This window comes from Phyllobates terribilis, unplaced genomic scaffold (genome assembly GCF_046119375.1).
Source record: "Phyllobates terribilis strain yellow unplaced genomic scaffold, ASM4611937v1 Scaffold_3__8_contigs__length_932513732, whole genome shotgun sequence".
NCBI lineage: Eukaryota > Metazoa > Chordata > Amphibia > Anura > Dendrobatidae > Phyllobates > Phyllobates terribilis.
In genome coordinates, this window is record NW_027362763.1 from 355,547,554 (window position 1) to 355,619,642 (window position 72,089).

At 44.6% G+C, this 72,089-nt stretch overlaps 1 long non-coding RNA gene across 1 annotated transcript; it reads right to left on the minus strand.

Annotated features, from left to right (window-relative positions):
- Nucleotides 1–1,781: 1,781 nt before the first annotated feature.
- On the minus strand, nt 1,782–58,604 carry LOC141258120 (uncharacterized). Its single transcript, XR_012318204.1, has 3 exons — nt 58,480–58,604; nt 2,716–2,742; nt 1,782–1,954 (listed from the first exon to the last, which is right to left on the minus strand). It is a non-coding gene; the product is annotated as an uncharacterized lncRNA (long non-coding RNA).
- Between the last annotated feature and the right edge of the window lie 13,485 nt (nt 58,605–72,089).

Genomic DNA, 72,089 nt, shown 5'->3' on the forward strand with positions numbered 1-72,089 from the left:
AAGACATGCGCTGCCTTGATCAATACAAGTGTATTGAGCAAGGCTAGACACGTCTAGTTGTAATTTAGCTGAAAGTATGCAAATCGCATACTTGCACTCCCATGACCGTCCACTCCTGCCACCAGCAATGGGAGAATCTTGAAAGTATGTAGTACACGCACTGTTAGAATTCAGAAGTCTGCCGACTTTCATCACAAAACTGTACAACCTGTTTAAATATAACATTAAGCACTGTAGCTTGCTCAATCCTAACAGCATGCAATACTCTCGCTGTCAGGATTCAGCTCCTCTTGCAGGTTACAGTCATCATATGACCACTCATATGCGATTTTCATACTTGCGGTCACGTGATAACTAGCTTTTCTTCCTGCTTCTCTCAGTGAAGCAGGGGTTGCAGTATTTCACTAAACATTAAAAGAATTAAGAAAAGCAGCTTGTTGCCACGTGACAGCAAATGTGCAAATCACATATGAGTGATTACATGCCAACAACTCAAACTACCAAACTGACTTCTTGCCCCGGGTGCCAGAAAACCTAGATCCACCTCTAGGCTTGCCCATTAGTATTTCACTAAACATTAAAAGAATTAAGAAAAGCAGCTTGTTGCCACGTGACAGCAAATGTACAAATCACATATGAGTGATCACACGCCAACAACTCAAACCACCAAACTGACGTCTTGCCCCGGGTGCCAGAAAACCTAGATCCACCTCTAGGCTTGCCCATTCTGCCTTCACCTTTTGTCTGACTTTTTGCCGTGATCTGAGGTTTAGAGAACAATGAGACCCATAACAACATGGAAACTACTGGTAAGCAGACATCAGACACAGACAAACATGTCAGTGTCAAGGTGGTGAAGGGCCACAAAGAATGGCATCACATGATGCCTTTTGCCCAGGGACATATTTTATAAACCCCCGGTATACAGAAATTGAAAGAAATATTTAATTATTTAGAGGAATGCAAATGATATGCTGCACTATGTAGCAGGAATTTGCTTAAACTCCATGTGAACAGTAAAACTGCAACAACAACAAAAAAATCACACAGTGGTACAAAGGTTTCCAGGTCTTTTAGATGCAAAGCAGAGGATGTACCCTGCTAGCGTTTGCTAAGCTTTAAATGGCAATGGAGCCGACAGTCATTGCCACTGTTCAAATAAATGTCTCACGCTCAGAACCACTAATGGTCCAGCTTCAACCCAGATAATGCAAACATTCACTTATGGAGTACACAAAGCCTAGACAATCACTTACAGTTACATGTGTGAAGGTGATTCCTGTGTTTCAGAATCTAGACAGCCATAAGTAATATGTAGTAAAGTCCATTCATCGCACTCTCATAATTATGATGATAAAAAAAGTGTGATTTATTTATACAGCATAAACCAAAAAAGTTTTACTTAAACCAACAGTGGGCGGCGACAATACATAGAGACGTTTCGGCCTGAACTGGCCTTATTCAATTCAGTCGCTACTGCAAGAAAAGAATAGGTGTATAAATACAAGGTGGTATTGAACAGTTCAAAAAGATGGTTCTGTGACAAAGATACAACACATATACAACAAATATAACAATGAGACAATAAAACATAGAATTCCAAGTTTGTTCAGGGAGAGTATTAAATGCCAGGGATAGGGGGAGGGGAAAAAAGGGGGGAAAAAAGGAGGGGAGGGGTGGGGTGGGGAAAGGAATACGGGAGAGAGACCGGTAATGGTAGGTAAATATTTCACATAATCATAGTATGGCCATGAGGCAAAATCTTACTTGCTGCCGGATAATGTATAGATGAAGGTTTATGCTGTGTTATTCAAGGGGGTAGGGCCCCTGAGGCGGTACGTTGTGGGGTAGAGGCAAGGCAATATTATAGGATCAGGCTCTGCCGTACTGAGAAACGCGGTGAAGTATAGGAGGTACCTTATTGTAATCCAGGGGACGCTGGCTTGGGGTAAATCTATGGGAAATGGGACAATGTATGTTTATTGGGGTAATAGAAAAGGTTATATAGCAATGAGTTACAAGTATTAGCAGACATCAGGAAGTTATTACCTTATGCGTGGAAACCGGTATGGAGTCGGTGGCAGGGCTAGGGTGTCAGTAGGACGCCAATTGTGGACAGCGGAGCTAGTTGTGCCTTGCTTCTGGATGTTACGTGGTGTATAGGGGGAGAGGGGCCCTTCAAATAGTCCGCACGATTGCCGGACCAGAAGGGGCGTGGCATAGAGCATGACGTGGCTGTGTAAGGAGGGTTACTATGTGTACCATCTAAACAGTGCGCTCGCTGGCGCCTGCGCAGTAAGCACGGTTACGGCGGCGTGTGCGCCACGGAGCTCAGTGGTGGGCGCCTGCGCAGTAGATAAGGAAGGTAACTATGGGTACCATCTAAACAGTGGGCCCAGTGGCGCCTACGCAGTATGCGCGGTCATGGGGGCGTGACGGAGCTCAATGGTGGGTGCCTGTACAGTAGATAATAGATAATAAAGGATACTTGTGGTGGCATCATATTAGACTGCAGGCGGAACGCCAGTGCAGCAATCAAGATGGGTATCAGTATGGAGAGAATAGGTGTATTTATCCAGGAAGTGGGAGCATAGTCAGATTCACATATGGGTTGGGGAACGGAGGAGTTAGAGGCTGTATATAGTTATTTGGGGAACGGGGGTATCAAGATTACTAGTGGTGGACAGTGCTTATTGGGGTACCTAAACTACTTACCCCAAAGAAGGAGTTGGGTCATTGTGTCTGTAAGGGAGAGAAATCAAAGTGATTATTAGTTGATCCAATCAATTTCCCTATTCAAACCTTTTGGGGAAAGTGTTTGTAAAGTATAAATCCAGTATGCCTTACTTTCCTTCAATAACCTAATGTGGTTCCCTCCCCTCCTTGGTCTAGGAACATGTTCAATGACCTGGAATTGTAGTTGCGCTACGTTGTGTTTAAATTTGGTAAAGTGGTCAGGTAATGGAAGCCAGTTTTTACCGCAGTGGATTGTGGATTTGTGGCTGGCTATGTGATCCCTTATGTGCTGCGTTGTCTCACCTATGTAGAGTAGGACACATGGGCATTTGATAACATACACAACGAAGTTCGAGTCGCATGTATAGAACCCTTTGATAGGGTAACTTTTTCTAGCGATTTAGCCTAATTGCTGTCGGCACTGGGGAAAAAAGATTTAAATTCCAAGCAGATGTGCTAAAAAGTCATATATGTTTCATAAATAATAACATTTTCTATATTAAATGTGTTGACTGGTGAAACCAAGTTATTATCTAAACACAGGAAAAGTGATAACTAACTGATCATGGGGGTCCGACTGCTGGGACTCACATCATTTGACAGAATGGGAAAATTCTATCTGACGAGGCACTTATATCCTCATTACAAAATAGAGTGGCAGGTTGGATGCCTATCCGCCACTCCATACAATCTCTGGAGCAGCTGAAAAAGACGAACGCAGTGCTTAACAGCCCCACAGGGAATAAACTGAATGGCAGCGGTTGAGTATGTGCACTGTCGCTCTATTCTAACAAAAATAAAAATGCACCATTCTGCTGTTCGATGTGGGTCCCAGCAGTCAGATCCCCAACTGATCAATAAGAGTAGGTGATAATTTGTTTTCACCAGACCACAACTTTTACTTTTGCAAGTAACAAATAATAATTGATTACAGGGAACTTTGGGCACAAAATCTTACTGTATGTTAAAGTTACAAGTAACTCTTCTGAAAAGAACAATGCTGCCTTCTAGTGGAATAAAGTGAGTACTGTATGAGAGTAGAAACAATCTGTAAAGTCAGAGAATTATATGACCTATTTTATCACCTTTAATGCTAGCACAGAAGCTGAGCCTTATTGATGCAATATTTCCCATATCATAAGTCATTTCTTGTAAATCATCCGAAAAGAAAAACAAAAAGGGATATTAAGAGAATCAATTATATCAGGAGGAGATAAAAAAATCAGAACACCCATCAGATCTAAATATAAATATTGTCTATAACTAATTTTACTTTAGCTGCTTTCATGTTTTTTTTTTAATGTTTATTCCATTTAAAATAAAAAATTAAGCAATTGTTCAGATTCATTTCTCCATGGTGACATGCTACAAACCAACGTTGTGTAATCTGGTCCTGCATTCATACTCCCTTCTAATATTTAGGATAGAAATGGGTAGACAGGTGGCTGGTAATATTGACAACAGGATCAGATGACTCAGGGTTCAGGAAAAACTGTAGTCTGTGGGATTCCTCTACATGTCTGCTCATATCTGGCAGTATGTTCCTTTTCTCCAATTCCATTGTTCCATTGTTGTGGTCATGTTTGTACATAGACAAATACTACATGCAACGCCCTTTCTTAGACCACGGCCCCACTATTAGTATTTGGTCAGTATTCGGTCAGTATTTTTTATCAGGAGTGGGAGCCAAAACCAGGAGTGGGTGATAAATGCAGAATTGGTGACTTGTTTCTATTATACCTTTTCTCTGATTGTTCCTCACCTGGTTTTGGCCCTCACTCCTGAGAAAAAATACTGACCGAATACTGACCAAATACTGATAGTGGGGCCGTGGCCTTAGACAGGCTCTTGCGGGACATTTGGAGGAAACATTTTGATAGAAACAGTAAACTTTTATTTTCTGTAACTTTGGAAATCTTGGGAGTTACTGTAATTTTGAGTAGTACGCAAGCGTAATAGTTATAGTTACATTAAAAAGTACAGTGTCTCACGGCTACTCTTACCCTTGGTGGGCAAATAATTTTTGTTTGCAGCAGAATAGAAATAATAGATGAAGCTCAGTCACATCCAAGAAGGATAACAGCTTTTGCCCAAAATTTCCATGATGCTTATGAGTCAGAGAGGCGGTAACGCAATTTCGTTATAACTTGAATCATCAGCTCAGTTTGACGGTAACTTCACTATTTGCAATTAACAGAAAATCAATTAAAGCGCAACTGGGGAACAATATCATATTATTTTGCTTTAGGTGTCACTTGCACAATTCCTTACTTTAAGGCCTCATCGACATGTTCGTGCTGCACGTACGTGTTGTATCTGTTTTTTTTCACTAATATAACACATACCCATTATAACCTATGGTGCTGTTCACATGTCCATGAATGGCACACTACTGGTAAAAACAGATACATGAATGGCACACTACTGGTAAAAACGGACACATGAATGACACACTACTGGTAAAAACGGACACATGAATGACACACTACTGGTAAAAACGGACACATGAATGGCACACTACTGGTAAAAACGGACACATGAATGGCACAATACTGGTAAAAATGGACACATGAATGGCACACTACTGGTAAAAACGGACACATGAATGACACAATACTGGTAAAAACGGACACATGAATGGCATGCTACTGGTAAAAACGGACACATGAATGACACACTACTGGTAAAAAAGGACACATGAATGGCACACTACTGGTAAAAACGGACACATGAATGACACAATACTGGTAAAAACAGACACACGGACTGTACACTGATGACACACTGATGGTAAAAATGGACACATGCAGGCTCGGATTGCAAATCTGCCCATTGGGGCAAATGCTGGATGGGCTGCGCTGGTGAAGCCACAGTAGGCCGCCCGTCCCCACCTCTTCCAGCCTCTTCATTCGTGACTGACAGCTCCTGCAGTCAGCACAGCGTCCTACTTCGAGCATGTGGCGCTGGCAGCAGAACATGCTGAAGGCTGCTTTACACTCCGGCCTCCTTTTCTCATGCTGTGTGCTGCCAGTCTATAATATAGGAGACTTTGCAGACTGCTCTGTGTCTGTGAGCGGTAAGGAGTCTCCAGACTTGGAGCAGCTGCACAGTGACCTGTGGCTGGCATAAAGGTGAAGAAGGGTGTTTGAACTTTTTGTAATTCATTGGCCTGAGGATGGAGCTTAGTGGTGTTGGGGGCAGGGCTTAACATTCAGGGCACATTACTCTGTGTGCAGGATATGTCTTGGTGGAATGGAGACAGGATTGGATGAGGTATGTAACGATGTGACTTTACTATCATGTTTAGAATGTGTTTGTGCAGTCTATATCCTGTACTTGTGTACTCTGCACCGGTTTCATGTGTGACTTATGTGCATGGTGCTTGTGACATGTGTCATGTGTGCGCTGTACTTGTTTGTGTGACATGTGTGACGTTTGTGTCATGTGTGCATGGTGCTTGTGTGACGTGCGTCAGGTGTGCATGGTGCATGTGTGTCAGGTGTTCATGATACTTGTGTGATGTGTGTGTCGTGTGTGTGTCATGTGTGCATGGCGCTTGTGTGACGTGTGTGTCATTTGTGTCATGTGTGCATGGCGCTTGTGTGACGTGTGTGTCATGTGTGCAAGGTGATTGTGTGACATGTGTGCATGGTGCTTGTGTGACGGGTGTGTCCTGTACATAGTGCTTGTGTGACGTGTGTCATATGTGCATGGTGTTTGTGTGCATGGTGCTTATGTATCATGTGTGCATAGTGCTTGTGTGACATATGTGCATGGTGCTTCTGTGACATGTGTGCATGGTGCTTTTGTGACGTGTGAGTCAGGTGTGCATGGTGCTTGCGCGACGGGTGTGTCCTGTACATAGTGCTTTTGTGACGTGTCATCTGTGCATGGTGCTTGTGTACATGGTGCTTGTGACATGTGTGCATGGTGCTTGTGTGACATGTGTGCATGGTGCTTGTGTGACGTGTGTGTCAGGTGTGCATGGTGCTTGTGTGATGGGTGTGTCCTGTGCATAGTGCTTGTGTGGCATGTGTCATATGTGCATGGTGATTGTGTGCATGGTGCTTATATGTGATGTATGCATAGTGCTTGTGTGACATGTGTGCATGGTGCTTGTGTGTGTCCTGAGCGTCATATGTGCATGGTGCTTGTGTGTCATGTTTGTGACTCACCCCCTGGGCCGTAGGGCACTCGGATCCGGGCAATAGGGGAACGATGGGGGTAGTAGTGGCAACCCGGTTCCGTGGCTCAGGGTGGTCAGACCAGTGGTAGTCCGTTATGTGCTGATGTTTATGTCCGACTACGCCACCCGTGGATTGCGGTTATTAGGAACCGCCGCTGCATGCAGACCGCTGGGGCTGATGAGGTGTGCAGCTAGGGTAGTGTGACTCCCCATGGGAAGAGTGCGGCCCCAGGGCAGTATAATGGATGTTGGGAGTGATGGTAGTGAGAGTCCCAGTGCTGATAGTGCTGGAGGAGCAAGGAGCACGCAGACAACAGGTTGCAGTCCAGGGTCTTTACTAGAACAGGTAAATTGACCCACAAACAGTCCCAGCTAGGAGGGGACCTGGATGTCTGAGAGCAACGGGGAAATTGGCCCTGGTCAGGGTGAGGGTGTAGGCCTACCGTGCTTTCTGTGCTCCTTCTGACTATCTCCTCGTTATAGGGTAATAGCCCACATTTCCGAGCTTTCTGTGTATTCTCGCCTGTATGGCCTGCGACGTGGGTTCCTTTCTGCTCCCAGCCTTGTACGGCTTTGCTGGTCCCTTCTGTTGTGGCAGGGCCTCCAGGCTTCTTAGGCCAAGGAATATACAGTCCCCTGCGGACTGGTTATCTGCTGGGGGATGTGGAATCCTCCCAGCCTCAGACACCAACGTCTGGTAAATTAAGTCCGTTATCTGCCAAGACAGGCTTTCTTCGCCTCTTGTCTCTGGCTTGTGGCTCTCCTCCTGCCACACTTCCTCTTAGGTGCAATACAACTGTCCCTCTCTGCTCTGGGACCTGAATCCTGAGACAGGTCGTCCAGCTCTCCCTAACCCTGCCCCCAGCACCAGCTTTTATAGGGGCAGCCTGCTCCCCCTACTGGCCTGAGACAGGAGGTACTGCATGCTAATGTTCCCCTGACTAGAGAACCTCCCCTTTGCTCTCAGACACAGCTTTATTTACACTTGCAGCATCCAGGCCAGGGTGACACATTCCCTCCTAGTAAAATTTAGTACTCCGGGACTAAACAATAAACAAAGACAATATGCATAACCATAAAACATTAACAGACAGATGACGCACAGCTTGAGTTCTTAAGGCCACAGTGTGGCCTGTGACCGGGTGTCCATATCACCAATACAACGGGGAGCCTTAACCAGGTGGGGGTCTGTCCTACCCCAAGTCCTTTACAGTCTTAGTTCATTCCTGGGCTAGGCTCCGAACGCAGTCCATACTAGGTCCTGGTTATAAAAAGTCCATAACCTTTGAGTCCTTACGGTAACTGCAAGAAACTGAAACACAGAATTACCAAACATGCATGTAACTAGGCAAACATTTCAACATTTGGCAACAGGGTTATTTACAATCTTAGCGCGCTCTATATTTTCCAGCGAGCGGGTATCTGTCCCTTTGTGCTCCTGGTTGACCTACGTAGCCCACTGTCTGGTGGTGGACCAACCTGGCTTTCCCCACTAGCGTTAGGGGTACAGCTACCAGCTGGGTGTACAGGTAGGGCAGGCAGCAGTCTGCGGGTTCTTTGGCTTACCGCAGGCATGGCAGGCTCACTGTCAGCAGAGGGTTGACTCTACTGGGCTGCTGATACAGGCTCTTCTGCCTCTGGAACTGCTTGCTCCTCTTCACCTTCCGGCTCTGGTGTTGGTTGTTGCGGTGCCGGTTGCAGGAAATGCAGGACGGGTACCACTATGGCATCATTTATGCGAGTCCAGGACTGAGGGAACTCTCCGAGAACGGTGCTGATCATTTCTTCCTTGTCCTCTGCGGGTTCAAGGTCACTCTGATCCTCTTCTGCACTACGGAGTTGCTCGGGGCATCTTTTGAGGTGGTCTCTGGAGACGGTGCTAGTGGTGTCTCCTCTGTCCTTGGTGATCACGCACACCTTCGGGTTATCGTGATCAGACTGCAGTACGGTGTAGGGTTCCCTTTCCCACTGGTCGTCCAACTTATGTAGCCTTCTCTTCCGCTTCAGGACTTGCTCACCGGGTTCTAGGGGACCAGCAGGGGCGTGTTGGTTGAAGAGTTTTTCTTGCCTCTCTCTCACCTGGGCCAGGCTCTTCTCCACACTCTCCTGTACCTTCTTGTACTGCAGTTGCCTTTCTGTATCCCAGTCCGCATCCGGGGAGGTGTCCTCAGGTGTCAGGACTCCCATCTCCAGGTCTACGGGCAGCTTACCTGGTCTGGCTCGCATCAGGTAAGCCGGGGTGCAGTTGGTAGCATTCACCGGGATATGATTGTATAAGTCTATCAGGTCCGGCAGTTTTTCTGGCCACAGGCTGCGTTCCTCCAGGGGCAACGTCTTCAGGAGATCAATGACTATGTTGTTCATTTTCTCACACATCCCGTTGGTTTGTGGGTGGTAAGGCATTGTACGAATCTTCTTACAGCCATAGAGGTTGCAGAACTCCTGGAAGATTTCAGCTTCGAACCCTGGAACCTGGTCCATCAGGACCTGTTCCGGATACCCGTGTGGACGGCAGAAGTATTGCTGGAAGGCTCTGGCCGCCGTTTGGGCTGTCAAATCCTTCACCGGGACCACCACTAGAAAACGGGAATAGTGGTCCACGATTGTCAGGGCGTAGATGTACCCTGACCGGCTTGGAGCCAACTTGATGTGGTCTAGAGCTACCAGCTCAAGAGGCTGCGTGGTGACGATGGGCCTCAAGGGTGTCTTCTGGCTGGCACGGTCCTTCCTCCTTAGGTGACAAGGGCGACAGTCTCTGCACCATTTTTCTACAGCTCCTCTCATGCCGACCTAAAAGAACCTTCCTCTTAGTAGGAACTCCAGTTTCTTCCAACCGAAGTGTCCCGCTCTGTCATGGTAAGCCCCCAGGACCATAGCTGCATCTCGCCTTGGGACCACGACTTGCCAGGTCAGCTCGTGTGTCCGGTGGTTGACAATCCTTCTGCATAGCTTGCCTTCGTAGAGGAACAGCTTGCTCTTCTCCTTCCACAGCTGCTTAGCTTCCTCTGGAACATCTGGATCTAAGCGGGCGTCTTCCCGGGTCAGCAGATCTTTCACCAGGCGGATTGCAGGGTCACTATCTTGGGTCTCGGCCCAGCTGTGGTGAGGTAGGGGATTGATCATCACGGTTGTTAGATCCTCCTCCTTCACGGGGTGGGAGTATTGAGCGGCTCTATACCGGTGAAACGCGGGGAGTTCTACCTCCTCCAGATCTTCTGGGTCTTCGTCACCTTCAGGTAAGTGAGGCATTCTTGATAGGGCGTCCGCGTTGGCATTGGTTTTGCCTGCCCGGTACTTGATCACGAAGTCATAGTTGGAGAGATGGGCCATCCACCGCTGTTCCAGGGCACCCAGCCTTGCATTGTCCAGGTGTGTCAACGGGTTGTTGTCCGTGTACACTGTGAACTTTGCGGAGGCCAGGTAATGCTTGAAGCGTTCAGTCACGGCCCACACCACCGCCAAGAATTCTAGTTTGAAGGAGCTGTAATTCTCCGGGTTCCTCTCGGTGGGCCTCAGCTTCCGGCTGGCGTACGCGATCACCCGTTCTCTGCCCTGTTGGTTTTGGGACAGTACGGCTCCCAGTCCCACATTACTGGCGTCCGTGTGGAGAATAAAAGGCTGGCCATAATCAGGGTAGGCCAGGATTTCATCCCCCGTGAGGGCCATCTTCAACTGGCGGAAGGACTCCTCTTCCGGTTTATCCCACTTGAAGGGTGGCTTTTGACTCCTGGACTTAGACTGTCCGATCAGGAGGTCCTGCATAGGAGCTGCCATCTTAGTGAACCCAGGGATGAACCTTCGGTAGTAGCCTACCAACCCGAGAAACTGTCTCACCTCTTTGATGTTCGAGGGGCTTGGTCAGCTCTTGATTGCCGTGACCTTGTCAGGGTCGGGGGCTACTCCTTCCGCACTTACCACGTGCCCTAGGTACTGGACCTTTGGTTTCAGCAGGTGACACTTCGATGGTTTCACCTTCAGGCCATAGCCTGCCAGGGCTTCGAACACCTCGGCCAGGTGCTTTAGATGGTCCTCGTAGGTTTTTGAATAGACGATCACGTCGTCCAGGTAAAGGAGGACTGTCTCGAAGTTTCGGTGCCCTAGACAGCATTCCATCAGCCGCTGGAAGGTCCCTGGTGCGTTGCAGTGCCCGAAAGGCATACAGTTGAATTTGCTGAGTCCCATCTGGGTAGTGAAGGCGGTCTTCTCCTTGACAGCCTCTGCCACAGGAACCTGCCAGTACCCGCTAGTAAGGTCCAAAGTAGAAAAGAAGTTAGCTGATTTTAGTGCGGCTAAAGACTCCTCTATTCTAGGCAGCGGGTATGCGTCTTTATGAGTGATACGGTTGATTTGTCTATAGTCTACGCACATTCTCATGGTGCCGTCCTTCTTTTTCACCAGAACCAAGGGGGCTGCCCAGGGGCTACAGCTATCTCTAATGACCCCAGCTTCTTTCATTTCTTTTAGCATGCCCTTTGCGTTCTGATAATGTGCAGGGGGTACAGGTCTGTGTCTTTCGTTTATCGGTGGGTGGCTCCCTGTGGGCATGTGGTGTTCTATCCCCTTTACTCTGCCGGGTGCTTACTAAAGACTCTCTCGTACTCCTGTACCACCCGGTAGACTCCTTGTTTTTGGTGCAGGGGAGTGGAGTCAGCACCCACATGGAGTTTCTGGCACCAGTCCTCCTTTTGTTTCTGGGAGCCATTACCCTCCGCCTGTGGAGATGGAGGCAAGGGTTCCACGGCCCTGATAGCTTTGTGTTCGACAACAAACAGTTTGGCGAGTGTAGCGTACCTGGGTAAGTGTACTTCCCTCTCCCCAATGTTGAGGATGCGGACGGGCACCCTCCCATGACGGACAACAAACACCCCCCGGGCTGTCAAAATGGTGGGCCTGCTTTCCGAGTACACGGGTTCTACCATGACTTGGTAGTCTCTACCTCTCAACTCGATTGCAGTCCGACACCAGAACATCATTTCACTTTTGGGAGGCATGGAAATGGGGAATGGGTCACTCAGTCTTACGCTACCGATCTCACCACCAGACAGTTCTACCTGCTGCCGTCTCATCAGGGCTTTTATCTCCTTGTTGAGGACTCTCTGTTGGCTGGAACTAGCATTCACCGCCACCTGTTGCAGAATTACAATTACCTCTGAAAGACAATTTTCAATTACGTTAGTACCCACAGTTATTTTAGGGTGACTTTCACGTCGGTCAATGTCCACAATAATTACTCCCTGTGCCGGTAGTTCAACTTTACCAATTTTAATGGTCATCTCCTTGAACCCCATCTGCGGCACGGGTAAGCCATTACTGGCGATGATGCTCAAGTTACTGTCTGGATACCGTGTGATATCAGCATCAGTCCAATACTGCTTAAAAAGTACATAAGGGATAGTGGTTACTTGCGACCCAGTATCCAGCAAGGCGCTCATGGGGATACCGTCCAGCACCACGGGTAAAACCGGGCGCCCCCCAACGTACTTATTACGCCAATTGTAAGGGCCTGGTGATCTTATGCCTGGGGGTTGGCCCTCTGCCCCAGGTTGAACCCGTTTAAATTACAGTACCTGGAAATGTGTCCGGGCTGGTTGCATCGACGGCAAATGGGCTGTCCATCCTCTGCGTAGCAGTCTGTGGGCCTCCCTCGGAACGACGGGATCCTCCTCTGTCGACGCCACGGGACATCCTCCGGACTTGAAGCCAACTCGATGGGTCTTGACGGGTCCACTTGTAACGCCTGGACGGTCCTGGTCAACGCCGCGACGCTCCTGGTCAGCTCCTGGACTTGGTGGTGCCGGTCTTTCGACGGGGCTTGGTTCAGGGCCTGTGCATCAGCCCCCACGGGGTCCATAGAGGAGGGCGCCGCCTCCTGGTGGTAGGTGAGAGCAGGGCGCCGGGGGTTTATAGCGCCACTGGTTGCGGATTCACGGAGCACCCTTATGGCCCTGTCCTTAAATTGGGCAAAGGTCAGGTCGGGGTTCTGAAAGAACATGAGGCGCAGTTGGGCCCTGTGGGCGCTAGACAGCAGACCTTCTATGAATTGTTCTGTTAGCAGCTTATCCGTTTCCTGCACACTGCCAGGGTCAGTTTGTTGAATAGCCCTCAAGGCTTCCTGCAGATTTAGGGCATAGTCTCTGATGCTGTCCTGTGCCCGCTGCTTACATCCATAGAACCTCATTTTAATCTCAGCGGAGGTACGTGTGTCAAAGGTACCCCGCAGCCGGGCCAGAATACCCTTCACAGTCCTTTTCTCCTCAGCGGGCCATGATTTTACCTCCCTCTGGGCTGCGCCAGTTAACTGCCCTGCTAATATGCTGACCTTCTGTTCCTCTGTCAGGGGGTAGACTTGGAACAAACTGTACAGCCTTTCCTTAAAGTCAGTTAGGGCATGGGGCTCCCCTGAGTACTTGGGCAGCCAGGCCGCTCCAGGGATGTAGGGCAGGGAAAAGGGCATCACCGCTGCTGCAGCTGCGTTGGTGGTAGTGGGCGCCTCTGTGTCCGACATCTTCCTCCCCCCTAGTTAAGAGTGGCCTACCTTCCGACGATCCTCTTCTGTAGGCCGCGGCTCCGCTGCTGCTGCTCTGGACGAGGACCTTGCGTCGCGTCCTGATGACGTCAGCGTCGCTCTCTCTCCCTTCCAGGACCTTGCGCAGCGTCGGTGCGTGGGGCGGAGCTTCGGATCTCGCGCGGTTTGGACATCCACGCCCCTCTTCTTCCCGCGCGGCGTCCTGAAGATGGCGTCCGATGGCGGGAAAGCGGCTGAAGATGGCGGGAACCGATGGAAGATGGCGGGAGACGGCTGGAAATGGCGGGAAAAGGCTCCGGATGGCGGGAAACCTCTTTTCAGGTAAGTGCAAAGTCTTTTCAAGGCACGCAATACCCGTTTGTGGCGGGTTGGTTGCAATCCTGCCGACTACGCCAAAGCTGACTCACCCCCTGGGCCATAGGGCACTCGGATCCGGGCAATAGGGGAACGATGGGAGTAGTAGTGGCAACCCGGTTCCGTGGCTCAGGGTGGTCAGGCCAGTGGTAGTCCGTTATGTGCTGATGTTTATGTCTGACTACGCCACCCGTGGATTGCGGTTATTAGGAACCGCCGCTGCATGCAGACCGCTGGGGCTGATGAGGTGTGCAGCTAGGGTAGTGTGACTCCCCACGGGAAGAGTGCGGCCCCCGGGCAGTATAATGGATGTTGGGAGTGATGGTAGTGAGAGTCCCAGTGCTGATAGTGCTGGAGGAGCAAGGAGCACGCAGACAACAGGTTGCAGTCCAGGGTCTTTACTAGAACAGGTAAATTGACCCACAAACAGTCCCAGCTAGGAGGGGACCTGGATGTCTGAGAGCAACGGGGAAATTGGCCCTGGTCAGGGTGAGGGTGTAGGCCTACCGTGCTTTCTGTGCTCCTTCTGGCTATCTCCTCGTTATAGGGTAATAGCCCACATTTCCGAGCTTTCTGTGTATTCTCGCCTGTATGGCCTGCGACGTGGGTTCCTTTCTGCTCCCAGCCTTGTACGGCTTTGCTGGTCCCTTCTGTTGTGGCAGGGCCTCCAGGATCCTTAGGCCAAGGAATATACAGTCCCCTGCAGACTGGTTATCTGCTGGGGGATGTGGAATCCTCCCAGCCTCAGACACCAAAGTCTGGTAAATTAAGTTCGTTATCTGCCAAGACAGGCTCTCTTCGCCTCTTGTCTCTGGCTTGTGGCTCTCCTCCTGCCACACTTCCTCTTGGGTGCAATACAACTGTCCCTCTCTGCTCTGGGACCTGAATCCTGAGACAGGTCGTCCAGCTCTCCCTAACCCTGCCCCCAGCACCAGCTTTTATAGGGGCAGCCTGCTCCCCCTACTGGCCTGAGACAGGAGGTACTGCATGCTAATGTTCCCCTGACTAGAGAACCTCCCCCTTGCTCTCAGACACAGCTTTATTTACACTTGTGGCATCCAGGCCAGGGTGACACATTTGCATAGTGCTTGTGTGACATGTGTGCATGACCCTTGTCTGACGTGTGTCATGTGTGCATAGTGCTTTATGGTACTTTTTTATTGTTTTATTTTCAATGGGGTAAAAGTGAGGTGCTTCGAACTTTAGTGTTTTTTTATTTTATTTTTATATTTTTAAAAAGTTTTTTTTTTTTTTTTTACTTTTAACAGTACTTAATAGTCCCCTTAGGGGAATTGAAACTGTGATCATTCGATCACCTGTACTATACACATAAGTGCATCAGTACTGCTATGTATATCAGAAATCATGATCTCCTTTGAATGCTAGGGGCCAGAGGAGGATCGTAATGACAGTCACAGGGGTCCTCAGCTGACCCCCAGCTGTCATGACAACCCATCGGCACCCCACGATCTCATGGGCGTGCTGATGGGTGGGAAATGAGGCTTCCACTCCCCCCGCTGGCATGAGTTAAATCACGCTGTCAGTGGTTGACAGGAGCACAGCTCCTGCGCAACTGTTAAAGGCACTTAATGGCTGATTAAATCTGGAAAAGATGTGGGCAGGGACATGACATAGGCAGCGTCACAACATATGATGTAAATATACGTCATATGTCGTGAAGGGGTTAAAGGTGGGGACCCATACAGAATTCTTGCACAGGGGCCCTTTGCTCTCAGTTTCTGTTCCTGACCTCTTTGTACAGTAAACATATGTAGAATCCCTAACGCTAATCTTTTTGTCATATACTACAGCCTGTATTAAAACCTACAGGACAAGACCTGCATGTGGACCATCATGTGGTGGATTCTGCCTCAGTGTAGGAGCGCTGTGACAGGCCTGCAACAGGGATAAGGGGGCATCCTCTATGTCTAGACTCTAAAGCAGGGATGTCAAACTCAAATACACAGAGGGCCAAAATTAAAAGCTTTGACAAAGTCGCGGGCCAACCTTGATATTTATTAAAACAAATGCCTAGAATTGAGGAAGTTTTTCCTTATCATCAAATATAACGATGAACTTTTTCATATGAAAACAAACTTAAAGGGGTTGTCCCACGAACAAAGTATATTTTACTTAATAGATCTTAGAATAAAATATTGGAATAATATAATATGTTATGTAAGAGCAGTAAAAAGCATATGGTCCAATGGCCTAATTTAAATATGTAATAACAAAGGATAAAAAAAACTTGAATAATACAGAATATAAAGTATTATGCAAACAAAAGTGCCCCCAACACAGTATGATACCCCCACAGTGAATTCCTCCACAGTACCCTCCACACGCACAGTATGATGACCCTACTGTACCCACCCTCCCTCAATCCCCCCCGACAAAAAATGGTGACCCCATCACAGTATGATTCTCCAGCTGTAATCTCCACACAGTGCTCCATACAGTATAATGGCTACAAAAAGTGCCCCACATAGTCTCCCATACAGTATAATGGGGCCCTGCATTGCTTTCCATACAGTATAATGGCCCCACATAGTGCTCCATACAGTATAATGGCCACAAAAAAGTGCTCCATACAGTATAATCACCCCACATAGTGCTCCATACAGTATAATTGGGCGGCACGGTGGCTCAGTGGTTAGCACTGCAGCCTTGCAGCGCTGGGGGCTTGGTTCAAATACCACCAAGGACATCTGCAAGGAGTTTGTATGTTCTCCCTGTGTTTGCGTGGGTTTCCTCCCACACTCCAAAGACATACTGATAGGGAATGAAGATGGTGAGCCCCAATGGGGACAGTGCCAATAATGTCTGTAAATTGTCTGAACTGTAAAGTGCTGTTGGCGCTATATAAATAAAAAGATTATTATTATAATGAGCCCCACATAGTGCTCCATAAAGTATAATAATACAGTAAATAAATAAATACTCACATATGCCCGTTCCGCCACTAATCCGTTCTCTTCATGGTGTCTTCAGATCCTGTGCACACCTCGGTACAGCGAGCACGTTGTGATGATGTCATCGCGCCCACTGCGCTGAGATGTCAGATGCAGAGGGGCAATGATGGGAGTGGGCTGATGCACCTTCCCTCATCATTGCTGTCAACTGTATTGGTATCTAGGATGCCGATATAGTTGAAAGTGTGATGCTGGGCAGGAGACCTGCCCGGAGTTGCAGGCCAAATATACTTGGGGGACCCACCCAGCGTCACAGGCCAAATATATTCACCCTGCAGGTCAGAGTTTGACATATGTGCTCTAGAGGAAAGAGCGTTTAATCATAATCACAGACACAGATTCTTTACTGTAAAAGCAGTGAGACTATGGAACTCTATGCCACATGATGTTGTAATGAGAGATTCACTACTAATATTCAAGGGGAGCCTGGATGCCTTTATTGAAAAATATACTATAGGTTATGGGCACTAGATTCTGCAATGGTACCTGGATCCAGGAAACTAGTCTGATTGCCGTATGTGGAGTCAGGAAGGAATATTTCCCCCAATATGGAACTTTTAGTGTCTGCCCCATGGGGTTTTTGCCTTACTATGAATCAACATGTTAGGCAATACGTTGAACTCTAAGGACTTAATTCTACGTTCACCCTTAAAAAAGACTATTTAGTGACATTATCGCGTACATGCCTGCACCGAGCGCCAGGATGCCAGTCCAGAAGTGGAGCTGCAGGGGATCATATGAGAGGTAAGTATGAAAAATTTTTTTTTTTTTAGTAGAATTAATTAAATTGTCTTGGGGGACAGCAAATGATGAATTGCGAGTGGGGGGGGGGGTGAGATCAAATGATGAATTGGGAGTGGGGAGAGAGAAAATGATGAATTGAAAGTGGGTGGTGGGTGGACCAAATGATGAACTGGAAGTGGTGGGTGGGGAGATCAAATGACAAATTGTATGTGACACATTCCCTTAATGAAAAATAAATAAAAATATACCTAAAAAGAGTATTGGATATTTTAAGAAATGTTTAATAGGTTAGAGTAGAGTAGAGCCCGGCCAAAAGAGCCTACCTTGTTGTGTGGCAACTTAAAAAATCTTTTGGCCAAAACAAAATTTGATGGCTATGTATGTGATCTAGTGTTCGATGCGAACTGTTAAAGTGTGATTGGTGAGGACGTGGTGCAGAACTGGAGTTTTTCCAAGACTGGGTGGTGGGACTGTGGAAGGTTCAAGGGGTGGAGAAGGAGCTGGGGTGGAGCCTGGGGCGGAGTCTCAAGGGGGCCCAAAAATTTTGCCAGTATAGGGCCCTGAAATTCCTTGTGGCAGCCCTGAATGTACTGATCTGGAACACCACAGCACCGCACTTGGCCGGTCTGAAGAACTGCAGATGAGATCCTACTGAAGTGAATGTGAATCGAGTTGCTGTACCTGAGAATAGCCACTATACCGTAAATGGCACTCTGCTGTTTGCCATTTTTTACTGTATACATCTGGCCAGAGCTGAAAAGAGCGGATCTGTGGAAGTGCCAGGGGTCGGGCCCTTCCAATCTGAAAATTCATGACCTTATTGTAATTGTTATGTATTCTGACTGTGTAGGTATTCTGCCAGTTCGAAGAATTTTTTTTTAATGATTTTGGGGTGCTGGATTATCTCACCTGGATATTTAAATAAGCAATCCCATGAAATGTTTTATTCCCTAAACCTGTGTAAATGTATATGTAGTATAAGGCTGGAGTCACACTAGCGTATAAAAAAATCGGTCCAATGTTGATCCAGAAAAGTAGGACAAGCGTCTTCCGAGTACAATGTGATTTTTCTTACGTAGCATCCGTATGACATCCGTATGCAATCCGTATGTAATGCATTTTGAACTTTATCTTTTACATACTGTAATTCTCTATCTAAATTAACCCCTTTAAAGCCTGGGGCATATTAGTACGCCCCAGGCCATCAGCCCCATTCACTGAGGGCTCAGGCGCTGAGCCCGCACTGAACCGAGCACATGTCAGCTGATTATTACAGCTGACATGGGCCCGCAGCAGCCGCGGGTGGAATCGCGATCCACCTGCGGCTGTTAACCAGTTAAATGCTGCTGTCAATCTTGACAGTGGCATTTAACAGCGCCGCGCCGGAAGTGCGTCACTTACCCCGCCCACGTGATCGCGGGTCACTGATGGGTGGGCATGACAACCCTGGGTCTGCAGCAGACCCCAGTGGTTGTCATGTAATGATCGCTATGAGCGCCACCTAGCATTTCTGCTACATAGAGGTGATCTGTTCATCACCTCTATGTAGCAGAGGTGATCGGACAGTTGCTGCTTCTAGTCCCCTATGGAGACTATAGAAGCAAGCAAAAAGTGTAAAAAAAAATGTTTTTAAAAATCTAAAAAAAATGTAAAAAATATAAAAGTTTAAATCACCCCCCTTTCGCCCCATTCAATAAAATGCAATAACAGGCGATCAAAACATCAGATCTACCCGAAAATGGTATCAATAAAAACATCAGCTCGGTGCGCAAAAAATAAGCCCTCTCCCGCCCCAGACGCTAAGGGTCTCGGAAAATGTCGCCATTTTTTTAGCAAACTTTGGATTTTTTTTCACCACAAATAAAAAAGAACCTATACATGTTTGGTATCACCGCACTTGGAATTTTTTTCCCGTTTTCCCGTACACGATATGGTAAGACCAGTAATGTTGTTCAAAAGTACAACTCGTCTCGCAAAAAATAAGCCCTCACATGGCCATATTGACCAAAAAATAAAAACACTATGGCTCTGGGAACAAGGGGAGCAAAAAATGAAAATGCAAAAACGGAAAATCCCAGAGTCCTTAAGAGGTTAAAGCTAGTTTTCAAACTAATAAAACAATCCTATATACAGTAGATAGAATAGATAGAATAGATAAATACAATAGAAAGATAGATAGAATATATAGATGTCCTGTAGACATATAATTTCACATTCCACCTACATATAATAAACTTTCACCCTTTAGTGCCTTTCAAGCAACACTAAAGGGTGTTTAGCCTTATTTAACCTATTAAATAAATAATTTAAAAAAAAATGATGTGAGGTTCCCCCCTATAAGGTAAAGCAGACAACTGTAGGCTTATATTATCAGGTTGGGAATGTCCCTGGTTATTGGACCCTTCCATGGAGCTTAAAACACAAACAAAAAAACATGAAGATCTGACATAGTCCCCCGAATCCGAAGTAGTCTAAAAATGGGAACCTTAAAGACATAAAAAGAGAGTTAAAGAGATAAAAACAAGAAACACTCCCTCATTCACCAATTTATTAAAAAAAATTCCCGCAGCTCCAACGTAATCCATGGCATTCCACCAACGTCCAGCGAATCAGTACTGCAAGCTACGGAGCGTCGATCTGAGAACAACGCTTCATGGGTCACTCCCTGTCATGTCTCACTCTCGATGTCAGTAAGTCACTAGCGTCATCGCGGGTGATACATGACCGGGAGTGACCTATGAAGCGCCGTTCTCAGACCAATGCTCTATAGGTTGCAGTAGAGATTCAAAGTTGTCGGCCCCCTCCAGGCCTGGCGGCCCTGAACAACAGTCACATCAGTAACTACACCGCTCATCAGTCGCCGAGTCTCAGCATGCATAATTTGCCTCTGAGAATCAGATGGCACTCGCCCATTCATGTCTATGAGTCTGTGAAAAACATCGGACCGCACTCGGATGACATCAGAGTGCGGTCCGATTTTCACAGACTGACAAAATGGAGAAACTTTATTTTTTCTCTCCACCTCAGAGAAAATCGGATCCCAGTATAATCCGACCGATTTTCTTGGATGGAGAGAAAACGGTTGTCTGCATCTAGCGTAGCAATTGACACACTGACCAACAGTTGCCGTCCGCTGCTTTCACGCATGAGATAAAAAATGGATACCAGGATGAGGCCTAAAGCAAAATTCGCCAAACTTTGAATTGCACGCTGCTATCTTTCTTCATCGGGATGAAGGATTATATTGTATGCGGGCTGGTCGAGTTTGTGCCAGAGCTGCATTTTAGCCCTAGTCCGGCCCTGGACACACTGATGGCACACTTATGCACAACACTGATGACACCGGTACCAATTTTCACATACGTGTTTAAACACAGATGTATGAATGCGGCCTAAGGTGGAGGATAACTACAGATGCCGAGACAGTATGAGTACTTCACTGCTGCAATCACCTGTAGACTCGCTGGCACTGCACTAAGTCATGAAAGTGCCTCTGACTGCAGGGCCCCTTCCCCGCTTCTGTTTATTTAGGGGATTTGTGTGTTTCCCATCCCATTCCTCTCTATCCTGTGCGTTTTGGTATGCCCCCTTTTGTGTCCAAGAGTAAGCCTGATTGGCTTGTACAGCCCCTTCCTTTGTGCTTAAAAGACTGCACTGAGTGAGCCAGTCTCCTCCTCTTCCCCTGTTCAGGTCCTGGAGGTGCTCGTCCCATCCTCCCTCCCATTTTATAGTACTGTTATTACTTTGTCATTTCATCCTAGATATTCACGTCACAGCGGCAGTTGAATGTAAAGAAAGGAAGCACTGATATGTTGTGGCTTGTTGGCTGACTTGCCTGTGGATATGCAACAGGGCATTTGGTGATGAGTCTAGTTCTAAAGAGTTTAAGGCTGAGTTCACACGATGCATTTTTAATGCGTTTCCGCGGCGTTTTTGCAGCTGCGGAAACGCATTAAAAACGCATGGTAGAAGGGCAGCAATGTTCCCCAATTGAAATCCGCATGTGCTGTGCCCATGATGGGGATTTTTCCGCAGCGTAAACGCTGTTCTCAAAAATCCGCAGCATGTCAATTAATTTTGCATAAACGCGGCGTTTTCGCCGCCATTGCATTAGAACGCGCCAATTCCGCAAGACTGCATCTGTACTTGCGTTATTGGCGCGTTCTAATGTGCGGATGGTACCCGAGTGTGGAGAAGATGAGACTCTCCTCCACACCCAGGTACCATAAAAAAGCTACCATCTTAGACCTCAGTTCACATTTCTTGGTTTTTTGTCTTGTTTGCATTCTGTGCAATTTAAGGGTGTGGCATCCCCTTTGTTGAGCTGATTAGTGTATATGTAGCTTACCACGGGCCTAGGTGGTCTGGAGTTGGGACCCGGTCCTATTTGTCTACCCTTTTATATGCATTACTTCAACTTTGATATACAGTAAGGTTTTTAATATAGACAGTATAGGTACCGTCCCAATTTAGGGTCACCTTGCCGCTGGTGGGACGGCTTGTATACTTTTTTTGATCAAAAATAGTTCACTAAGTACCCTATATTTATTATGCAACTTTGCTTTACATTTATATATAATGATGGTAGGGTATGAGATATATTTTTGTCTTTTGTAGGTTTTGCTTCTTTTTGCTAGTGTGAACATGCTCCTATTTCTTGCATGTCTACCATCTTAGACCTCAGTTCACATTGCTTGGTTTTTTTACCATAAAAAAGCTGTAAAATCAAGAATAAAATAAAAAATAAAGATATATTCACCTTCTGACGGCCCCCGCTCTCCTTCCCTCTGCTCGCGTGCAAGACTGAAGGACCTTCGGTGACTTCACAGTCATGTGACCACAGGCCCTTCAGCGCAGTGTCTCGCGATATCCCGGCAGCCAGGAACGAGCCAGGAACGAACGCGGCAGCACACACCGTCAGAGGGTGAGTATAGCTTTATTTTTTTATTTTTAAACATTCTTATACTGTCACACTATATAAATCTATGCTGTTTGCATGGATTTATATAGTGTGACCTAGTTGTCAAGCACTTTCCAAGTGATGCTGGAAAGCGCTTGTCAATCTGCATGCGGAAACGCATGTGAATAAGCATGTATTCCGCAGGAAAAACCACATGTACAATCCGCATGCGTTTTTCCTGCCAGGGAGATGCAGAAATTTTCTGCTTCATTTCTGCATCGTGTGCACATACCCTAAAGGGGTTTTCCCATGAACAAAAGTTCATGTTAAAAATTGTCTGTGTCTGATCGTGTACAGAACATACCACATCTCCTGGGCAGGGGAGGAAGCAAAAGACAATACAGACATTACAGCAGGGGATCACAGAGGATTCATTTTGTGAGGTAAAATATTGTTTAAAAACAGGTAGTGAAATGTTTTACCTCACAAAATGAATCCTCTGCGATAAAATAATAAAGCTGTGACCGACCTTCAAGTTGTATCTTTCACCTTTATTTGTTATTCTCGGTGGTGGGAAGGGAAGCACCCTGTTCTTTTGCATTGGGGTCTCTGCAGTCACACTCTTTGATAGTCTCAATTACTAAATGGCCTCTTACCAGGTAATAGGACAAGTCGAAGTATGATGCTGAACTTGTTGGAGCTGAACTCCTTGGCGTCACAGTCAGTTTTGGCCTTTATAACAGACCATTTTTTCCCTTTTTTATTGTAGCTTTCCAGGAGCCATAACTTTTTTATTCTTTCAGTGCATGTAGGGGGAGGGAGAACAGTGTTGGCGAGTAGTGATGAGCGATTATGTTCTGTTAACCCTTTCGGTGAGCATGCTCGGGTGTTATGTTTGAGTTACTCCATGTACATGATTTGCGACTGTTTGACAGCATAAATAAGAAACAGGCATTCCTCACATGTATTAAAGCTGTCAAAGAGTCGCAAATCATGCGCACAGAGGGACTCAAACATAACACCCAAGCACGCTGAAGATACTCAGAAAACACCCGAGCATGCTCGTAAATCTTGAGTAACAAGCATGCTCGCACATCACTACTGGCGAGGATGGAATAGACTATGAGAGGGAAACACTTTGCAGCAGTACGTCCTATCTGTGAGAAGTCCAGTAACAGGAGAGAAGCTATGACTATCACAGACAAGCTGTGAGGATTAGAGGGTAGTCACCCAGGCAGAGTAATAACACAGGACATCAAGCTTTCTCATGGGGTGTGACTTGCATTTCAAGCAAGATAATAGTCCACTGATCTGTAGCTGTTGTGATCAGGTGATTAGCTTGTATAAGTATCAAGTAGCCATTAGCAAGCCAAGCTTCTTGATCTGTGACATAAGCCCCCGTCACACTAAGCGAGATCGCTAGCGAGATCGCTGCTGAGTCACAAGTTTTGTGACGCAACAGCGACCTCAGTAGCGATCTCTCTACGTTTGACACTTAGCAGCGACCAGGCCCCTGCTGTGAGATCGCTGGTCGTGTCGGAATGGTCTGGACATTTCTTTGATCGTTGAAGCCCCGCTGGGTAGCATGCATCGGTGTGTTTGACACCTTACCAACGACCTTGTTAACGACTCAGACACAGAAACACATAGGCGTGCATCGTTATACAGATCGTTACGGGTCGCCGCATCGTTGCTGCATCGTTGGGAAGATCTGACTGTTTGACATCTCACCAGCGACCACATAGCGACGTGGCAACGATCCCTGACAGGTCGCATCGTTGTCGGGACCGCTGTAGCGTCGCTTAGTGTGATGGGGCCTATAGCTCGGCTGAAGAGCAGGGAGCACTCAGCAGCTACATCTACATAACAGTGTATAGTTCTGAGTAGCAGATACTGTGAAAATACTACTGTGGATGTTTGCTTTTACTGTTTATAAAGTTATGTAAATATGAATACATTTTTCTCTACCCGGGGTATCCCTTTAAGGCCGGGGTCACACGAGCGTATGTTCTCTCATGCAGGTCACCTCAATTGTGCTAATGATTGTTTTACAAACAGGAAGTTCAGACATTTTAGGCTACAGAACATTGTTGGGCTGTTCTAACCTCTGTTATCAGACATACCTCACCCTATGAATGTTGAGAGGCTCATTGTTCTTGAGCGGGAGAGCTCTGAACTTTGAGATGATAAACAACCATCCTACAGTGACAGAAACAAGAAGGAAGTCGAATGGGAGGAGATATGCAAGATGCTCATCCCTCTATATGAGATGGGCACACCTTCTGAAAAGATATTGATCTGTAAGTACAATCAGACCTGTGATACTCCAAAGGGTATTAAACACAGTCCCTCAACAAGGAACATTCACCTTAACTGGAGCCCTCCACTTTTTTTTCACTATACCAGACTGGTCTCCAGCCTTCTAAGTACAGGAGTTGTCTGAAACTTGCCCCCTTCCAACATGATTATAGCCTACCGGCCAAACAGGAGCTAGGCTGTTGAGGAAGAAAACTGCATCTTCTGCTAGCCTTTAAGAAGGCTTTCTTCTATAGGAAAATTTTCAGGGGTAGGTGGCTTCCTCCACCTCCAAAGATGGTCCGGATATCTTGCCTGAGATGTATCCTCTGCGGCCTGGACCTCCCAGATTAACCATCTAATTACCATAAGTTGACACCCGGATGTGATGGCTGACCACTTCGGATTGAGACGGGGCAGAGTCACTCCCCATGGCTTGAGCCGACTGATTAGATGGCAGGTGGGTTACCTCAGGAGAATGGTGGTGTTGTTGTGGCTTAACGTCTCCCTTTTCTTCAAAATTCACCTTCACCCCGAACAGTGAAACCCTTTTCACTCAGCCATCCCCTCTACTTTGGGCGATGTTCCCATCGCAATTTGACTTGACAGAATCAGCTTCGGTGGACTGTGGTGGCAGGATTCAGTGTTCCTTCACCCTCTGGGACCTGCCTCCAGCACCAAACCCGCAGCTCATGCATCAATAGGCCTACCTTGGGCTGGGGCGCTGTTAACCACTGCAGCAGAAGCTCATTATGTGGTAAACTCTTCTCTCCAGCCTTTTCTTGGGTCGTCATTGCCGCCGCAGCTCAAGTAGTCACTAAATGCGAGAGACTTTCTGCCTCATCCGGCTCTTCCTCCAGGGACGGGTCAGATAATTCCATGTTCTCGCTCTCTTCCTTTGCCTCTTGGACCGCTCGGTAAGATGCCATAACTTTAGAAAGGGTTATATACTGCTCACACTGCAACATCCAGCAGGGTTATGGCTCTGGCTCTGTCTTCCTCGCGGTCTTTTGCCTTAGGCTCCACCCTTCCAGGGGCCATCCTGGAAATGTGTCAGCTGCGTAACTTCTCACCGTCAGTCTCTCCACCTTCGGCCACTACTCCTGTGAGCTTGCATTACCTCCCGATGGGCAGGGCTTTTCTTTCCATCATGCCTTCCACTGGCGCGCACCTCCCACAGTGGGTTGGGTTTTCTTCACAGGGCATCTCCTATTCTGGGCCAGATTCTCAGTGGGCTTGGCATTTCTTCGCGCTCTTCTGCACCTTCCACTATGGGAGGTCTTTTCTCACTGCGAAACTGTTTGCCATGTTTACACTAGGTTTAGGTGCCATCTTCTTTGCGCCATGTATCTTCCCCAAAAAAATATGCTTCAGGGCAACTCCATCCTGCCAACTTCGCCAGTTTAGGTGTAAAGGACCACTGTGGGTAATGTGACGTGCTCAGTCCCAAAACACCGTAACAAAGGGATCCTGATTGTGTGTGTGTGTTATTACCTCGTATATATCTGCAGACTACACACTGCCGATTTAAGTGACAGGACAGGACTCAACGACTTCCAGATGCTTACTTGCCTGCTGTTGGTAGGATCTTCTGCCACTCTTTGGTCGGTTGCTTTCAGCACTTGCTACCCGAGTACTCCAGAATGTTCTCTCTTCTTCTTCTACAACACACAACGCAGAACTGTGCTGGTCTGCAATATAGAGGTTGCTTCTCCTTCAGAACTCCTGAGCAGGGGAGGAAGCAAAAGAGTATAAAGACAAGAGAGCCCCCATTATCCTTCAGTACTGTCATGGTTTTTGGTCACTTCACGTTTGATTCTTCTCAAATTTTAAGCAGCTAATGTGCATTTTTTTTTTCAACACATTTTTTGTGCCCATGTTGACTATTTGAAACAAAACTTTTGATGGTTCTGTGATCACCCAGTTCATATTATACTTAATGGCAGGTGGTTATGAGTTCTATTCATATAGATGAAGCCAAAGGGTGCCAAAGGCATATTCAGTAATCCTTCTGGCCCTAGGCAGATAATAGTTAAAAATGCATCAGCAATCAGTCAAGTCACAGCGAGCAAATAGGTGCAGCACATTTTTTGAAAGTCAAAATGCCTCATCACCAACAATTATAAATTGGGTGGCTGCTCCTGAAAAACCAAGAAGTGAAAGAGGTTCTGGGATGTTAAAAGGGTTGTCCACTGCTCGGACAACCCCTTCTCTATCCGTTTGTTTGCCCCCCGTAAAATAATACCATTAATACTCATCTCCGGTGCCAGCGCTGTTCCAGCAGTGTCAGCTCTGTCTCTCCCGGGGATCATTATTACGTCACTCGATTCCATGCGGCCAATCAGTGGCTGCTTCATTCTCCTCGTCTTTGGACAAAATCACATACATCCGGAGGAAGTGAGAGCTACTGCTCTCCCACTTCCTTCAGATACATGTGATACGTCCAAAGGCGGAGAGAGTGAAGCGGCCACTGATTGGTCACAGAGATCGCATGACATCATGTCACGCGAGATAGAGCCAACGCCACTGGAACAGCGCCAGCAAAAGAGGGGAGTATAAGTGTTTTTATTTTACTGGATGCAAACATATGGATTGAGAAGGGGTTGTCCAAGTAGTGGACAACCCCTTTAAGATAATTGGTGAGAAACAGGTGACCCATTCTGGAAGCAATGAAGATCCTTGAATTAGCAATGCTTTAATACACCCCAATAGCTACAATTATAAGCCAGTAGTAGCTGTATGCCAAAGCTAACAACACTGCTAAAAATTACTGTTTATAATTGTTGTACTGGGCCCCTGAGCTCAGTAGTGTCTTCACTCTAATGTGTTTCCCATCAAGGCAGTTAGGAAACTGTGTTAACAGCATAGTACTATTCAGCTATCTCTAGCAATATTGTGCTGCTGGCTGTGGCATAACATGTTTGTATAGTTGCTCCCAGATAAGTCCAAATGTTGCCCAGACAATCAGAGATATTGAGTGGGAAAAGAATTTCCTGTTGCAAGGAACCTGAAATTTATATATATTTTTTTAAATATATAAAAAAATAAACATTACAATGGTGATTATACACTGCATATATACCTATATGGATGACCAATCTTTATAAAGATCAACAATATCCTTAGGATAGGTCATCAGTGTAGTGGAAATCAATTTTAAAAAGATTTTAAAATAATAACATTGTAGCATGATTGTTCGTGTGTGTAATGATTTTGCTTGATGACTGCACTGTTACGTCACTGCATTGCACCACCTACCCCGGACATTTAGAAGATAAATTGGATTGTTTTTGGTGTTTGAACAGGTGAAAGTGATTTTGAAAAAATTTGTTTAAGCAGAAAAGGGTCAAATGGTATGTGCATACTACTAATTTGGTAATAATTCTAAAAAAAAAATTGAATGGGGTCACACAGGGTGAGGTTAAAAATGTCTAGCGCCACAATGGTAGACAAATATACTAATTCTGTGTGTTACAAAAAAAAACACTAATTAGCAAATGAAATATTAGAATTGTTAATGTTCAAAGAAAAATTACAGTTATTAAATGACCAAAGCAAAGGATCCTTACCGCAGGGTGATGACAAGCCATTCATATTGTGAAGGGTCCTCTTTAAAGGATTATTTTCACAATGGCAATATTTTTTACAAAGCACAGTAATACCATGACTATTGTTAATATACAAGAACTCTGCCACTATTATCCTATTGTGCAGGCATTGGCGAGGATTTTTTTTCTTCTTTTTTGGATTAAATAAGATACAATACAAGATCAACATAAAATTACTTTCTTGTACCTGTGAGGCAGTGGGGGGAATCATATACGAGGGCCGGTATGTTATACAGTCATGGCCAAAAGTATTGAGAATGAGACAAATAGTAATTTTTCCAAAGTTTACTGCTTCATTTTTGTAATGGCAATTTGCATATACTCCTGAATGTCAAAGAGTGATCAGCTTAACAGCAATTACTGTACTTGCAAAGTCAAAATTTGCCCAGAAAATGAACTTTAACCCCCAAAACACATTTCAACATCATTGCAGTCCTGCCTTAAAAGGAGCAGCTATCATCGTTTTAGTGATTGATCCATTAACACAGGTGTGGGTGTTGATGAGGACAGGGCTGGCGATCAATCAGTCATGATTAAGTAAGAATGACATCACTGGACACTTTAAAAGGAGGCTGATTCTTGGTATCATTGTTCCTCTTCAGTTAACCATGGTTATCTCTAAAGAAACACGTGCAGCCATCATTGCACTGCACAAAAATGGCCTAACAGGGAAGAGTATCGCAGCTACAAAGATTGCACCTCAGTCAACAATCTATTGCATCATCAAGAACTTCAAGGAGAGAGCTTCCATTGTTGTGAAAAAGGCTCCAGGGCGCCTAAGAAAGACCAGCAAGCGCCAGGACCGTATCTTAAAACTGTTTCAGCTGCGGGATCGGACTACCAGCAGTGCCGAGCTTGCTCAGGAATGGCAACAGGCTGGTGTGAGTGCTTCTGCACGCACTGTGAGGCGGAGACTCTTTGAGCAAGGGCTGGTTTCAAGGAGGGCAGCAAAGAAGCCACTTCTCTCCAGAAAAAACATCAGGGACCGACTGATATTCTGCAAAAGGTACAGGGAGTGGACTGCTGAGGACTGGGGCAAAGTCATTTTCTCTGATGAATCCCCTTTTCGATTGTTTGGGACATCTGGAAAACAGCTTATTCGGAGAAGAAGAGGTGAGCGCTACCACCAGTCTTGCCTCATGCCAACTGTAAAGCATCCTGAAACTATTCATGTGTGGGGTTGCTTCTCAGCCAAGGGAATCGGCTCACTCACAGTCTTGCCTAAAAACACAGCCATGAATAAAGAATGGTACCAGAATGTCCTCCAAGAGCAACTTCTCCCAACCGTCCAATAGCAGTTTGGCGCTCAACAATGCCTTTTCCAGCATGATGGAGCACCTTGCCATAAAGCAAAGGTGATAACTAAATGGCTCATGGAACAAAACATAGAGATTTTGGGTCCATGGCCTGGAAACTCCCCAGATCTTAATCCCATTGAGAACTTGTGGTCAATCATCAAGAGACGGGTGGACAAACAAAAACCAACAAATTCTGGCAAAATGCAAGCATTGATTATGCAAGAAAGGACTGCTATCAGTCAGGATTTGGTCCAAAAGTTGATTAAGAGCATGCCAGGGAGAATTACAGAGGTCTTGAAGAAGAAGGGGCAACACTGCAAATATTGACTTGCTGCATTAACTCATTCTAACTGTCAATATAACCTATTGGTACTCATAATATGATTGCAATTATATTTATGTATGTGATATAAACATCAGACAAACACTAATAAAAACCAGAGGCCAGCAGATCATGTGAAAATATAATTTTGGTGTCATTCTCAAAACTTTTGGCCATGACTGTACAGTGCAGTCACCCACGGCAGTTTTGATACTAAGGCTATGTGCCCACGATGCAGAAATGAAGCAGAAAATTTCTGCAGCATTTCTGCATCTCCCTGGCAGAAAAAACGCATGCAGATTGTGCATGCGTTTTTCCTGCAGAATACATGCGGATCCACATGCGGATTCACATGCGTTTCCGCATGCAGATTGACAAGCGCTTTCCAGGCGATAGCATCACTTGGAAAGTGCTTGACAACTAGGTCACACTGTATAAATCCATGCAAACAGCATGGATTTATACAGTGTGAACCGTAAAAATTAAAACAAATAAAGCTATACTCACCCCCGAGGCACCGGTGTGTGCAGCAACGCTCGTTCCTGTCTGGTTCCCGGCTGCCGGCATATCGCGAGACAGAGCGGTGAAGGGCCTGCGGTCACATGACTGTGACATCACCGCAGGTCCTCAAGCGATGCCAGCATTCAGAGAGAAGACGCCGGACAGGTGAATATAACTTTATTTGTTATTTTATTCTTTTTTTACAGGTACAATGGTACCCAGGTCTGGATGAGAGTCTCCTCTCCTCCAGAACTGGGTACCATCCGCACATAGAAACGCATAGAAGCCGCTTGTATAAATGTACAGTCGCGGTTTCTATGCGTTTCAATGCAAGTCAATGGCGGGAGTTCCGCTGTGCTACCGCAAAATTAAATGACATGCTGCGGATTTTTGTACGCAGCATAAACGCTGCGGAAAAATCCGCAGCATGTGCATAGAACATGCGAAATCCCCTTGGGGACCATGGGGTGCGGATTACCTAGCGTTTCTGTGGAAATTCCGCAGCATAAACGCTTGAAAAACGCTACGTGGGCACCCAGCCTAACTGTTTGGACATCCTGGCTGCGATCCAGAGGATAACGTTTGCTTTTAGGCTATGTGCCCACGATGCAGAAATGCTCAGGATTTTTTCCTGAGTGTTTCTGCATCTCCCTGGCAGAAAAAAACGCATGTGGATTGTACATGCGTTTTCCTGCCAGGGACATGCGGAAATGGAGCGTTATTCACTGACATTTCTGCATGCGGATTGACAAGCGCTCTCCAAGCGATTAGCATCACTTGGAAAGTGCTTGTGACAACTAGGTCACACTATATAAATCCATGCAAACTGCATGGATTTATATAGTGTGACCCGAGAGAGTAGTTAAAAATAAAAAAATAAATATATACTTACCCTCCGATGGCCCGCGCTGGCTTGCTTCGCTCGGTGCCGGCAGCGGTGGATTGAAATACCTGCCGACGTCAACGTTGCGTGACCCGTCACATGACTCTGACATCAGCGCAGGTCCTTCAATCCACTGCAAAGTGCCGGGAAGCAAGTAGGAGCGCAGCGCGGGCCGCCAGAAGGTAAATATACATTTATTTTTTATTTTATTCTTTTTCTACAGATTTTTTAATGGTACCTGGGTGTGGATGAGACTCTCCTCTCCTCCACACCCGGGTACCATCCGCACATTAGAACGCGCCAATTACGCAAGTACAGATGCAGTCTTGCGGAATTGGCGCGTTCTAATGCAAGTCAATGGCGGCGAAAACGCAGCATTTCCGCAAAATAATTGGTAGTGCTGCGTTTTTTTCCGCAATGTTAATCCGCAGCGGAAATTTCCGCAGCATGTGCACAGCACATGCAGATTATCATTGGGGAACATTGCTGCCCTTCTACCATGCGTTTTTAATGCTTTTCCGCAGCTGCAAAAACGCTGCAGAAACGCATTAAAAACGCATCGTGGGCACACAGCCTTACTTTGTGTCTTTGAAAATAAAGACATTTAAGTTTAACTTTCTTGGGGTCACTGCCTGTTTACTGCACTGTGTGAATACTGCTGGACTACATATAATGGAGAATGCGGGAAGTGTGAACTGATGCATACCCCGAAAGCAGCATGTCGGTGATCAAGCCTGCAACGTTACAGCTCAGGCCTGCCGACAAGATGGAGGAAATATTAAAGCAGTTGGTCCTCTCCCAGATGCAGCAGAAGTTGCAGGAGCAGCAGCAGCAAACTAACCACTCAATAATGCAGCAGATTGCGGCCCTGCACGATGTGACCCCAGGCCTGGGACAAAGTCCGCTCAGCATTGAGAAAGTTGAGTCTGGAAGACAACTTGGAAGCCTTCCTCACCGTCTTAGAACAGCGGAGCGGGAGTGCCTGCCAACTTTCCCAGTGGGCTGAAATAATCGCCTCGTTCCTGATGGGAGACGCTCAGAAGGCCTACTTTGACCTCAGTCGGGAGGATGCCCAGGATTATAGGAAGCTGAAAGGTGAGAACCTTGCCTGACTGGGGGTAAACACATACTGTATGTACACGCACTACAGGTGTTGCAATGGTCCTTTGTGGAGGCCAGACCTGCTAGGTCTCAGGCTTATGACTTGTTGCAGCTAGTCAAAAGATGGCTTCAGCCTGAGACCTTGACTCCAACTCAGATGGTAGAGAGGGTGGTGGTCAACCTGCTTGCAAGAACTTTGCTAGCAGCTATACAGCGTTGGGTGGGGCAAGGGGACCCGGGCACCCTAGACCAGGTGGTTAGCCTGATCGAGCGTTATATGTCCACCCAGGACTTCTTACGGGACTCTGCTCCAGCCCAGGAGCCTGGAAAAGGATCACAACCCTCTGCTGTGGTTAGTCAGAACTGAGCCCGTACTGAGGGTGTACCCCGGAGTGAGGGTGAGAGGAGACCAGTTTCCCCTAAACCGGTTTCGTGGACAAGCAGTGCCGCCGCTATCAGGTGTTGGCCGTGGCAAGGGCCTGGATATGTGGCTGCCAACTGCCCCCTGACTGCTGAACCCATGGACTGCGGGTTTACCCTCCGGGTCCCAATGTATGCCCAGACCGTCTACACCGCGGACACTGTCGCCCCAGCGGGTGAACACCATCTGTGCCTGGTGCGCATCAACGGACACCGGACAGAGCCTCTCTTGGACTCAGGGAGCCTAGTGACACATTGGTCATTGATCTCCAGGTTAGAACCCACTGGGAGAAAAGTCGGTGTCATATGTATTCATGGTGAACTCTGCAGGTATCCGACAGCAGAGGTTACATTGAAATGCTACTCAAACACAGGGATGGTGACAACATTGAAACAATGGTTCATCAGTGCCTTCTCTGTGCCTTCTCTATGCACTCCGGGGTACAACAGAAAAAGCAGTATGATGGAGCATCAAAACATGACCGTGTACGGCCAACCCGGGTTCCATTGTTCACATTCCCCCTCCCCTTTTCACCCATGCCAAATAAAACACTGCACCTGTAATTCCTTGCCTCCAGCCCCCTTCTTTACAGCATAGCAGACTTAAAGGCACAATTACAATTTCTCAACAGTGTTTTATCACAAGATAATATAATTATTGTAAGGGGGTGAGTATGGGTGCTGGCAGTTCACCCCCTTCTCCAAATCATTTACATTTGAGTTGTTTAAAAAAAATAGGTCTTTTGTTTTTTAAGAAACAGCTACATTCATGCCATGGGCTTTGTGTAGTATTGTAGGTCAGTCCTATTCACTTGAATGAGGAAGAACTGCAATATCAAACAGAATTCAATAGACAAATAAGTTGCTATTTTATCTTAGCCTACCCTTTAAAGGGAATGAGTCACAAATATGTCAGCTAGGGCAATTTTTTTTAAAGCAGTAATGGGTTCATAATTTAGACACAAACAAAAGGTGAAACCATTTATGTAAAAATAAATAAAAAAAAAAACAGTATATATTTTTTGCAATAGTGTCCCAAAACTAAAGCTTCGACTAGAAGAGCCAGTTTGTTGGTACAGCAATTAACTATTTGCCGCTCACCAATTATCACAATGAACAGACCACTGCGGCACACCGGCACACCCATCACTTTGTCAATTCTTCTCAATCTGCACCCTCGTGAATAGTTAGAGTGAAGGGGCAGGAGTGGTTCTCCAAGCACTGTACCCCTTTATCAAGTCATTATTCAACTGTATCTGCATACTAAGGAACTCTTTTCTCCTTGTTTCCATGAATCAGTCATCTTTTCAGTAGATGCCATTGTTCTCACTGAAGGAAATAGTAACCTGGACATAAAAGATTCAATATGATCACCTCTGCTTTGTTGGGGGTAAACATTGACTTAGGTTAAATGTCCACATGTATGTAAATTTGTTCTTTGTCAGCAGTTTTTAGGTTTTATGTTTCCAAGAGGCTTCATTTGGTTTTTAACAATGTAGGTTTCATTCCAAAGGAATTCAAATCCAGAAACATAGTGACGTTTTCTAATTTAGCATTAGAACAAAATGTTAGTTCCCTCCCCTGTAATATTGTTAATATGTCATTCAGGGGATATTGAGATAAATTGAAAAAAATATTCTTACATCTGTTTTTCTTTGTCATACAGTACAGACCAAAAGTTTGGACACACCTTCTCATTTAAAGATTTTTCTGTATTTTCAGGACTATGAAAATTGTACATTCACACTGAAGGCATCAAAACTATGAATTAACACATGTAGAATTATATACGTAACAAAAAAGTGTGAAACAACTGAAAATATGTCTTATATTCCAGGTTCTTCAAAGTAGCCACCTTTTGCTTTGATGACTGCTTTGCACACTCTTGGCATTCTCTTGATGAGCTTCAAGAGGAGAGAGGTGGTGATGGCTTTCCCGTGTGGGGTCCGGGGTCCCCTGTGGTCATGGGGACTTGCGTTCATCTGGTTCCCGGATCCCGGCATAGTGTGGAGGGTGATGAGTCTGACAGGCGGCGCAGCCATAATGGCGCCGAAGCTCACTCTGATGTTTCTGGAGCCTTAACTCTAACGGACTTGCAAAATCTCCATGTTCTGATTAAAGCTCTGCCTACTAGACAGGACCAAGATGACTTGATCTCTAGAGTGGAAGCTAAACAGGAACGAGCACTTAATACTATTAGAAGTGACCTAGAATCTCCATCTACAAGAACTGTGTCTTTTGAGGAGAACACTGCTTCCTTGTCAGAGAGTGTCCTAGCCCTTGAAAAAGACTTTTCTCAGTCACAATCCCACATACAGTCTCTCACAATGTTATTAGAGGACCAGGAGAACAGAGGAAGACAAATAACATCCGTCTTAAAGGGATCCCTGAGAGCATAATCGCTGAAAATCTACTACAATATGTAACTTCTATTTTCAACCAAGTTACTCAGAAACCCCCTGAGGCTACATATACAATTGATAGAATACACCAAGTCTCCCGCCAGGGCCCCTTGGATTCCATCAACCCTCGTAATGTCTTGTGCAGATTGCATTATTTTCATGATAAGGAGACTATACTAAGGCTTTGTGCCCACTATGCGTTTTTTAAGCGTTTACGCAGCGGCAATTCCGCTGCAGAAACGCTTAAAAAACGCTTGGTAGAAGGTCTGCCATGTTCCCCAATGATAATCCGCATGTGCTGTGCACATGTTGCGGAAACTTCCGCTGCGGATTATCATTGCGGAAAAATCCGCAGCACTACCAATTATTTTGCGTAAACGCGGCGTTTTCGCCGCCATTGACTTTAATCGGACCGCATGTAATCAGCATCACTGGATCTGTACATGCAGATTACATGCGTTTCAATGTGTGGATGGTACCCGGGTTTGGAGAAGAGGAGACTCTCCTCCGGACGCGGGTACCATAGTACCTGTAAAAAAAAGAATAAAATCAAAAATAAATATTATACTTACCTTCTGATGGCCCCCAGTGTCCTTGCCTCGGCTTGCCGACAGCTCGCGCTAGACTAGAAGGACCTGCGGAGATGTAATTTAGTCATGCGACGGGTCACGCGATCGCTGATGTCGGCAGGTCCTTTAATCTACCGGGAGCTGCCGGCAAGTCGAGACAAGGACACCAGGGGCCATCAGAAGGTAAGTATAATATTTATTTTTTACCATTCTTTCGGTCACACTATAGAAATCCATTGCATGGATTTATATAGTGTGACCAAGTTGTCAAGCACTTTCCAAGTGATGCTAAAATCGCTTGGAAAGCTCTTGACAACCGGCATGCGGAAATGCATGTGGAAAACGCTTCACTTCCGCTTGTCCCTGGCAGGAAAAACGCATGTAAATTCCACATGCATTTTTCCTCCAGGGAGATGCAAAAACGCTCAGGAAAAATCCGTAGCATTTCTGCATCATGGGCACTTAGCCTTAGGCACGCTTGGTCTTTTGGAAGAATTTTAATGGAGAGAGCTGAAATTCGTTTATTTCCTGACATTTCCAGTCTCACCCTTTTTATGAGGAGACAGCTCCCACCCTTCCTCCTTAAGATTAAAGACAGTGGGGCCACATACCGCTGGGGGCATCCCTTTCACCTTATTGTTAAGAAAAATGGCTTGCTTTATTTCTTGAAAAAAATAGAGGATCTTAATGGACTATTTAAATTTCTAGGAATCTCTCCTGTTTCTATCCCCAATTGGCTTGCCACAGACAGACACCTTCAACTTCCCCAAAGGAGGAAACGGAAAGATCTTCAGCACTCTACACCTACTCCGGATATCCAAGGATCCAAAGAAGACTCCTTGAGAGATGTGTCCCCCTATCGCTAGTGACTACCTAAGGCAGGACTCTTGGTGAACTATTGATCTGCTTCTTCTTTACAGGACTGTTTTGCCTTAGGTACCTCTTGCATAATTAGGGAGGGGTGCTTTGAGCTTGGGCCCCATTCCTGGGCAGCCCCCTACATTTGGACTTTTTATATCTTACCATCCTTGGGAGTTATGCCTATCCACCCCTTTTATAAGATGACCTCAATCTTACAGACCCTATTTAACCCTGGAGCGATTGGATCTTTGAATTTATCTGATGAGTACTATAGAACATACTCAAGATCCCTCAAGGCTTAATACCTCTTAATGTATAGTCATTTTTCTTATTACTGCTGCTTATATTATCTCTATAAGTTATTTCAAATTGTTGTTTTTGAAGATGCCCTGATTAATAGATATATCACTGCTGTCCAGTTACTCACTATTTTCTAATTACTAAGCCCATATCTCTCCACCGCTCTCTGTTAAGTAAGACACGCTCAGTCTGGATTTACACTTTTTATTCACAAAGCCTGTTTCACTAGATCTTGGAACCTCTCAGTTCTCATGTTTACTAAGATTTGTGCCTCCTTTTTTTTAGATGGAGGGATGTTTTGGATAGTTTTATTTGGTTAGATCATTGATTATACTTCATATCTATGCCTGGGTATGCATGGCTCCTTCCCATGGTTTTCTGCGTTTCCCCTATACCCTATAGTGTAGGGTACTCTTCCCTCCTGGACTTTTGCCTGGATCTAGCATTTCATATTGCTCTCTAAACCCCTTCCCCTTCTATCCCTTCTATCATTCGTGGGCAGCACGGTGGCTCAGTGGTTAGTACTGCATCCTTGCAGCACTGGGGTCCTGGGTTCATATCCCACCATGGACAACATCGGCAAGGAGTTTGTATGTTCTCCGTGGGTTTGCGTGGGTTTCCTCCCACACTCCAAAGACATACTGATAGGGAATGTAGATTGTGAGCCCCAAGGGGGACAGTGCCAATAATGTCTGTAAATTGTCTGAATTGTAAAGCACTGCGGAATATGTTGGCGCTATATAAATAAAAAGATTATTATTAATAAAGATTATTTCTCTCCTTTTCTTTTCCCATTGTGTTTTCCTGTTCCTCCCTTTATGATCTGACCCCTCTGTTTCTCCTCTCCCTCTTCTGAAGCCCCCTTTCTACCCATCATATATTTTACTCGTCAATTTGAAATATGTCTCAAGTAATACAAATAGATCTAAAGATCGGATCAATAAACATGAAGTGTCTACACAGTGTGGGGAAAAAATCCATCTTGACAAATCATTTGAGAAAGGCGCAAGTTCATGTTGCCTTTCTTCAGGAGACTCATATGTGTGCTGGGAAACCATTCAAACTCTCTAGCCACTGGTACCCACATGTATATCATAGTTATTCGCCTGATACCAAATCACGTGGCACTAGCCCTCTCATCTCTAACGCATTACCATGGGAGTTTTTGGAGTCTGGCAGCGATGAAGAGGGTAGAATGTTGCTGGTTAAGGGAAAAATTGCCTCTCATGTCTTCACCTTTGCCTCGCTTTACCTCCCGATTGTAGGTCAGATATCGGCTTTAGCGGAATTTTTGGACCTGGTAGACGAGTTCTCTGAGGGCACTTTGTTCTTGGGAGGTTATCTCAACGTGGCAATGGATCCGACTCTTAACACTTCTACTGGTATGTCTGCACTTTCCGCCTCAGCCTTACATAAGTGCAGAAAATTATTGCATGACCACCAGTTAATTGACTCCAGGAGATTATTACAACTGAATGACAAAGATTTTTCTTTTTACTCTTCAGTTCACAATTCTTACTCTAGATTGGACTACTTTTTCCTGAAACATCAGGATCTTGCACGCCTGCGACATGCGGACATAGATACCATTTCCTTTTCTGATCATGCCCTGATTACAGTATCTGTCTCTCTCCCTTTTCCAATCCCTCATCAATGGGAATGGAAATTAAACACATCCCTTCTGGATGACCCTATTAGTCTCTCAGGAGATCCTCTATCAGCATATTTTGCTCTTAATACCATGTGTGATTCGTCCCAAACAATGGTTCTGATGCACATAAATGTGTGATTAGAGGTATTCTTATAAAACAAGGAGCCAGATTGAAGAGGGAGAGAGAGATGGACATTTCCTCTGCCCTTTTGCAGTTGAAGGATCTTGAAATACGCCATAAAAGACTACCCTCAGATACTTTGAGAAAATCAGTCCTTAAAGTCCCTTCTGAATAAAAAAGCAAAGGGCCTTTTTGCCAGATGCAGATGCCATTTTTACGAGTTTGGGAATAAATGTAGTAATTCATTGGCAAGAGCCCTACGATAGCAAAGAGCCAAAACATATGTGTCAGAAATCGCCTCGACTCACGCTACTTCCCACCTTAGGTCCTCAACAGAAATTGCCTCCGTCTTACAGAAATATTATGCTTCTCTCTATAATATAGACATAAAAATCCCTTAACTATCTCTCCGGAGTTCAAGACCCGAATTAAAAACTACTTTAAATCTGCAAAATTTCCCAAGCTCAAACCTGACGATATTAAGATTCTTTGAAGAACCAATATCAGCACAGGAAATCACTCATGCGATCTCCTCTTCTAAAACCGGAAAAGCTCCTGGCCCTGATGGCTTTCCCTTACTCTACTATAAAAAAAAACTTAGAAAACATTTGATCCCACACATGATGTGATCTTTTAACTCCATGTTCAGAACACAGCCCCCCCCCCCTCAGAGCCCACATATCAGTAATCTACAAAAACGGGAAGGACCCCTTACAATGCTCCAGTTACAGATCTATCTCCCTTTTAAATGTAGACAAACATTTTTGCAAAAATACACGCCTCCAGACTATCTCCTTTTTTGCCAAATTCCGTTCACCCTGACAATGCTGGTTTTATAATGGGACGTGAAGAGCGAGATAACACCACCAAAGGTATCAACCTTATTTATAAGGCCAAATTGTCCAATATTCCCATGATGCTTCTTTCCACAGACGGGGAGAAAGCCTTCGACATGGTTAACTGGGTGTTTATTGAAGAGACTTTAAGGCACTTGGGTCTTGGTAATCAGATGCTTCAATGGATCTTGTCCCTATACTCGTCTCCTTCAGCCAGGGTTAGTATGAAAGAAATTCTTTCAAACTCTTTTAATATTTATAATGGAACACAACAGGGCTGCCCCCTCTCCTCAATAATTTTCATTTTAACACACGAGCCCTTCCTCAGACATATAAGAGCTAATGATGATATTGAAGGTATTAAAATCCATCAAAACTCACATAAAATTGCTGCCTACGCAGATAGATCTTCTCTTATCACCAAGCCTAGAATTTCCCTTCCCAGTTTAATGCGAGAATTCCAGTTATATTCACAGCTATCTAACTTCAAGATTAATTTTACAAAATCCAAAGCCTTAAATATTAATCTCCCAGAAACAAGCGTAAAAGACCTTACGGACTCCTTGAGTTTTAGATGGGCCCAGCGACATTTGAATTATTTCGCTATACGTCTCTCCACCAATCTCCAATCGTTCTACCAGGATAACTTCCCAGATGTGATCAATTCTATACAAGGAGATTGCGACAGGTGGTCTAAATCCACCTTCACATGGTTTGGTAGATGCCAGATTTTCAAAATGAATATTCTACCAAGAATTGTATACCTTATGCAAGACTTCCTATTAAATTGCCTGAAGTATTCTTTAAGACAATCTCATCCATACAGAGCGCATTAATATGGGCTAGGAGAGTCCCTAGACTTAAACGTTCAATTCTCTGCAGGTCCAAAGATAGAGGTGGTATTGCCCTCCCTGATTTTAAGTTATATTACTTAGCTGGTCACCTAACAAGAACAGTGGATTGGTTCAGAAATGGGCAAAGCAAAGCGTGGGTCCATATGGAACAACGTTTTAGTCCCATGCCTTTGCGTGCTCTTCCATGGTCTGCTAAGTCTATACCTAAATATCTGAAGTCACACCCCACAATAGGTCCTACATTAAATTGTTGTATTAAACAAGTAGTAAACAATGTTGCTATTCCCAATCACTCAGTACTTTTCCAAATATTGAGTCACACTGATTTTACACCTGGACACTCAGATCCCATCTTCAGGTCGTGGACTGAAGTATGGACAGATCGGGTGGAATCTTTCAGTGGCAATAGCGATTGGCCTTTCTTCAAGGTACTCATGAATCAAGTCGAGCTGGTTCCTCTGGGCTTCTGGAGATGTGTACAACTAAAGGACTTTTTTGACAAGCTTCCTTCTAAATCAAATTTGCAGCAAACTAAAACACAATTTGAGCTATTATGTCTGGGTTCGGGTCAAGTAAGACATACCTTGTCTAGGGCTTACTCCATACTGAATTACCCACTGTATCTGACTCGCCCCCTGGGCCGAGGGGCACCCGGAACCGGGCTTCTGGGGGTTGTAGTATCCGTGGCGGTGACCCGGTCCCGTGGCTCAGGGTGGTCAGGCCAATGGCGGTATTTTGTGGGTTTTAGGTTAATTGTCCGACTACGCCACCCGTGGATTGCGGTCAGTGCGGACCGCCGCTGCAAGGCCGACCGCTGGGGCTGATGGTGTATGCAGCTGAGGTAGTGTGACTCCCCACGGGAAGAGTGCAGCCCCAGGGCAGAGAATGTGGATGATGGGAGTGATGGTGCGCGGGCGTCCCAGCCCTAGTAGTGCTGGTGCGGCGATGAAGCACAGAGACGTGGGGTTGCAGTTCAAGTTCTTTACTCACAGTTCTTTATGTCCCAAGTCATTCCGCGGGCAATGACTGCCCAAGCCGTGCTGCGTCCACCAGGCAGGGGGCTCGGTCAACCCCCAGGCAATTCCAGAGTGTGTCACAGGACTCCCTTCTACTCCTTTCTCTGGACGTGCCCCACCAGTGACACTACGTCTGTCCAGCTCCCGCGGGCCTTCTCTTGGGAGGGCTTTGTGCTCACCTCCCTGACCCTATGTGGTATGCCTTTCTAGTAGGTGTAGTGAGGGGTCGCACCAAGATATGATCGCGACCGCCGGTCCTTGGCTGAGGATTAGTCGCCTCCACCAACTTGGGATCCGGTACCCTGTTCTGCCAACCCGTCACCCGCAATCTCCTGGGCCTTTGGGGTTCCTTCTGCCTTCGTGTCTCTGGGCCTCTCATGGTGTTCTGGTCCTTTCTTCCTTTCCTTTCTGTTCCTGTCTTTTCTGCCTGCTCTGGCCTCACAGGCTAGGCCTGCCTCCGGAGCAGAGCTCCACAGAGGCCCTGCTCTGTCACTTCCTCTCTCAGACTGAACACTGTTCTAAGATGGTGCTCACCTTATATACCTCCCTCTCTGTGTATGAGCCCAGGTGACTTGCAACCAATGGGCTCCTACCTATGCCCAGAGACCGTCCCCTCCTGCTCCTACATCTCCGGGTTTTCCTCCCCCCTCCCCACTCCAGCCAGGGACAGATTCTGTCGTGCCTGCATTTCTGTCTAATGGGAGCACCGTTGAACTGTCCCTCGGAAATGGGGTGTGTGTGATGCATGCAGCTAAACGAGCCCTGGTCCACACTCTATCCTTACCCGGGAGTGGAATATCACACCTCTGGCAGAGGTGCAATACCCCTGTAGCGGCCGAACCCTCGGGGCGCTACATATCAACCTCCTCCTTCATTCATCTTAAAATAGGAAAATAATCGAAATATTAAATTCTCCACTGAACAGAGATCTCGTATTTTCTCTCTCACCCACAAGTCCTCTATGAGCTCCAGATTCCAGGAGGCTGGATATAAGATCCTCTCCAGATGGTAGAGTACCTACACGTTTCCATGACCTTTTTCCTTCCGCTGACCCTGTTTGTTGGAGGTGTGGTGGGGCAGAGGGTTCATTCTTATACATTTTCTGGGAATGCAGTATACTCAGACCTTTTTGGTCTAAAGTGTCTGAGGTCATTCGTAAGGTTACTGGCTTTGTTGGAGACCTGGGGCCCACTCTCTTCCTCTTGCATCACTGCGAGACTTCATTGGCTCCATATAAGCGCTCCTTATTAAGATTCCTGGTTCTGGCAGCTAAAGCTTGTATCCCACTTCTTTGGAAGAAATCTTCCTGCCCCACCTTGTCGTGGATGGCAAAAGTGAATGAGATTTTGCACATGAAAGATTTGACCTCCTCTATCCATGATTCTTACACTAAATCCTGCAGTACATGGTATCAGTGGTTGGTCTTTCAGCAGACTCCTGAGTATCTGGATTTGCTTTGAACGTGAGGTTTCTGATCTGATCCTCCTGGTTCATCCATTCTATGTCATTTAGCTGGTGTTAATAATTACTGTTCCTAATAAAAAAAATTTCCGCTGGTGGGTTCTTCCACCCACCCCATCCTTCTTTCTTTTTCACCTACCTCCTTCTCCTCTTTCCTTCCCCGGACATCCCCTTCCCCCACTTCCTTTTCTCTCTCTACATACTTGAAAAATTAAGAGGAGTTCAGATTGTTTGTCAATTTACTCTACTAGTCTTTAATTAATTACTATAAAGTTGAGACTCATTAACGTTTAAAAAAAGCTTGGTAGAAGGTCTGCCATGTTCCCCAATGATAATCCGCATGTGCTGTGCACATGCTGCGGAAATTTCCACTGCGGATTATCATTGCGCGAAAATCCACAGCACTACCAATTATCTTGCAGAATCACAGCGTTTTCGCCGCCATTGACTTGCATTGAATCGCATGATATCTGCATCACTACATGTGCACATGCAGATATCATGCGGTTCAATGTGCGGATGGTACCCGGGTTTGGAGAAGAGGAGACTCTCCTCCAGACCGGGTACCATAGTACTTGCAAAAAAAAAAAAAGAATAAAATAAAAAATATACATTATACTTACCTTCTGATGGCCCCCGGTCTTCATAGTGATCCGTCCGGTGTCCCCGGCAGCTCGCGATGGTCTAAAAGGACCTGCCATGATGTAATTTAGTCATGTGACGGGTCACATGACTAAATGACGTCATGGAAGGTCCTTTTAGACCACCGAGAGATACCGGACAGATCGGATAAGGACATCGGGGGAAATCAGAAGGTAAGTATATTTATTTTTTACCATTCTTTTACGGTCACACTATATAAATCCATGCAACCGGCATGACCAAGTGTGACCAAGTTGTCAAGCATTTTCCAAGTGATGTTAAAATCGCTTGGAAAGCTCTTGACAACCCACATGCGGAAATGCATGTGAAAAACGCTTCACTTCCGCTTGTCCCTGGCAGGAAAAATGCATGTAAAATACGCATGCGATTTTTCTGCCAGGGAGATGCAGAAACGCTCAGGAAAAATCCGGAGTATTTCTGCATCGTGGGCACATAGCAAAAATCAACTGCAAGAACGTTAAGGCTATCATTTTGTCATTTGTCAAATCTGATTTTTCTCTTTAAATCTGCAAAAACACTAACGCATGCCCTCATCATCTCCTGCCTCGACTACTGCAACCTCCTGCTCTGGGACCTCCCTTCTAACACTCTCGCACCCCTCCAATCTACTGTATCTTAAACTCTGCTGCCTGATTAATCCACCTGTCCCCCTTCACTGGCTCCTCATTCCCCAAAGGCTCCAGGTCAAAACCCGAACCATGACATACAAATACAACTGCAACCTGTCTCCTCCATACATCTGTGACCTAGTCTCCCGATACCTGCACGCAAACTCCGATCCTCAAAAGATCTCCTTCTCTACTATACTCTTTATCTCCGCTTCCCACAATCACATACAAGATTTCTCCTGTGCATCCCTTCTACTCTGGAACTTCCTACCCCAAGATATCAGACTCTCACCCACTGTGGAAACCTTCAAAAGGAACCTGAAGACCTACCTCTTCTGACAAGGTTACAACCTGCAGTAACGCTCGTTTCACTATACTGCTGAACGACCAGATCTACCCTCACCTACTGTGTCCTCACCCATCCCTTGTAGACTGTGAACTCTCGCTGGCAGGGTACTCTCTCCTCCTGTACCAGTCGGTGACTGTATTGTTCATGATTATTGTACTTGTTTTTTATGTATACCCCTTTTCACATGTAAAATGCCATGGAATAAATGGGGGAGACTAAATCAGCAATATCCTTGCGCAGGGTTGGACACCAATAATGTCGGGAAATGAGGAGAGACGTTTTCTTCTGTCCGGCATCACTCACGCCCGGTTCCCGCCACCTCTGCTTCCTCCCAGGACCAGTACGTCAGGCAAGTCTCCTGGGAGTATGCTTAGGGCACACGTGCACCCCTCACTTCTTAAAGGAGCAGCACGCGCGCTTCTGAAATGTCCCCTGCCAATAGCTGGGAGACGTAAGATATTTAAGGCACCCACCACTATAGGGAGGTGATTTAGCAACATTAGTGATCAGTGTGTATATCTGCTACTTCGTTGTAAGGTCCCTGTACTCTCTGAATCTGATCCTGTCTGAACCTGTTCCTGAAACAGTCCTGCTTTTTACCTAGATCTGAGTCTGATCCACACCTGTACCGCTACTTTCACCTGGCCAGTCTGAACCACCACCTGTGATCCTGCACCCAAGTCCGCCCTGCTTTCCTGAACCTATTCTGTCCGTGCCCAATATTGTATCCATTCTGACTACCAACCGTACAGTCCTATACAGAACCTGCTCTGTTTAACTAGTCGTATATTATCCATTCCTCCTTTCAACCAGTTCCTGGCCGGCATGACTCTCCTAGTCCAGCCCTACTTCCCTGCTCCTATTGGGTCAGTTGCTGCAGCTCCAGGGTCAGTCCTGGGAGGAGCACCTGGCATCCACTGGGCTCAAGTCTAACCACACCATCAGGGGCTCTAGTGAAGAACCAGGTGGTCGCTTAGTTACGTCCCTCTAGGCCAGGGGTCTCAAACTCGGCTGGGTATATGGGCCGCAAATGGAAAAAATTTGAATTTAGGGGGCCGCATTTTTTGTTCAATGTGACATTTTTAGTGATACCATTTTTTTTTGTATACACCTTTTGAACATTTTTGCCGTGTTTATTTTTTTATAGCTTGGGTCCTTATGGATGTGGCGATAATAAACGTGTACTTTTTTGTGTTTACTTTAGTTTACATATAAAACAGCATTTTTAGTGCCCAATATTTTTTCATGCTTTATTTTTATTTTTTTGATTTTTACAATTTTGTTTCCCCCAATTGGCCACATACAGTAAAATTGTCTTACAATTAGCATCATATAGTAATAATGGCAAACATCTTGTAGTAATGTCCCCATCTTGTACTAATGTGCCCCAACCAGGTCCCCATCCTGTGGCTCTGTGCCCCATCCAGGTCCCCCTCTTGAGGCTATGTGCCCCATCCAGGTCCCCATCTTGTGGCTATGTGCCCCATCCAGGTCCCCATCCTGTGGCTATGTGCCCCATCCAGGTCCCCATCTTGTGGCTATGTGCCCCATCCAGGTCCCCTCTTGTGGCTATGTGCCCCCTGTGCTGTTCTTCACACACATAAAAAAAAAAAAGAAGATGATTCTCACTTGTCCTCCGTTCCCTCGGCGGCCTTCCTGCAGATGTGGCCCGCAGGCACCACAGAGTCCGACCCCTTGACGATCCCGACCTGGTCCAGGAGGAGCCGCCAACAGCAGCGCTGCATTGCCGCACACAGACTGTCTCCCAGCACAGCATTTCCAATGCCAGCCGCCGGCCAATCAGAGGCCAGCAGCTGACATCAGCGTACGGCAATGACGTCATACTCGCTGCGCCGACACGCAGATATCAGCTGCTGGCCTCTGATTGGTCAGCGGCTGTCATTGGAAATGCTGTGCTGGGAAACAGTCTCTGTGCGGCAATTCAGCGCTGCTGTCGGCGGCTCCTCCTGGACCAGGTCGGGATCATCAAGGGGTCTGTGCCTGCGGGCCGCGTGTTTGAGACCCCTGCTCTAGGCTCTCCCCAGTCCATGGCAAAGTGGTTCCACAACCACCAGCGTGACAACTTTAACGTTGTAAAAATCAGTCCCAATACTTTTCTCCATATAGTGTATCCCACCTATTCACTTTACCACACAACATAAAAGTTTGAAAAATTACAAATAATCTGCATTTCAAACATAATGAAATAGATTAAAAAAAAACACAAAGTGGACAGTCATAGAGATACTAAAAGTGCAGTCAGATGACTTGTGAATTGAGTTCTGCTTATGAGTATTATGCAGATGACGCCTGCACTGACATTCATCCTACTACTCTGGGGTGAAAAATCTTTTACCAAAACTACACACCATATGATATTTATAGCACCTGACTGGCAAGGACAGTTGGGATTTTAAACAGCTGCAAGAACTCTGCCCCTTCACATTGAAGCAAAGCTCTAGCTGAAATGCACACAAAGGCTGATTATGAGTGCCAAACGAGTACCCAAAAACTGTACAAAACTGTACTATTGTTAGCTAGTGTATGGCATAAGGAGGCTATTGTTCGCACCAAGCAGTACAAATGCATTGCTATAATGCAAATTGGATATGGTCCAATTACCTTTCCCTTAAAAATAAACCACCTAAATTGTATTCTCTATAATTCAACCCCCAGTCATTCTAAGGGTTCGCTCACACTAGTGTATAAATCGGACGAGTCACGAGTGCAATCCGATAAAAATAAATAAATAAATAAAAAATCGGATTGCACTCGGACCAATGAGAAAGTGCAGATCTGCGTATTTTTTTTCTCAACTGTATTAGGCATGAGGAAAAAAAATCACCGCATGCTGCAATTTCACTCCGTCAATATGGCATCCGATTGTTATGGTTACATTACAGTTCTGTAGCATAGGAAACTATAAATGGTCCTGTAAATTATTAATAGCTGCTGAGTAAAAAAACGGATTGCATACAGAAGGCACATGGATGACAAGTGAAAAAAAAAAGTCATCCCACTCTCTTGGATAAGAATCGAACTGATTATTTATATGCAAGTGTAAATAAACCGTAAAGGTTTCACTTACTTTTTTTTGCAACTTTATCTCTCTTATCTTACATGTATAGCATAAACATGTAACACAGGAAGTGCTGCCCCTCAATATTTGCATGAAATTGTTGCTGATGTCGACTGTCATACTTTTTTTTTTAACAAACAAAACACATTGATGTTGCACAATGATCCCAGTAACCACAAATTTCCAGTGACAATTGTTTGACTAAAAGATGAAGTTGAACTCGAGCAGACCTGGAAGCGTTTTAATCAGCCCTATATTATTCTTTAGGCTACATTCCCACAATGAGTATTTATGCTCCTATTATTTAAATGAGGTTACTTGGGGTTTTTTTCAGTGTGTTTTTATTGCATTTTTTTGATGCTGCAGCTTTTGTCTCTTTCTGGCATGTCATGTTTTCATTAAAGTTAATTTGTTTTTTTAATTATTCCTGTTATATGGCCTGGCCAAAACTTTATCGATACAGTCATGGGGGGATTACATGGTGGTGGCAGAGTCCTTATGCTGGGATGCATGAGTACTGCTGGTGTCAGGGATTTCATCGATAGTATCATAAATTCACAGATCTGCTGCTCTTTATTGAAAGAGACACTCTGTGCCCTTGGTAAATGTGCACTTTTCCAACAGGAAAATGATCCAAAACACTCATCAGTTGCATTTCTGAAGAGGAACAGGTGAAAAGTGATGCAGTGGCCATGTATGTCTCCTGATCTGAACCCAACTGAACACCTATAGGGAGTTCTGAAGACAATTTGAGCATTTATTTATTTTACTCACTTATATAGCACCATTAATTCCACAGCACTTTACAGACATAATCATCACTGTCCCCATAGGGAATCTAGATTGTGAGCCCCAATCAGTATGTCTTTGGAGGATGGGAGGAAACCGGAGAACCCGGAGGAAACCCACACAAACACAAGGAGAACATACAAACTCCTTGTAGATGTTGTCCTTAGTGGGATTTGAACCCAGGAATCCAGCGCTGCAAGGCTACAGTGCTAACCACTGAGCATCACTTTCCATCCAAAATCCAGGCTCTGAAAGAGGTCGTTCTTGAAGAATGGAAAAAGATAGATGCTGCAATGTCACCATCTTGTTAATTTAATGCCTAAAAGACTTGATGCATGGAGGTTATACAAAATATTAGCTGTAGTAGTTTGATATGAGATGTATTCATTTTTGCATCAACTAATTTGAGTAAAACTGAAGATTTTGTAATGAAAGTTATATTATTAACCTTCCGTTCATGTTATGGGTTAAAAAAAAAAACACTATGAAACTTGGTCTTGTCAAAATTTTGGAAATTGTTCTTGTGTTCAATGAGATATTGATTAAAGCGTCCTCTCTCCCCTGCAGCAGTGTCCCCAGCCACAAACATTATGCATAGGCTGTATAGAGAGTGTGATGCTGGGGGTGGAGTGGGAGGATTGTAGACAGAGTTACAAGGGGTGTACTCACTGCGCTGTCTTGTAGCCCAGCACAAGGGCTGATGGGAAATGTAGTCAGAAGTGAACAGGGGATTCTGAAGAGGAAGTGATGGCTGTGGTAACAGAGCTGATGCAAGAGCACAAAAAGTGTAGCAGAAACGCAGAAAATGTATATGGGGATCTTTAGGGACATTTATAGCAAAAATAGGAACAAAGTCAGGGGTAGTGAACAACCTCTTTAAGGTTTGTTTGATTGGTCAGAAATCTGCGTGTGACAACCTTTCTGAAGACAACCTAAAAACGTTAACATGTGCAAAGGAAGGAAATGTTGCCCAGATACTTAAACAAATAGTCTACAAATGGTTCCTTTCTGCATTTAGGACCTTTAAAATGCTAATAATGAGACACAATGACCAAATGTCCTCTGGGTATAATGACACCTCAATAGATGAGGATCATTGAAGATTAACGGCATAGATTGTATTATCTACACTTCCCAGGTAAGACAGAGTGTCTGGATGGGAGCAATGTTCTATACCAGTGGGATTCCCATTACCAGGACATCATATACAATAAAGTTTGGTGTGTTTTGTTTCTTAATTTCTCCTATAATAAAGGTTAAAAGGGAATCTGTCACCCCCTGGGAGATATCAGACCTCTACTATGGGAATACAGGTTATAGAAAAGTAAATTTATACATACCTATATGGCCTATAGTAGAGGTTTGATTGCAGAGAAAAGTGTTTTTATCACCTCTGTTTTCCACAGGCTTGGCGTCCGGGGACCGCTAACAAATCCCCGCCTAACTGTATATTATTCCCTGAAATCCCCACCTATATGCTTAGTTACCATATCCCCCCCCTCCCCTGTGCATCACAGGGCCATGCGACATACACTGTGCTCCCTGACTCCCCGGGCACACGCAAAGCGCCGCTCACATAGAGCACGCTTTGCTTCCTCCCGGCCCCAAATAATAAAACAGGTGGGGATTTCTTGGCGTCCCCCGGACGCCAAGCCTGTGGAACACAGAGGTGATAAAAATACTTTTCTCTGCAATTAAACCTCTAGTATGGGCCATACAGGTATGTATACATTTACTTTTCTATAACCTGTATGCCTATAGTAGAGGTCTGATATCTCCCAGGGGGGGCCCCCGTTTCCCTTTAATATACCCTATACCCTCACTTACAGTTGTGCTCAAAAGTTTACATACTCCAGCAGAATTTTTCCTTTCTTAGCCTTGTTTCAGAGAATATGAATGATATAAAAAAAAAATATTCTCCACTCATGGTTATTGGTTGGGTGAAGCCATTTATTGTCAAACTACTGTGTTTTCTCTTTTTAAATCTTATGGACAACCAAAAACATCCAAATGACCCTGATCAAAAGTTCACATACCCTGGTGATTTTGGCCTGATAACATGCGCAGAATTTGACACAAATGGGTTTGAATGGCTACTAAATGTAACATTCTCACTTGTGACCTGTTTGTTTGTAATCAGTGTGTGTGCATAAAAGCTGAGTGAGTTTCTGGGATCCAGACAGACTCTTGCATCTTTCATCCAGGCACTGACGTTTCTGGATTGTGGTCATGGGGAAAGCAAAAGAAGAAAAAAAGGTAGTTGAACTGTATAACACAGGAAAGGGATACAAGGGATACAAAAAAAAAAATCCAAGGAATTGATAATGCCAGTCAGCAGCATTGAAACTGTGATTAACAAATGGAAAACCATGAGCTCTAAAAACCCAACCACGGTCAAGTAGACCGGCCACAACTGCCAGGAAAATTGTTCGGGATTCAAAGAAAAACCCACAAAAAATATCAGCTGAAATTTAGGACTCTGAAAACTAGCGGTGTGGCTGTTTCAAGATGCACTTGAAGAAAAATGGGCTGCATGCCAAACAGCACAGAGACAAGCCTCAAAACTTTGGGAACAAGGTAATTTGGAGTAATGAGACCAAAATTAAACTTTTTGGCCACAATCATAAACGTTACATTTGGAGAGAGGTCAACAAGGCCTATGATGAAAGGAACACCATTCCTACAGTAAAGCACAGAGGTTGATCGCTGATGTTTTGGGGACGTGTGAGCTACAAGAGGCACAGGAAACTTGGTAAAAGTTGAAGGAAAGATGAATGCAGCACGTTATCACAAAATACTGAAGGAAAATTTGCACTCATCAGCCCAGAAGCAGCGAATGGGACGTACTTGGACGTTCCAACATGACAACGATCCAAAACACAAGGCCAATTAGACCTGTCATATTGGCTACAGCAGAACAAAGTGAAGGTTCTGGAGTGGCCATCTCAGTCTCCTGACCTCAATATCTTTGAGTCACTCTGGGGAGATCTCAAGCGCGCAATTAATGCTAGACAGCCCAGGAATTTACAGGAACTGGAGGCTTTTTGCTAAGAAGAAAGGACAGCTTTACCATCTGAGAAAATAAAGAACCTCATCCACAACTACCACAAAAGACTTCAAGCTGTCATTGATGTTAGAGGGGGCAATGCACGGTATTAAGAACTGGGGTATGTGAACTTTTGATCAGGGTCATTTGGATGTTTTTGGTTCTCATTAAATTTCAAAAGAGAAAACACAGTAGTTTGACAATAAATGGCTTCACCAAACCAATAACCATGAGTGGAGAAAAAGTTTTTTTGCTAGCATTCATATTCTTTGATACAAGGCCAAGAAAGGAACAATTCTGCCGGGGTATGTAAACTTTTGAGCACAGCTGTATATGTGTGACATACAGTTGCCTTAAAAATATTCCAATTTGCTCTGCAAAAACAGCAGGACCTTAAAGAGCTGCACCAACATGAAATACAACACTTTTGGCTGTCAGAATGCTGGGAGGCAAAAAGAAAAATAAAGCTCTGGAAAAAAATAGGGCTTCTACATGTGAATGTGGCATACGAAACACCTCAAATTAGTCATCTGCTAATTTTAACGATTTTAAAAGTGTAAATAAAATCTGCACATAGTGAGGAGCTATTATTTATCATCTATACTACCAGCTTTAGGGCTCGTTCAGATGAGCATATTATATGGACGTGTGCTGTCCATGTAAAAATCAGATAGCACACGGACCAATGTAATTGAATAGGGCTGTTCAGATGACAATCCATCATCCCATGTGAAAAAAAAATTGCATGATGCTAGCCCATTCAAATCTGTGTGCAGAAAAAAAAAAATCTTCAATTTTTATGGTTACTTTGCCAACATTAACAAACTATTTTAACATGTACATTTTAAAAAGGTAATGTATAAATACTGATGTTACATGGATGACAATACAGATGAAAACTGGACGATTTTTTTTTTATACACATCTGAAAAAGTCTTGTTAGCAACTCAGTAAAAATTAGAAAATCTGCAGCAACCCCTGAATTGCTTATTGATTTAACTCTGATTCAAGTGGAGGTTTTAATAACTTCATTCACATTTATTGTACAGCAATTTGTTGTGCATTTTGGATGCAGAATTTTCACTCAAAATCCACAATTATTTCCCTGTGGCTTTACCTGGCCTTATAAGTACAGGACAGGATAAAAAAAATTAGAGAATTCATAAATCTCCCCAGCACTACAGTTAAAATAAATGTAAGTTTTACTTCTATATTCAATATAAATACAATGAAGATCTCTGTGTTGACTGCTTATGTGTTTCAAGCAATTCATAGTCCTAAAGACTCATGCACGCACATAGGCGGATTATAATGAGGGCAATCCGGGCGACCGCCCGGGGCCCCTAGCCGGCAGGGGGCCCGCGGCTCCAGGCGGGGTGTCTAATGCCGGATTGCCCTCATTATATGTGCGGGCCGCCGCGGCACATAGCGGTAGCAGTGGCGGGAGGGGGGGCCCGGACCGCTCCCCCAGCAGCGGCCGCCGCTACTTCTTCATCGGCCGGGCCAGCACTGCAGCAGTTAACTTCCCTGTGCTGGCCCGGCCGCGTCACTGCTAGGAGACACGGCCCTGTGCGCGGCTGTGTCTCCTAGCTGTGACGTCACGCAGTGCGCCCCAGCCTGCAGTGCTGCACCGGAAAAGAGACAGAGCAGGCAGGAGGAATGGAGCCGGGGGATGGTGAGTGTGTGTATGTGTGTGTGGGCAGGTGTGTGTGTGTTTGTGGGCAGGTGTCTGTGTATATGTGTGTGGGCAGGTGTGTGTGTGTTTGTGGGCAGGTGTCTGTGTGGGCAGGTGTGTGTGTATATGTGTGTGTGTGTGTGTGGGCAGGTGTGTGTGTGTTTGTGGGCAGGTGTGTGTGTGGGCAGGTGTGTGTATATATGTGTGTGTGTGTGGGCAGGTGTGTGTGTGTGTGGGCAGGTGTGTGTGTGTGGGCAGGTGTGTGTGTGTGTTTGTGGGCAGGTGTGTGTGTGTGTGTAGGTGTGTGTGGGCAGGTGTCTGTGTGTTTGTGGGCAGGTGTCTGTGTGGGCAGGTGTGTGTGTGTGTGGGCAGGTGTGTGTGTGGGCTGGCAGGTGTGTGTGGGCAGGTGTGTGTGTGTGGGCAGGTGTGTGTGTGTGTGGGCAGGTGTGTGTGTGTGTGTATATATGTGTGTGTGTGGGCAGGTGTGTGTATATGTGTGTGTGTGTGTGTGTGTGGGCAGGTTAGAAAGTCTTGCCCTGTTGAACACTACACCTGACTTGAGGCCACCACATCTTGGTTGTCCAATGTTCTTGCTTCTCTAGGGCTCTTCTCAGATATTCATAATACCAGCTCCCCAGAATACCAAAGCTAGGGTGGCTGACCGCAAGCCCTGGTGGTGGTCATAACTGCGGCCACCCAGGGGCAATACTCCATAACAACAATCCCCTGAGGTGGTGTAGGATGTAAGGACCTATTCACACTACATTCAGCGCTGCATTCAGGTCTTTACACAAGGCTTACAACTGAATCCCTGAAATTCAGGATTGTGCTGTCTGAAATGAGACATCTGAAAGCAGAGCAAATGGAGCCTAAAGATTCAGACTTTAGCCTCGGTTTGCCTTTGTTCAAATCAATGGCTATGTCAAGGCCCATCTGAATGCCATTTTTCAGGGATTTAGATAGAAGCCTGGAGAGAGGAGATGAATGCATTGCAAAATTCAGTGTGAATAGGCCCTTATATCTGGAGTCTTGATATTGATGCCACATGCATTTTACTTGTTCTTAACTTAAAAAAAAAAAATACACACACACAAATTATACACACGCACACACACTATACATACACACACACTATACATACACACACATACATTATACACACACAATACACACACACAGATGTGTGTGTGGGCAGGTGTGTGTGGGCAGGTGTGTGTGATGTCTGTCTGTTTGTGTGTGTGTGTGTGTGTGTGTGTGTGTGTGTGGGCAGATGTCATTGTGTGATGTCTGTATGTATTTTTGTGTTTCAAATGTGTTTATGCGTGTCTGTATATGTTTGTGTGTGTGTATGACTGCATGCGGCCTCCTGCTGAGTATAGTTGGCGCCGTGCGGCCTCCTGATGTCTCTGGGGGGGGGGGGCACCGTGCGGCCCCCCGCTGTGTATAGATGGCTACGTGCGGCCCCCCGCTGTGTATAGATGGCTACGTGCGGCCCCCCGCTGTGTATAGATGGCTACGTGCGGCCCCCCGCTGAGTATAGATGTCGCCGTGTGGCCTCCTGCTGTGTACAGATGGCTACGTGCGGTCTCCCGCTGAGTATAGATGCCGCTGTGTGGCCTCCTGCTGTCTCTGGGGGGAGCGCCGTGCGGCATCTATACTCAGCAGGAGGCCGCACGTAGCCATCTATAGACGTATACTCAGCAGGAGGCCGCACCTAGCCATCTATACGGTGCCATCTATACACAGCGGGAGGCCGCACGGCGCCATCTATACACAGCGGGAGGCCGCACGGCGCCATCTATACACAGCGGGAGTCTCAGTGCTTTGCAACAGCAGTCAATAAATTCTGCTTGACTAATTCTGAGCACCATAAAGTCTGGTTCGCTTCTAACCTGCTGTCTTCATTTTCAGCTTGCTGAATTCTAACTCATTTACTGTCATTCGAGACGATGCCTTTGCTGGTCTCTTTCACCTTGAATACCTGTAAGTGCTCCACTTAATGTCATATTTTTGATTCTGTTCTTCTTCATCTTTTGGCATGTGCAATTGTATGAGCAAGTATTCATATGAATTTATGACCTACTTAAACCTTGGAGGACCTTAAATTTTATTCAATCAATTTTTTTTCCGGTTTAAAACTATGGGACATATATGTGCCTTGGTCCTCAAAGGGTTTTTAAAGGGGCTGCAAACATAAATACGAAAAAAAAATAATTCAATTAGTGCTTTTTGTGTTCATTTAATTTTTATTTGAAGTCCATTTTTTTTTTATATACCTTGAAATTAAGCCCTACCCCATGGAATGAAGCCCTACCTACATAACATCTGAGAGCTACATGGATCCCGCTTGTGAGGTGCCTGTCCGTCACTACTATTCAGTTTTAGGGTCCACTCACTAAGCCATATATTCTCTCATGCAAGAGAATAGGGCCAATTATGCTAATGACACTCGGCTCAAACTCTGTCAGAGCTTCAACTGAGTGTGATCCGATTCTCTCGCAGCACAGATATGGAGAAGATGGAGAACTTAATTTCTCCATCTTCTCCATAGTCTCTGTGAGTGTTCATCGGACTGCACTTGGATGACATCCGAGTGCAGTCCAATGTTTTACGTGCACCCGTAGACTTGTATGGGTGCACATGGTCCGAATATTGAATAAGATTATTTTCTCATGCCAATAATCGCAGATCTGCACTGTCCCATAGTATAACATAGGGCCGAGTCCTATCCGATAAAACATAACATAGCATCCGGCCGTGTTATACGACAGTGTGAGCGAGCCCTTAGAGTCAAGGAATATTTACATGCAGATGATGATATTACTCTCCAAGTGTATATTTTTTTAGGCGAGTTCATCGTAAATGCTTTGCCTTTTTGACATGTGATCAACTAAAGAACAAGAAAGATTTAGGACCTCCCCTATACAGAAACGGAAAATAGTTTGGAGGACTTGCATGTCCTTTTTTATTTATTATGAGAAAATCATAAAAGATCCCGTTTTTTAACCATGCTGTGACTTTCTGCTGAGGGAGAGGGAGAGAGCTGCCCTATTCAGAGTCTGTAATAAGACCTGCTGACAAAAGTGTTGAAGATACAGTCTAATGTGAATTAACAATGAAAATAAGTTAATTTCACAAATGGCTTGTATTTTTTTTAATACAAACTTTTTTGTCTTTACAGCTCCTTTAAAGGGAATCTGTCATCAGGTTTTTGCCACCTAATCTGAGAGCAGCATAATGTAGGGTTAGAGGCACTGATTCCAGTAATGTGTCACTTACTGGGCTGCTTAGTGTTGTTTTGATAAAATCATTGATTTGTCAGAAGGTAATTATCACTAGATGACTAGTAAGTTCTGTAGGACCCCACCCCCATCACTGATCAGTAGATTTCTGTGTACACTGAGCATGGGCAGAAAGCTGCCAATCAGTGGTGTGGGCGGGGCTATACAAAGCGCAGCATTCAGAGAGCTGCTAGATCTGCAGCAGATAAAACGGTGATTTTCTCAAAATGACAACAAGCAGCTGAAAAAGTGACACATCGCTGGAATCAGGGTATCTGCCCCTATATTGTGCTGCTCTCAGATGGGGCAGCACAATTAATATTGTGCCAAATTAATTTCCCGTGAACTATCACATGATCTATCACAGGGGATCATGTGACATGTCACGTGATAAATCAGGTGTGTGTGTGTGGGGGGGCCCGCGCCTTCTAAACTGCCCGGGGCCCTTGCTACTCTTAATCCACCCCTGTGCACGCACACATATTCTGAGTTAAACTGAAGAATATGCATTTCAACAAATCATTGACATGTTGTTTCAAAAGTTCAAAGATCCAATAGTATAAAATATATGAATCACTTGTTCTACAAAAAAAACAAACAACATATGCTTGCCTTTCCCTGCTCCCGCATCAGAACTGCTGCTCCAGTCCTAGCGGCAGCACTAACAGTAGTGGGGGCAGAGTCTCCTTCAACGCTTTAATTGACTGTGTTTGACAGCGTTGAAAGTTTTAGAAAAAGTCCTGCTGACTAGCCAATTATACGTGGTCTAACCAATCCTATAAACGTAGAAGTTTAGAAGCAACTGTTATATGTTCAAGGAACTTTCAAAAACATATTTATAGGGGCCAATTCAGTTCCCAAAAAACTCATCAAATAAAAAAAAAATACTTCATTAAATACCTTTGTTAAAAATGAACTTCCATAATGTTCTCAATTATAGACATGCTCATTAAATATGTGACACTAATCAAAGAAACTACAAAGATAAGGATAAAACAATGGCACATATCAGGCCACGGTTTTGGGGTAGGTTGTGAGGGGAGGGAACCCCAATCCTTTCCCTAATATTGCCCCATAAATGACCCTTTCTATCAGCGGAGATTGGCACCCTATATAAGCACGCAAGTTATGGCACCCCCGCAAACACTTGTATCACCCTGGCAAGCCCTAGGTTTCCCTTGATACTGCCACCCCTCACAAGAGGCAAAAATACCAAGTTAAATCACCAATTTCACAAATTCTATAAGGACAAAATAAGCCAAAAATAAAGTGACAGTGCTTAGAATATTGATTTTAACATGGACTTAAACTGTTATGGTTATGTTATGAGTTGTGGTATGGAAAAAAAAACAACAACAAACAAACACAAAATCCGATTAAAGTGTCAGTGCCTCTGATAAGGTGCTAGTAGTACTAATTGTGACAAACAAAATACCTCTTTGCTTATCATCAGCATGCGGATATTAAGTTCAATTACCCATAATTGGTTCCAGCTTGTCACAGAAAATATAGATTCCATATAGCTACCATATCACCGCGACCTCAATGAGTTTCCCTATTCCTGTACATGATTCATCAGGAGGATTTTAGGAGGTAACCTTTTGGGAGGTATAGGGTCAGATCTGGTTTTATAGAGACATGAAGTCCATTTCTCAGGAGGGTACCTAGGTATTAATAAAGTATTTTGTTTTATTGAATTAGGTGTTTTTTTCTGTTAGTCACATTTGATACTCTCTGCTACATTTTTCATAGTGTTAGTCCATTTTAGTTCCCAGGTACCTTTGAGGCGGTGGACAGACGCAACACATGCAGGAATTGGCTAACAAACATGCAATCCTCACATGTGTTCCATCCATCTCCCGCCGAAAAACATGCAGCTGCTGGGAGGCAAACATGTTAGACGAGCACATCGAAAATACTAGGATAAGACCAAGCATGCTCGGATAACACTATCAGAGCACGTCTGCTCAACACTAATTACTACAGAAAAAACGCTTCAGAAGTGAAATCATTTTTGGAAATAATACCCCTCAAGGCATTTATCAAGGGGTGTAGTGACTATTTTGACCCACCTTTGGAAGTGCATTGAGGTGAAGGGTGCATTGCTGGAAAAGGGGAAAAAAAACACACTTTAAATCTCTTAGTTTGCGAGTGTGAACGAGCTGCGTGTGTCCGGAGCGTAAGTGCGAACGAAAGTAAGTGTGTGACTTGTTTTTCAGTGACTTTGGATTCAGGGAGTTTGGAAGGGAGGACTTTGGACTGAATTGCTGTCTGTATTTCATTAATTCTTTACTTTTCTTTTTACATGACATTCTGTCTATTGCAATCCCCATTAGGAAATGAGCTCCATTATTGACAATGCTATCCAGTGTACATCTTGCCACATGTATGTATTCCTTGAACAGTCGGTCTGGGTTGCTTACTGCTGCGCGAGATGTGTTCACTTTGTGCGTTTGGAAGCCCAGATACTGGATCTAAATGAGCAGCTGGCAACACTGAGATCCATTGACAACATGGAAAGGAGTCTGCTGCTCACTGAGCAGCAGCTCACTGGGGTAGATGTGGGGGAGGGTGGTAGTCGGGATCTGCAGAACAGTGAGGTCACTAGTTGGGTGACAGTTAGAAGGGGTGGTAGAGGGAAGAGTGCCAGGGAGGCTAGTCCTGATCTGGCACACCCCAATAAGTTTGCAAAGTTGGCAGATGAGGGGAGTGTCGGTACAGGGGTAGCACTACTGCAGCAAGGCATGTCCCCTGAAAGCCGGAGGACTGTCAGCTCCAGTAAAGAGGGAAATAGGAGAGTAGGGCAGGCCAGGCAGGTGCTGGTAGTGGGGGACTCAATTATTAGGGGAACAGATAGGGCAATCTGTCACAAAGACAGGGATCATCGAACAGTGTGCTGCCTACCTGGCGCTCGAGTCCGGCACATCGCTGATCGGGTTGACAGATTACTGGGAGGGGCTGGTGAGGACCCAGCGGTCATGGTGCACATTGGCACAAATGACAAAGTTAAAGGTAGGTGGAAGGTCCTTAAAGATGATTTCAAGGAATTAGGCTGTAAGCTGAAAGCAAGGACCTCGAAGGTGGTATTCTCTGAAATACTAACGGTACTACGTGCCACGCCAGAGAGGCAACGGGAGATTAGTGAGATAAATAAGTGGCTCAAGAACTGGTGTAGGAAGGAGGGATTTGGGTTCCTGGAGAACTGGGCCGACTTCTCAGTTGGCTACAGACTCTACGCTAGGGACCGGCTGCACCTTAATGGGGAGGGTGCAGCTGTGCTGGGGGAGAAAATGGCTAGAAGGTTGGAGGAGTGTTTAAACTAGGGATTGGGGCGGAGGGTATTCATTAAATAGGTGGGGAAGATAGTGCAGATAGTGACCTGGGCACAAATAAAGAAGTTGGGGGTGGGGTTAGAACAGTCAATAAAGTAAGAAGGAATAGAGGTACAGAGAGATACATAAAATGCATGTACACTAATGCCAGAAGCCTCACCAACAAAATGGAGGAATTAGAATTAATTTTGTTGGAAAATAATTATGACATGGTAGGGATATCTGAGACGTGGCTGGACGAGAGCCATGACTGGGCAGTTAACTTACAGGGCTATAGTCTGTTCAGAAATGACCGTACAAACAAGCGAGGGGGGTGTTCATATGTAAAATCATCCTTAAAACCTGTCTTGCGGGAGGATATATGTGAATCTAATGAAAATGTAGAGTCCATGTGGGTGGAGATAAGGGGAGGGGGAAAAATATTAAATTACTGATAGGGCTTTGTTATAAGTCTCCAAAAATAATGGAAGTAGCGGAGAATATCCTCGTAAAGCAAATAGATGAAGCAGCGACTCAAGGAGAAGTCATTATTATGGGAGACTTCAACTACCCTGAAATACATTGGGGGACAGAAACATGTAGTTCAAGCAAAGGTAATAGGTTTTGACAACTATGAGAGGACAATTACCTAATATTAACCAATACAATAGGCCAGACCGCATATCAAATATACGAGTTGGGGGTCACTTGGGTAATAGTGATCACAAAATAATACGTTTTCATGTAACCTTTAATAAGATGTGTAGTAGAGGGGTTACAAGGACACTAAACTTCAGGAAGGCAAATTTCCAACGGTTAAGAGATGATCTTAGTGCAATAAACTGGGACGATATCCTGAGACATAAAGCTACACAAAGCAAATGGGAGACATTTATTAACATCCTGAATAGGACCTGTGCACAATATATACCCTTTGGGAATAAACATGCTAGAAATAGGAGGAAACCAATATGGCTAAATAGAGCTGTAAGGGGCGCAATAAGAGACAAAAAGAAAGCATTTAGAGAACTAAAGCAAGTAGGTAGTGATGAGGCATTAAATAAATATAGAAAATTAAATAAATTATGTAAAAAACAAATCAAGGCAATGATTGAGGCAGAGAGAATCATTGCCAGAGAAAGTAAAAATAACCCCAAAATATTCTTTAACTACATAAATAGTAAAAAACTAAAAAATGATAGTGTTGGCCCCCTTAAAAATAGTCTGGGTGAAATGGTGGATGAGGATGAGGAAAAAGCCAATATGCTAAATGATTTTTTTTCAACAGTATTTACACAAGAAAATCGCATGACAGAAAACATGATTAGTGATAACAAAAATTCTCCATTAAATGTCACTTGCTTAATCCAGCAGGAAGTACGGCGGCGTCTAAAAATCACTGAAGTTGACAAATCCCCGGGCCCGGAGGGGATACACCCGCGAATACTGCAGGAATTAAGTAATGTCATAGATAGACCATTATTTTTAATCTTTAAAGATTCCATAATAACAGGGTCTGTACCACAGGACTGGCGTATAGCAAATGTGGTGCCAATATTCAAAAAGGGGACAAAAACTGAACTTGGAAATTATAGGCCGGTAAGCTTAACCTCTACTGTGGGTAAAATCCTTCGAGGGTTTCCTAAGAGATGCTATAATAGAGTATCTGAAGAAGAATAACCTCATGACCCAATATCAACATGGGTTTACGAGGGACCGTTCCTGTCAAACTAATCTGATCAGTTTTTATGAGGAGGCAAGTTCTGGACTGGACCAAGGAAATGCAGTGGATGTTGTATATATGGACTTTTCAAAAGCTTTTGATACGGTTCCACTCAAAAGGTTGATACATAAAATGAGAACAATGGGGATACGTTTAGTGGCCAGTGTCAGGCTGCTGCTGCAAAGGCAAATAAAATAATGGGATGCATTAAAAGAGGCATAGATGCTCATGAGGAGAACATAATTTTACCTCTATACAAGTCATTAGTGCGACCACACTTAGAATACTGTGTACAGTTCTGGTCTCCGGTGTAAAAGAAAGACATAGCTGAACTAGAGCGGGTGCAGAGAAGAGCGACCAAGGTTATTAGAGGACTGGGGGGTCTGCAATACCAAGACAGGTTATTACACTTGGGTTATTTACTGTGGAAAAAAGAAGGCTTAGGGGTGATCTTATTACTATGTACAAGTATATGAGGAGACAGTACAAAGACTTTTCTACTGATCTTTTTACTCTGAGGCCTGAGACGGGGACAAGGGGGCATCTTCTACGTCTGGAGGAAAGAAGGTTTAATCCTAATCACAGACGGGGATTCTTTACTGTAAGAGCAGTGAGACTATGGAACGCTCTGCCGCATGATGTTGTAATGAGTCATTCACTGCTAAAATTTAAGAAGGGCATGGATGCCTTTCTTGAAAAGTATAATATTACAGGTTATAAATACTAGATTCCTTGATAGGGCGTTGATCCAGGGAACTAGTCTGATTGTCGTATGGAGTCGGCAAGGAATTTTTTTCCCCAATGTGGAGCTTAGTGTTTGCCACATGTTTTTTTTTTTTGCCTTCCTCTGGATCAACATGTTAGGCTATGGGTTGAACTAGATGGACTTAGTCTTCCTTCAACGTTAAAAAACTATGTTACTATGTTACAAAGTGTCTTCAAGAAATTAACGTGTGGTAGAAGACAAGGTTAACATTTCAATATTTTTTTCCTAATTAGGTTTTATTTTTTTCTATATTGTCTGTGTGTTATTACTGACATAACTTTATTCCGTGGGACAATACTATTAGCAAGATACCAAATTTATTGTGTCATATTTGTTTGCTAAATATTTTCACATACGAGTGCTATACCTCGTACCTGTGATAGTCTATTGGGCCATTCATCGTGGAGACATATCTGATTTTAATCCGAGGGTTGGATCAAAATCGGCAATGCAAGTCATGGAAAATAAATAAATAAATAAATAAAGAGGTTGGACTGCACTCGATGGTCCAATTTTCATGGACTGTCAGAATGTTGAAGGTGGAGAAACTTCTTTTTTATTATTTCTTGACGTATGAGAAAAACGGATGACACTCGGACCAAACTCATCAGTCTGATCAGAATAATTGGTCCGTTTATTTCGTACGTGGAAAAATCAGACATGAGAATGAGCCCTTAGTATTTAGTGATAAATAACATGCTCATTTTATAGATTGGTTCATTATGTACACGGTGACCCCAAATATGTATCAGTTATATTTTGTTACACTATATGTACAATGTTTTTCTAGTGCCACATTGTAAGAGCCAAAATGTTTTTATTTTTTCGTTCATGGAGTGGTGTGAGGGCTTATTTTTTTGCATTACAAACTGTATTTATTGGCACCATTTTGGGGTTCTTGAAACTTTTTGATAGCTTTCAATTACATTTTTTATATGGTTCTGTTTTTTTTTTCTATTTATTTTTTATGGAGTTTACTGTGCAGGATAAATAGAGTGCTCGCTTTTATATTCTGGGTTGTGAGGAACATGGTGATACCAAATATGTATTGTTCATTTATACTAAAACTTTCTTACAATAAAATCGCATAAAAAAAGTGATGCCATATTTTATGAGCCTTTAATTTTTCAGCAACGGTGGGGTATGATGGCTTGAATATTGTGGGACGAATTGTAATTTTAGCTTGCATAATTTTTAAGTTCATGACTTTTTGATTGCTTTTCATTTAATTTTTTTCAAGGTGAAGAGCACAAAAATTATCAATTTTTTTCTTATTTAGTTTTACAGCAGTCACCAGGAGTGTAAAGTATAAGGCTATGTGCCCACGATGCAGAAATGTTCTGGATTTTTCCTGAGCGTTTCTGCATCTCCCTGGCAGAAAAAACGCATGCGGATTGTACATGCGGATTGTACATGCGGATTGTACATGCGTTTTCCTGCCAGGGACAAGCGGATGTGAAGTGTTCTTCACATGCATTTCCGCATGCGGGTTGTCAAACGCTTTCCAAGCGATTTTAGCATCACTTGCAAAGTGCTTGACAACTTGGTCACACTATATAAATCCATACAAAAGGCACGGATTTACAGTTAGGTCCATATATATTTGGACAGAGACAACATTTTTCTAATTTTGGTTCTAGACATTACCACAATGAATTTTAAACAAAACAATTCAGATGCAGTTGAAGTTCAGACTTTCAGCTTTCATTTGAGGATATTCACATTAAAATTGGATGAAGGGTTTAGAAGTTTCAGCTCCTTAACATGTGCCACCCTGATTTTAATCATCTGATACGCATCTGATACGGAATACTTATCAAAGTAGTGCATGCTACAATTTTTTTTAATTTTTTCACAAAAACCACCCATGTATAAAACATTTGTGTGAACTAGCACATTGCATACGGACAGCACACTGACAAATGCAAGTCAATCAACTTTACATACAGACAGCAGACGGATTCTTTCATACGTTCATCTGAACAAGTCTTTATTATTAGAGTCAAGAGTGACAGCTGCAGGCACATGCAGGTCTCACTTTAACCCCCTAATAATATGTGTTGTATTGAGCCTATACAGTGGCCATTCTGGTCTTATTTAGAAGCTGAAAATCTGCTGTGGCTGCGATGCAGGCGAAGACATGGGCATTAGTAGCCAGGATGTATCTAGTGCATCTGTGGCTACTGATTTGCCACCCTGCAAAGACATATGAGATAAATTATTGTTTCCCTGCCAAGGATGTAATAGTAAGGTATATTTTTTTTAACATGTGAAAATATGAAAAAAGTATAATTTTTCATATTTCCCACTGTTAGACACTAGAGGGAGCAAATTTTCACATCTTCTGAGCAAAGCAATAGTAATGCAACCTGTATAACGATTAGAGAAAATGTGAGAACAATCTTCTCCCTATACAACCATGACTAAAAGTTTTCAGACTGACACAAATGTTGTTTTTAACAAAGTTTGCTGCTTCATTGTTTGTAGATCTTTTAGTCAGATGTTTCTATCGTTACTGAAGTACAATTATAAGCATCTGATAAGTTTCTAAACTTTAAATGACAAATACATCATCTTTATGCAAAGACTCAATATTTAGTGTTGACCCTTATTTTATAAGCCTTCTCCAATTTGCAGAAATGCCCCAGTCCCCCCGCAATCCAATTGCTGTACATCCTACAAAGCTATTATTTCGGATGAAGCCCCCTTCAGACTGTTTGGTACATGTGGAAGAATGATTCTGAAGAGAAGAAAAGGTGAGTGCTACTATGAGTCCTTTGTCATGCCAACAGTAAAACATCCCGAGACCATTCAGGTGAGGGGGCTGACTCACAATTATGCTTAAGAACACTACCATGAATAAAGAATATCTAAAAATCCTCCAGTCCTCTAGCGTGCCCACAGTTTGGATTCACAAGTCTACAGTCACATAGTGTGACTACAGACTTAAACCCCAAGCCTGCACAACCCCTTTAAGGCGGGATAGTGCAATCAAGGTTGATTGGTTATTAACTTAGCTATAGCATTTTTGTCTAACTGAAGGCAGTGTATTGCTTTGTCTGGGAGGCCTACACATAGGGCACTACAGTAGTCCAGATGGTAGGTTATGAAGGGATAAATCAGTCTTCCAGTAGAATAAGATTTTTAATATTAGCAATGTTCCTCAGAATGAAAAATAAATATTTAACAAGGACTGATAATTGGCTCAAGTGACTGTCCACTGTCAAAAACTACACTCAAATTGAATTATCTTGTCTGAGTTTTAAATCAATAGATCGTGGAATAATTTCCATAATTGGATGTTTAAATTAGATGTTCCTGTGCTGAGATAATCTTATATATGTCCTCCCCTGCTGTGTACTGTGTAATGGCTGTGTCTGACCGTGCAGGAACATGGTTTGATCATACCACACTTCCTGGCCAATGGAAGAAGCAAAAGCATATATAGACATATCACTATACTAATAAATAGTCTTTTAAAAAATTATTCAATTCATTTTAACCAGTAAAAGGACACAGCAATTCTTTTGGTTTTCTATCTCTGAATGAAGGCTTTTTTTTGCAGGATGAGATGCATCTTTTTTAATGCCATAACTTTGGAAAATATGAAAGTGTATTGACTAACTTATTCAATTTTGGGGGTGTTAAAAAAAAATTTTTTGTTTGACCACATTCCAAAAACTGTATTTCTTTATTCAAATCCCTACTAATGCCCAATTTACATGTCCCATTTTCTTGTACGAGCTTTGTTTGTTTATGTTTTCCCCAAGAACAAGTACTTACTGGAGTTTATGGGCTTTTTCACTTATCTGATTTTGATCCAGTTTGCAAATCAAACTTGCTCATTCAAGTGCATGGGTCAGTAATGAAAACCAACTGCACACAGAAGCCATCTGAGCTTCAACAGTGTTCCATTTTCCACTGTAATGCCAGGTGAAGATTGGGAGATATTCATCAGGTTTCTTTTCGCTCATACCAAGAAAAAAGGGATGAAGCAAGGGTGGTAAAAACTGGCATAAACAGTTAAAATTTCAGCACACCAATTTTTGTATATATATTTTTTTAATAAAAAAATAAGTGGTCTTTTTTTGGTATGGTAACAAAAACGGACGTATAATAAGGTCTAAGATGTACTATGGCTTGTTTTGTGCACATCTGGCGTCAGCACCTGGTAAATCGAACAAAAACAAAAACTGAACAATATTTTAAAGCATAAAATTTGTTTTCAGTCTGAGAACCATAAAACTACTAGTAATATGAACAGAATGAAGAGTTTAACACATAGCACATTCATATTATACGCGCACGCACGCACGCACACACACACAAACACACACACACACACCTCAAAAAAATAAAGGGAACACTCAAATAACACATCCTAGATCTGAATGAATGAAATATTCTCATTGAATATTTTGTTCTGTACAAAGTTGAATGTGCTGACAACAAAATCACACAAAAATCATCAATGGAAATCAAATTTATTAACCAATGGAGGCCTGGATTTGGAGTCACCCCCAAAATTAAAGTGGAAAAACACACTACAGGCTGATCCAACTTTGATGTAATGTCCTTAAAACAAGTCAAAATGAGGCTCACTATTGTGTGTGGCCTCCACGTGCCTGTATGACCTCCCTACAACGCCTGGGCATGCTCCTGATGAGGTTGCAGATGGTCTCCTGTGGGATCTCCTCCCAGACCTGGACTAAAGCATCCGCCAACTCCTGGACAGTCTGTGGTGACGTTGGTGGATGGAGCGAGACATGATGTCCCAGATGTGCTCAATCGGATTCAGGTCTGGGGAACGGGTGGGCCAGTCCATAGCTTCAATGCCTTCATCTTGCAGGAACTGCCGACACACTCCAGCCACATGAGGTGGCTGCCAGGGCCAACTGCACCAGCATATGGTCTCACAAGGGGTCTGAGGACCTCATCTCGGTACCTAATGGCAGTCAGGCTACCTCTGGGGAGCACATGGAGGGCTGTGCGGCCCTCCAAAGAAATGCCACCCCACACCATTACTGACCCACTGCAAAACAGGTCATGCTGAAGGATGTTGCAGGCAGCAGATCACTCTCCAAGGCGTCTCCAGACTCTGTCACGTCTGTCACATGTGCTCAGTGTGAACCTGCTTCATCTGTAAAGAGTACAGGGCGCCAGTGGCGACTTTGCCAATCCTGGTGTTCTGTGGCAAATGCCAAGCACGGTGTTGGGCTGTGAGCACAACCCCCATCTGTGGACGTCGTGCCCTCATATCACCCTCATGGAGTAAACAGTTTGTGCAAACACATGCACATTTGGCCTGCTGGAGGTCATTTTGCAGGGCTCTGGCAGTGCTCCTCCTGTTACTCCTTGCACAAAGGCGAAGGTAGCGGTCCTGCTGCTGGGTTGTTGTCCTCCTACGGCCCCCTCCACGTCTCCTGGTGTACTGGCCTGTCTCCTGGTAGCGCCTCCAGCCTCTGGACACTACGCTGACAGACAAAGCTAACCTTCTTGCCATAGCTCGCATTGATATGCCATCCTGGATGAGCTGCACTACCTGAGCAACTTCTGTGGGTTGTAGAGTCCGTTTCATGGTACCACGAGTGTGAAAGCACAACCAAAATTCAAAAGTGACCAAAACATCAGCCAGAAAGCATTGGTACTGGGATGTGGTCTGTGGTCCCCACCTGCAGAACCACTCCTTTATTGAGGGTGTCTTGATAATTGCCAATAATTTCCATCTATTGTCTATTCCATTTGCACAACCAAATGTGAAATTGTCTGTCAATCAGTGTTGCTTCCTAAGTGGACAGTTTGATTTCACAGAAGCTTAATTTACTTGGAGTTATATTCTGTTGTTTAAGTGTTCCCTTTATTTTTTTGAGCAGTAATATTATATATATATACATACACACACACACACACACACACACACACACACACAGTGCCTACAAGTAGTATTCAACCCCCTGCAGATTTAGCTGGTTGACACATGCGGAATTAACTTGGCATTGTGACATTTGTACTGTAGATCAGCCTGGAAGTGGGAAATGCACTGCAGCAAATTTTTTATTTTTTTTTTTTTAAAAACGTTAAAAGTTAATTCAGAGTGTCATTTATTATTCAACCCCTCAAACCACAAGAATTCTGTTTGGTCCCCCTAAAGTATTAAGAAGTAGTTCAGGCACCAAGAATAATGGTTCACATGTGTGGATTAAAGATCTCTTTTGCCAGCCTTTTCTGACTATTTAAGACCTTGTGAACAGCACTCAGACATGGTCAACATGGGAAAGACAAAGGAGCATTCCAAGGCCATCAGAGACAAGATCGTGGAGGGTCACAAGGCTGGCAAGGGGTACAAAACCCTTTCCAAGGAGTTGGCCTACCTGTCTCCACTGTTGGGAGCATCATCCGCAAGTGGAAGGCTTATGGAACTACTGTTAGCCTTCCACGGCCAGGACAGCCTTTGAAAGTGTCCTCCCATGCCGAGGCCAGGCTTGTCCAAAGAGTCAAGGCTAACCCAAGGACAACAAGGAAGGAGCTCCGGGAAGATCTCATGGCAGTGGAGACATTGGTTTCAGTCAATACCATAAGTAACGTACTCCACCGCAATAGTCTCCGTTCCAGACGAGCCCGTAAGGTACCTTTACTTTCAAAGCGTCATGTCAAGGCTCGTCTACAGTTTGCTCATGATCACTTGGAGGACTCAGAGACAGACTGGTTCAAGGTTCTATGGTCTGATGAGACCAAGATCGAGATCTTTGGTGCCAACCACACACGTGACGTTTGGAGACTGGATGGCACTGCATACGACCCCAAGAATACCATCCCTACAGTCAAGCATGGTGGTGGCAGCATCATGCTGTGGGGCTGTTTCTCTGCCAAGGGGCCTGGCCATCTGGTCCGCATCCATGGGAAGATGGATAGCACGGCCTACCTGGAGATTTTGGCCAAGAACCTCCGCTCCTCCATCAAGGATCTTAAGATGGGTCGTAATTTCATCTTCCAACAAGACAACGACCCAAAGCACACAGCCAAGAAAACCAAGGCCTGATTCAAGAGGGAAAAAGTCAAGGTGTTGGAGTGGCCTAGTCAGTCTCCTGACCTTAACCCAATTGAAAACTTGTGGAAGGAGCTCAAGAATAAAGTCCACATGAGACACCCAAAGAACCTAGATAACTTGGAGAAGATCTGCATGGAGGAGTGGGCCAAGATAACTGCACAGACCTGAGCCGGCCTGATCAGGTCTTATAAAAGACGATTATTAGCTGTAATTGCAAACAAGGGTTATTCCACAAAATATTAAACATAGGGGTTGTATAATAATTGACCCACACTTTTATGTTTAAAATTTATTAAAATTCAACTGAGCAACATAGCTTTTTGGTTTGTAAGATTTATGCTTCTGTTCATAAAACCTACTCTCGTTTGCAGTTTGAAGGCTCTAACTTATTTGCATCTTATCAAACCAGCTAAATCTGCAGGGGGTTGAATACTACTTGTAGGCACTGTATATATATATATATATATATATATATATATATATATATATATATATATACATACATATACAGTACAGACCAAAAGTTTGGACACACCTCATTTAAAGATTTTTCTGTATTTTCATGACTATGAAAATTGTACATTCACACTGAAGGCATCAAAACTATGAATTAACACATGTGGAATTATATACTTAACAAAAAAGTGTGAAACAACTGAAAATATGTCTTATATTCTAGGTTCTTCAAAGTAGCCACATTTTGCTTTGATGACTGCTTTGCACACTCTTGGCATTCTCTTGATGAGCTTCAAGAGGTAGTCACCGAAAATGGTTTTCACTTCACAGGTGTGCCCTGTCAGGTTTCATAAGTGGGATTTCTTGCCTTATAAATGGGGTTAGGACCATCAGTTGTGTTGTGCAGAAGTCTGATGGATACACAGCTGATAGTCCTACTGAATAGACTGTTAGAATTTGTATTATGGCAAGAAAAAAGCAGCTAAGTAAAGAAAAACGAGTGGCCATCATTACTTTAAGAAATGAAGGTCAGTCAGTCCGAAAAATTAGGCAAACTTTGAAAGTGTCCCCAAGTGCAGTTGCAAAAACCATCAAGCGCTACAAAGAAACTGGCTCACATGAGGACCGCCCCAGGAAAGGAAGACCAAAAGTCACCTCTGCTTCTGAGGATAAGTTTATTCGAGTCACCAGCCTCAGAAATCGCAGGTTAACAGCAGCTCAGATTATACACCAGGTCAATGCCACACAGAGTTCGAGCAGCAGACACATCTCTTCAACAACTGTTAAGAGGAGACTTTGTGTAGCAGGCCTTCATGGTAAAATAGCTGCTAGGAAACCACTGCTAAGGGCAGGCAACATGCAGAAGAGACTTGTTTGGCCTAAAGAACACAAGGAATGGACATTAGACCAGTTTAAATCTGTGCTTTGGTCTGATGAGTCCAAATTTGAGATCTTTGGTTCCAACCACCGTGTCTTTGTGCGACGCAGAAAAGGTGAACGGATGGACTCTACATGCCTGGTTCCCACCGTGAAGCATGGAGGAGGAGGTGTGATGGTGTGGAGGTGCTTTGCTAGTGACACTGTTGGGGATTTATTCAAAATTGAAGGCATACTGAACGAGCATGGCTACCACAGCATCTTGCAGCGGCATGCTATTCCATCCGGTTTGCGTTTAGTTGGACCATCATTTATTTTTCAACAGGACAATGACCCCAAACACACCTCCAGGCTGTGTAAGGGCTATTTGACCAAGAAGGAGAGTGATGGGGTGCTACGCCAGATGACCTGGCCTCCACAGTCACCAGACTTGAACCCAATCGAGATGGTTTGGGGTGAGCTGGACCGCAGAGTGAAGGCAAAAGGGCCAACAAGTGCTAAGCATCTCTGGGAACTCCTTCAAGATTGTGGGAAGACCATTTCCGGTGACTACCTCTTGAAGCTCATCAAGAGAATGCCAAGAGTGTGCAAAGCAGTCATCAAAGCAAAAGGTGGCTACTTTGAAGAACCTAGAATATAATACATATTTTCAGTTGTTTCACACTTTTTTGTTAAGTATATAATTCCACATGTGTTAATTCATAGTTTTGATGCCTTCAGTGTGAATGTACAATTTTCAAAGTCATGAAAATACAGAAAAATCTTTAAATGAGAAGGTGTGTCCAAACTTTTGGTCTGTACTGTATATACATACATAAAATATATAATGTAAGGCAGCACTCCAAATTGCTCTGGCTGGGCCAGTCAAGAATGGTCACAGAGTTGATTAAAGAAGGTAGAGGGGGAAGACCAGGTTGCCGCTCTACATATCTGCTCTATCGTAGCACCGGCCTTCTCCGCCCAGGAGGCTGCCACCGCTCTTGTTGAGTGGGCCTTCAGTTTCTCCGGGGCAGCTTCTCCACGTGAGGAGTAAGATAATGTGATGGCCTCCCTTATCCATCTGGCCAGCATGCCCTTAGAAGCTTTCTTCCCCTTAGGAGGACCCTGAAAGCAGACAAAGAGAGAACTATCCTGCCTACACTCTTGTGTTGCCTCTAGATACTGGATTAGGCACCTTCTGACGTCTAGTGTATGCAGGACCCTCTCTTTCGCGTTCCTAGGGTTAGGGCAGAAAGAAGGGAGGGTGATTTCCTGGGACCTGTGAAATCTTGACGCCACCTTTGGTAGATAGGGTTATTCTGAAAACTGACCCTGCCTATCCTCCAAGATTTCTGTGAAGGGGGGCCCTGCCGATAGGGCCTGAATATCACTAACTCTACGTGCGGATGTGAGAGCTACCAAGAGTGCTGTTTTTAGAGACAGTTTTTAGGGATGCTTCTGACAGGGGTTCAAAAGGTGCCTCAGTTAGGGCTGAAAGGACCAAGTTCAAATCCCAAGGTGTA